The following is a 72,089-nucleotide window of genomic DNA, read 5'->3' as shown; positions in this document are numbered from 1 at the left end:
TTTTATTCTTCTCTGTTGTGCGATTTATATTCTATCATTGCTAATTGAATCCCTCTATTATGTTCTCTCGCAGATGGTGAGAACACGCACTGCATCTTCAGCCGAGCAGCAACCAGAGCCCTAGTGGAAGCTCCTACAAGGGGCATAGGCCGGGGTAGAGGCAGAGCTCATCCTAGAGCTCGAGCAGCATCACCAGCAATGGAGCCTCAGCATCACCAGCATCACCAGTTGGGGTAGTTAAGCCAGGTATTGCGCCACAGGCTAGTGATGGATCAGCTATGTCTTTCGAGGCTTTATGGAGATTGGATAGGTTTACTTAAGCTCTTTCCAGTTCACTTCAGTGGTGCATTGTTAGAGGACCCCCAAGACTATCTTGATAGCTGTCATGAGTTGCTACAGAACATGGGGATAGTGGAGACCAATGGGGTCGATTTTGCTCCATTTCGGTAATCAGGTTCCACCAAGAAATGGTGGAAGGATTATATGTTGACCAGACTAGCTGGGTCACCTTCTCTTACTTGGGACTAGTTCTCTCAGCTATTTCTTGAGAAGTTCCTTTTTGTCACTCAGAGAGAGAGAGCTACCGCAGGCAGTTCGAACGCCTTCAGCATGGTGGTATAATTGTCACCCAGTATGAGACATGCTTTATGGACTTAGCCTGTCATGCTATTCTTTTGCTTCCTACCGAGAGAGAGAGAGAGAGAGAGAGAGAGAGAGAGAGAGATAGGGTGACAAGGTTTATTGAGGGAATCGCTCATCCTATCAAGTTTCAGATGGCCAAGGAGACAGAAATGAGATTTCTTTTCACACGGCTGCTAATATTGCCAGGCGGATCGAGGAGGTTCTTTCACAGCAGAGAGGGCAGGGGTCAGATAAGAGGCCTCGTCATTCTGGTGGTTTTAGTGGTGCCTCAACTGGAGGCAGGGCTACTTTTGGTAGGTTCCATCCTCCTAGACCATATCAGTCAGCGCTTCAGGCATCCTATAGTACTTCAAGGAGTCGTGGTACTTATGTGCCTCATTCTGGGCAGCCAGCCTACAATGTACCGCTAGCTTCTATCACTGCACCTCCTATTCAGAGTTACTACTGTGGTAATCCATCTCGTTCAGGCAAATCTCAGTTTCAGTAGCCACAGTATCAGGATGGGTGTTATGAGTGCGGTGGTTTTGGGCATATCAGGAGGACTTGTCCGAGATTATTCAGTGGCACGTCATAGCAGATTTCTCGTGCTATAGTTTCAGCACCAGTTGCATCACTGCCCGCTCATCCAGCTAGAAGTAGGGGCTAGGGAGCTAGAGGTAGAGGTCAGACCACTAGAGGTAGAGGTCAGGTTGTTAGAGGTAGAAGTCAGGCCACTAGAGGTGGAGGTCATCCAGCAGGAGGTCGTCCTAGATATGTAGTTTAGAGTAGTGGGGCCCAGCCCCGATGCTATGCCTTTCCAGCCAGGCCAGAGGCTGAGTCATCTAACGTGGTTATTACAGGTACGATTTCAGTTTCCAGTAGAGATGCCTCAGTTCTATTTGATTCGGGTTTACTTATTCATACATGTCGTCCTATTTTGCTTCATATTTGGTTATGCCTCGTGATTCTTTGAGTGCCTCTATGCATGTGTCCACACCTTTGGGAGATTCTATTGTGGTAGATCGTGTCTATCGTTCATGTGTGGTTAATATTGGGGTTCTTGAGACTAGTGCAGATCTCCTACTTCTCGATATGGTTGATTTTGATGTCACTCTAGGGATGGATTGGTTATTATCTTATCATGCTATATTGGACTATCACGCCAAAACACTAACCTTAGCCTCGTCGGGGTTGCCTCGATTAGAATGGAGAGGGACTCCTAGTCATTCTACCTGCAGGGTTATTTTCTATGTGAAGGCTCGGCGTATGGTCGAGAAGGGTTATCTAGCTTATTTGGCTTATGTCCGCGATTCTAGTACGGAGGTTCCTTCCATGGATTCTGTACCAGTTGTTCGAGAATTTCCATAGGTATTTCTTGCAGACTTGCTGGGGATGCCACCCGACAGGGATATTGACTTCTGTATTGATTTAGCTCCAGGGCACTTAGCCCATTTCTATTCCTCCATATCATATGGCCCCAATAGAGTTGAAAGAATTGAAGGAGCTGTTGCAAGATTTGCTTGATAAGGGCTTCATTAGACCTAGTGTCTCGCCCCGCGGTGCGCTTGTGTTGTTTGTGAAGAAGAAGAAGAATGGAATGATGAGGATGTGCATAGATTATCGGTAGTTGAACAAAGTCACTATCATGAACAAGTATCCATTGCCGAGGATTGATGACTTATTTGATCAGCTTCAGGGTGCCAAGGTATTTTCAAAGATTGACTTGAGGTTTGGTTACCATCAGTTGAGGATTACGGCATCTGATGTCCTTAAGATAGCTTTTTAGACTCGGTATGGCCATTATGAGTTTCTAGTGATGTAATTTAGGCTGACAAATGCCCCAGCAGCATTTATGGATTTGATAAACCGGGTGTTCAAGCCCTATTTGTATTCCTTTGTGATTGTGTTTATTGATGATATCTTGATCTACTCCCAAAGTTGAGAGAAGCATGAGTAGCATCTTCGGATCATTCTTCAGACCCTGAGAGATAGCCAGTTATATGCTAAGTTTTCAAAATACGAGATTTGGTTAAGCTCAGCTGCTTTCTTGGGGCACGTTGTATCGGCGGAGAACATTCAGGTGGATCCTAAGAAGATTGAGGCAGTTCAGAACTGGCCTAGACCCATTTCAGTTATAGAGATTCGGAGCTTCTTGGGATTGGAAGGTTATTACCGTCGATTTGTGGAAGGGTTTTCATTTATGGAAGCCTCGTTGACCGCTTGACCCCGAAGGGTGCCCCGTTCAAATGGTCAGACAAATGTGAGGCGAGCTTTCAGAAGCTCAAGACTACTTTGACTACGGCGCCGTTGTTGGTGTTGCCCACAAGTTCATGGCCTTATACAGTATATTGTGATGCATCTCACATTGGACTTGGTGCAATACTGATGCAGGGTGGCAAGGTGATTGCATATGCGTCACGGAAGCTGAAGGTTCACGAGAAGAATTACCCTATTCATGACTTAGAGTTAGCAGCAATTTTTCATGTGCTGAAGATCTGGAGGCACTATATTTACGGTGTGTCGTATGAGGTATTCACGGATCATCCGAGTTTGCAGTATTTGTTCAAGCAAAAGGAGCTTAATTTGAGATAGAGAATGTGGTTGGATCTATTGAAAGACTATGATATCACCATCTTGTATCATCCCGGGAAGGCCAATGTGGTAGCCGATGCTCTGAGTAGAAAGTCGGTGAGTATGGGCAGCATTGCGTACATTCAAGTCGGTGAGAGGCCGCTTGCATGAGGTTGGATGATTTTGAGCCTAGTCGTGTTCTAGCTTGTACCGTCGCTCGGTCTTCATTGTTTGAGCGCACCAGGGAGAGAAAGTATGATGATACTCATTTGCTTGTCATTAGGGACACAGTGCGGCACGAAGATGCCAAGAAGATTACGGTTGGAGATGATGGAGTTTTGAGGATGCAGGGTAGTGTTTGTGTGCCTAATGTGGATGGACTTCGTGAGTTAATTCTAGAGGAAGCTCACAATTCCCGGTATTCAATTCAACCGGGAACCACCAAAATGTATCAGGACTTACGGCAGCATTATTGGTGAGGAGAATGAATAAGGACATAGTGGCATATGTAGCTCGGTGTCTAAATTGTCAACAAGTAAAGTACGAGCATTAGAGACCCGGTGGTTTGCTTCAGAAGATAGAGATTCCTGAGTGGAAGTGGGAGCTTATCACTATGGATTTCATTGTTAGACTCCCACGAACTCAGAGGAAGTTCGATGCAGTTTGGGTTATTGTGGATAGGCTGACCAAGTCAGTGCACTTCATTCATGTGGTAGTTATCTATTCTTTAGAGCAATTGGAAGAGATTTATATCTACTAGATCGTTCTTCTTCATAGTGTGCTCGTGTCTATCATTTCTAAACGAGGTACATAGTTCACCTCGCACTTTTGGAAGTCAGTACGACGTGAGTTTGGCACGCAGGTTGAGTTAAGCATAGCATTTCATCCTCAAACGGACGGAGAGTCCGACGACACTATTCAAATATTAGAGGATATGCTCCGCGATTGTGTTATTAATGTTGGAGGCTCTTGGGATCAGTTCTTGCCACTTGCAAAGTTTGCCTACAACAATAGTTATTAGTCGAGCATCAAGATGGCTCCCTATGAGGAATTATATGGTAGACGGTGTCGATCGCTGGTCGGATGGTTTGAGCTGGGGGAGGCTCGGTTATTGGGTACATATTTGGTATAAGATGCCTTGGATAAGGTTAAGATCATCTAGGATAGACTTCGCACAGCTCAGTCCAGGCAGAAGAGTTATGGCGACCATAAGGTTTGAGATGTTGCATTCATGGTCAGAGAGAGAGTGTTGCTCTGGGTATCACCCAAGAAGGGGTGTAATGCGGTTTGGAAAGAAGGGCAAGTTGAGCACTAGGTACATCGAACTTTTTGAGATTCTTCAGAGAGTGGGTGAGATGGCTTACAAGATCGCATTGCCGCATAATTTAACAGCAATTCATCCGGTATTCTATGTGTCCATACTCTAGAAGTACCACGGTGATCCGTCTCATGTGCTTGATTTCAGCTCCGTCTAGTTGGACAAGGACTTGACTTATGAGGAGGAGCCGGTGGCTATTCTAGCACGGCAGGTTCGATAGTGGTGATCAAAGAGTTATCCTTCAGTTTGAGTGCAGTGGAGAGGTCAGCCCGTCGAGGCAGCTACTTGGGAGTCCGATTCCGACATGCGCAGTAGATATCCCCACCTTTTCACCAACTTAGGTACTTTTCTATGTCCGTTCAAGGACAAATGGTTGTTTTAGAGGTGGAGAATGTGATGACCCGATAGGTCATCTCATGTTTTGGAATTAAATTCTATGTTACGAAGCCTTAAATGTCTTCACTTAGCCTTTTTTGATTTGTGTGCATGGTTCGGGTGTTTTTCCGGAAGGCTTATATGTTAAAAACTGATAAAAACAAGAGGTTTTTTCTTAAAAGTTAAATTAGGTTGACTTTGTTCAACATTTTGAGCAAACGGACCCAGTTCCGTACTTCGACGGTCTCGGTGGGTTGGTATAAACATTTGGGACCTAGGCGTATGCCCGGAATCAAATTCCGAGGTCCCAACTCGAGATATGAATTTTTGTTGAAAATTAAAAGTCTAAAAGTTTAATGGTTTTTAAGAATTGATTGATGTTTGGTCTCGTTGATACCGGGTCTGTATTTTGGTTTCAGAGCCTGGTACAGGTCTATTATAATATTTATGACTTATCTATGAAATTTGGTGAGAAAGGGGGTTAGTTTGACTTGATTCAGACGTTCAGTTGTGAAAATAGAATTTTTAAAGTTTTCTTGAAAACTCTATTTGATTTGGTGTTCAATTCATAGTTCTAGGTGTTGTTTTAGCGATTTGATCGCGCGAGCGAGTTCGTATTTGAGAAGGATGGTCCACATTTGCGATGGCCTCAGGGTTCGCATTTGCGACCATTTTATCGCAAATGCGATCACTGGGGTTCTGAGGGGAGTTCGCAACTGCGACCTCTTCCTCGCAATTGCGATGTATGCAAATGCGAACATGACATCGCATTTGCGACATCTGCAGCTGTGTAAAACTTAAGTTATACGAGATTTTTCTTTCATTCATCAAATTTTCAAATACTAGAACCCTAGAGGCGATTTTTCCAAGACCATTTCTTCCCCAAAACATTGGTAAGTGATTCTAACCCATTTTCTTGAAATCTTTCATTACATTTCACAAATCATTAATCTAAAATCTAGGATTTTCACGGTGGAAATTGGGGGGTTGGGTAGAATTAAGGATTTTGTGAAATTAGAACCTAGACCTCGAATTGAGGCTGGATTTTGAAACAAATTACATAATCGGGCTCGGGGGTGAATGGGTAAATGGATTTTGGTCCAAACCTCGGGTTTTGACTAAGCGGGCCCGGGGTCGATTTTTGACTTTTTGGTGGAAAGTTTGGAAAAATTTAAATTTATGCATTATAGTTGATTCCTTTAGAAATATTTGATGTTATTGACTTAATTGTGACTAGATACGAGTAGTTTGGAGGTGACTTCTAGGGAAAAAGCCCCGGTAGAGCTTTGAATTGACTGCAGAGTGAGGTATGTGTTGTGTCTAACCTTGACTTGAGGGAATTACGAACCCTCGGAGTATGTGCTATGTGATTCTCATGCGAGCAACGTATATGGAAGGTGACGAGTGCTTATATGCCACAAAATTATCTGTTTTCCCTGATTTACCATTTTTTCCTTAATTACTTCCTTTCTTGTCTTAACTGTTATATGCTCTATATGTTTTCCATGCTTAATTGCTACTTGATAGTCATTACCTTCTCCTATTCACGATCTTATTCCTTCCATAGTTTCAAAACTCCCTGCTATTTGTTTAAATTAATTTACTTGCACCTTCTAATTGTTAATTGCTGGATTGGTCTTGTTGTGTAGTATTACTTGTGTAGATTTCTTTATTGTACAAGTTCCCTTTGGTTCAGTTTGGTATTTATTGATTGTAAAGGCTTTGTGGTTGAACTATTGATTTGGTTGTGTTTTGAGTATTTGGTACTGATATGGTGGGATGGGGATGCATGCCGCAGCGAGTGTAATAAGGGTAGATTGATATGGTGAAATAAGGGTGAATATATTTTATACGGTAGGATCGGGTTGCACGCCACAACAGGTGGAATAAGGGTGGATTGATATGGAAAAATAAGGGTGAACTGTGATACTGATATTAATATATGGTGGGATCAGGTAGCGCGCTACAACATATTTATATACATTATCTCTATTGTTGATGCTATTACGGTGGAATAAGGGAGGATAATGTGTTGTTTGGTGGGATCGGTTACGCGTCGCAATAACCTATTTGTTTCCATTTCTTAAGTTGTGTTGGTTTTTCCGGTATTTGTATTTTGATTGTTAAAGATTGGTAATTCTGGACGACCTGGTTTATTCTTGAGGTTATGGTTATCATATTCAGTTGATTGTTTAATTCTATTCAGTATTTCGATTATTATGTCAATATTATATATACTGCATACAGGTTATAGTGTAGGTGAGTCACTTCTTCGTTGAGGTTAGGCTCTATACTTACCAACACATGGGGTCGATTTTACCGATGCTACATTATACTCATTGTGCAGATTTTGGAGTCGGTCCCAGCGACAGCTACTAAAGAGCTCAGATTGGATAGCCTGTGGAAACTTGAGGTACAACTGCTCAGCGCCCGTAGCTCTTGAAGTCCCTTTTTTGTTTTTTTATTTAGCTATGTATCTTCTTTTCAGACAGCTTTATGTTATTTCAGACCTCTATATGTACTATTCTAGTAGCCCGTGCACTCGTGACACCAGGTTCAGTAATTTGTAATAGATGTTTGGCTGGTTTAGCTTCCGCATTTACACTTTAGATTATTTCAGTTCTCTCTTAATTTTATCTTTAAACTATCAAAAGAAATAAATTGTTCTAACATTGGCTTGCCTAGCGAGTGAAATGTTAGGTTTTATCAGGGTCCTGACGGTACCAATTTCGGATCGTGATAAATATCAATGAAATCAGTAAAATGACAGCAAGAAACTACCACTATGGTTCCTAACAGTATCGGCATAAAGCCTAAATATGATATCTAGCATGATTGACAGCTCAATTCCTTTATCGCCTGGAGAAAACATGGGTATCAACAAAATAGGGCCACTATACTGTTCCATGGAAACAAGGTAATCATAATTCACATGGCGCACGCCCGTCACCTAGCATGTGCCTCACCTCAATACCAATCACATTACACGTATTTCAGGGTTTCATACCCTCGGCACTAAGTTTAGAAGTATTACTTACCTCGAAAAAGCCAATTCCTATACCGAGCAAGCCAAGCGATGCTCCAAAAATGCCATCATGCGTGTAGTGACCTCCGAATGGCTCAAAAACTAGCCAAAAACAACTAAAATACATCAAATAAAGCCTAAGGAAAGAATTCCAAATGATAAAGGCGAATCCTTAATCAAACCCAAAACCGACCAAAAATACACCCGGGATTGTGCCTTGAAACATGACAAAACTCAAAAAATCTGACAACCCATTCAATTACGAGTCTGACCATACTAGTTTCACTCAAATCTGTCACTGAATCGATGTTCAAAACTAAAAAAAATCACATTATGAAACTTTAGGCCAAAACCTCCAATTTGCTCTTTAAATGCATCAACCAAAAGCTAAAATCTAAGATAGATTCATGAAATATAACCAAAACCAAGTAGATAACACTTACCCCAATTCATATGGTGAACATTGCTTCAAGAATCGCCTCAATCCGAGCTCCATAGCTCCAAAAATGAAAAAATGACTGAAACCCTCGAAATAGAGTACTTTATAATCTGCCCAAGTATTTTTCTTATGCTAACACGGGAAAACCATCGCATTTGCGATGAACAAAAATGAATCTGCCACCAAATACTGTACGCATTCGCGGCATAGTCTTCGTGAACGCGATTCACCATAGCTCCTCCTTACGAGACCGTGTCAGCTACTTCGTGAATTCGAAGGTATACTCCCAGTCCCAGCTTCTTATCCCTTCCCTACGCGAACGCATACATAAGGGCGTGAACATGATGCCCGGACCTCACAAAGGCTCGCGAACGCGGTGCCACTGACATGCGAACATGATAAGGAAACAGGCCAACTCCTCTGATATACTACGCAATGGCGTGCCAATCTTCGCGATGTGAAGAAGGTTTGGAACAGAAGCAAACAACAGCTACCAGCAGTGAGAACATGAAGGAAAATGATCTGAAATATGCCCGAGCCCCTCGGGACCTCGTCCAAACATGCCTACAAGTCCCAAAATATAACACGGACCTACTCGAGGCCTCAAAACACAAATAACAACATCAAAACGACGAATCACACCTAAATTCGAATTCAATGAACTTTGAAACTTCAAACTTCCATAACCGATGCCGAAACCTATCAAATCACGTCCGATTAACTTCAAATTTTTTACACAAGTCACATTTGATGTTACAGACTTGCTCCAACTTTTGAAATCGAAATCCAACCCCGATATCAAAGGTCTAATCCCGATCAAACTTTTCAAAATTTTAACTTTCATTATTTGAAGCCAAATTCTACTACGGACCTCCAAATCACAATTTGGACGTGCTCCTAAGTCCAAAATCATCCAGCGAAGCTAACGGAACTATCAAAAATCTAATTTGAGGTTAACTACTAAAAAGTCAAACTTGGTCAACTCTTCCAATTTAAAGCTTCCTAATTGAGAATCATTCGTCAAAATTAGTTCAAAATAACCTGAAAACCAAACAGACGATTCACATAAGTCATAATACATCGTACGGAGCTACACATGCCCGTTAACTACTGAGCAAAGTGCAAATACTCATAACGACCATTCTAGTCATTACAAACAAGGTATACAATTGTACGCAAAGAGTTTAAAAAAGATTTTTTTTAATTCAATTATTAAACTAAAATTATATTGGTAGTCATTAAAAATTTTAAAAAATTATAAAAGGAACTAGTTCTAAGAGTATACCATTACATTATATAGTATACTATAATTGTATATCATTTGAATGAACAGTATACTAAAATGGTATATAATATATCATTTTGGCATACAGTACAAATTCTTCTTCGCTAGTTCAACGCAATAAATTATACACTATTGAATTAACCAAAATGGTATATAATATTTTATTTTGGTATATAGAGGATTGATTCATTCCTTCAAAAAAACAAAGGTCTGAAATAACGTAAAGTTATCTGAAAAGAAGATACACGACTAAATAAAAAAAATAGGAAGGGGACTTCAGGAGCTGTAGGCGCTGAGCAGATGTACCTCAAGTCTTCGCAGATTATCCAATCTAAGCTCTCTAGTAGCCATTGCTGGGACCGACAACAAAATCTGCATAGTGTGTACAGTGTAGCATTAGTACAACCGACCCCATGTACTGGTAAGTGACGAGCCTAACCTCGATGAAGTAGTGACGAGGCTAAGGCGGGTCACCTACACTATAACCTGTACACAATACATATAATATTGACAGAATAATAGAAATACTGAACAGAATTAAACAACTAACTGAAAATGATAATCATAGCTTTAAGAATAAACCAATATCGTATAGAATTACCAATCTCTAACAATCCAAATACAAATACCGAAAAAACCAACACAGCTCAAGAAATGGAAAAAAATAAGTTGTTGTAGCGCGCAACCCGATCCCACCATACAACACATAATCCTCCCTTATTCTACTGTAATAGCATCGACCACAGAGATAATGTTTATAAATATGTTGCGGCGCACAAGTCGATCCCACCATATATCAATTTCAATATCAAAGTTCACCCTTATTTCGCCATATCAATCCACCCTTATTTCACCTGTTGCGGCGTGCAACCCGATCCCACCGTATAAAATATATTCACCTTTATTCCACCATATCAATCCACCATTATTACACTTGTTACGGCATGCAGCCCGATCCCACCATATCAGTACCAAATACTTAAATTACAACCAAATCAATAGTTCAACCACAAAGTCTTTACAATCATTAAATACCAAACTGAACCAAAGGAAACTTGTACAATAAAGAAATCTACACGAGTAATACTACAAAGTGAGACCAATCCAGCAATTGACAATTAGAAGGTGCGAGTAAATCAATTTAAACAAATAACAGGGAGTCATGAAACTATGAAAGGACTAACATCGTGAACAACAGAAGATAATTACTAACAAGTAGCAATTAAGCATGGAAAGGAAATAATTAAGAAAAAAGCGGTAAATCAGGGAAACCAGATAATTCGGCAACGTATAAGCACTCGTCACCTTGCATATATGCCACTCACGTGAGAATCATATAGCACATAGTCCGAGGGTTCGTAATTCCCTCAAGTCAAGGTTAGACACAATACTTACTTCACTCTACAGTCAATTTAAAGCTCTATCGGGACCTTTCCCCAAGAATTCGCCTCCAAACCACTCGTATCTTGCCACAATTAACTCAATAACAACAAATATTGCTAAAGAAATCAACTATAATGCATAAATTTAAATTTCCCCAAACTTTCCCCCAAAAAGTCAAAAATCAACTCCGAACTCGCTTGGTCAAAACCCAAGGTTTGGACCAAAATTCATTTACCTATTCACCCTCGAGCCCAATTATGTAATTTGTTTCGAACGACCTCAATTCACAGTTTAAATTCCAATTTCACAAAAATCCCTAATTCTACCCAAACCCAAAATTTTCACCATGAAAATCCTAGATTTTAGGTTAAAGATTTGTGAAATATAATGAAAGACTGAAAGAAAATGGGTTAGAAACACTTACCAATGTTTTGGGGAAGAAATAGTCTTGGAAAATCGACTCTAGGTTTCTAGGATTTCAAAATTTGATGAATGAGAGAAAAATCCCGTCTAACTTAAGTTTTACATGGCTGCAGATGTCGCAAATACGATGTCATGTCGCAAATTCCTGAGTGCCCAGCAGCAAATCAATGCCAAAATCAATATCTCTATCGGGCGGCTTGCTTGGAAAATTAGTTGGAAACGCATCAGGGAAATCCCTCACTACTGAGACTGAATAAATTGTAGGGCTATCAATACTGACATCTCTCACATAAGCTAGATATGCGTCACACCCCTTCTCAACCATTCGCTGAGCTTTAAGAAATGAAATAACCCTGCTGGAAGTGTAATCTAAGGTACCCTTCCACTCTAATCGGGGTAAACCTGGCATAGCCAGCACCACAGTCTTAGAGTGGCAATCAAGAATAGCATAATGGGGCGACAACTAGTCCATGCCCAAGATAACATCAAAATCTACCATGATGAGCAATAACAAATTGGTTCTGGTCTCAAAACCACTAAGAGTAATCAAATATGACTAATATGCATGGTCTATAACAAGAGAATCTCCCACAGGAGTAGACACATAAATAGGGGAACTCAAAGAATCTCGAGATACACCCAAATGCAGGGCAAAATAAGATGACACATAAGAATAAGTGGAGCCTGGATCGAATAGAACTGAAGCGTCCTTAATCTTTTTAGGAAGCTTGTTTTGGACCCTCGAAGTGCACTCCTCAGTAAGTGCGATTGTCTCATATTCAGTCAATCTCCTCTTGTGAGCCATTATATCTTTGATGTACTTAGCATATTTATGAATTTCACAAAGTACATCCACCAATGGAATATCTAATTGAACCTGGGGGAAAGGTGGTAGTGGCATTACAGCACTCATTGGCTCTGAACTTGCATCATCTTTCTTTGACTCGTGCGTTTCCTTAGGTATCAACTCCCCCTCAGATATAGGCTTATCTCTTTTCTTCTTTGGTGTTTCTTCTAATTCCCTCCCATTTCTGAGTGTGAATGCATTAACTTGAGGGTTCATCTCTGTATCACTGGGAAGAGCTTCTGCAGGCCTAGTATTTTGTGATCCTAACTGCCCAACTTGTATCTGAAGATTTCTGAAATCGGTCTTGAATTGTTGATTGTCATGATACAACTTCATCAATAGGTCATTCAAACTCTCCTCAACTTGCTGGGGTGGCTACTGAGGTTGGCTATAATTTCCTTGGGGCATATACTGATTCTGAGTCATTTGATTTTCACCCAAGAAGATGTTAGGGTGATTTTTCCAATTTGGGTTGTAAGTGTTCCCCTATTGTGCATGCTGATTCATTGGAGCTCTGCTTTGTTGCCTCACATAATAGATGGATTCAGGATTCGTGGGACATATGCCACTTGTGTGACCTTCACCATATAACTCACAGCAAGTCGGCATCTATTACACATGTTGCATATGTTGCATTTGGTGCATTGTCATTCTATTCCTCTGATTTGCTAATTTCTCTATATCTGCTCTCATGGCTGAGAAATCATCAAGCTCAATTACACATGCTGCCTTTTGTTTAAGTGCTCTTCGTGATTCCCCATCTCCTTGCCAGTTATTATCATTAGAGTGAAATTGTTTAGGAGGAGCTGGATTTCACTATACAACCTTGTCATGCAACTACCCCCACAACCTGAGTCAAGATTCATCTTTGATGTCTCGTCCAACCCATCAACGGAAGTGTGACCCAATACCTCATCAGTCTGACAATGAGGTGGGTAGTCTCTGAGTAGCTTCTTATATCTTTCCCAAGCTTGACGAAGAGTCTCGCCATCCCGTTGTTGGAACCTAAGAATCTTTCTCCTCAGCGACTTTTTCCTTTTAGTGGGAAAAAACTTGATTAAGAATTTTCATGCTAGATCATCCCAAGTGTGGATCAAGTTCGCAGAATCCTTTTGCAACAAGTCTTTGGCTTCCCCTAGCAATGAAAAGGGGAACAATGTCAACCTGATGTAATCCTTGGAAACGTTCGGATAATTGTAAGTATCTGTAATTTCTAGGAAGTTCTAAATATGTAGTTGTGGATCTTCATGAGATAGACCCACATACTGCCATGTGGATTGAATCGGGTGGACCATGTAGTTTTTTAGTTCAAAATAACCTGTGATATCAGGCTTCACAATAGCATGAGTTATATTAGCAAGATTGGGCCTTACAGCTTCTATCACCGATCGCTCTTATCATTACCTGCCATCTCTATTGGTTCTGGTTGAACTATAATGTCCAATTCTCTTTCTATTCTAGTTCTAGCTTCGACTTCCCTCCTTACTCTGTGAAGTGTTCATTCTATTTCTGGATCAAGAGAAAGGAGGTTGTTCGCGCTTTTACTCCTCCGCATTCAAAAGAAGAGCATGCGTTAATACAAAAAAGGTAAACTGACAATTAAAACTTGAACAAATAACTAATAAAAGCTTAACTCGGACAATTAGCTAATTTCTATGTCTCCGGCAATGGTGCCAAAACTTGTTGCGACTTACACACACGCAAGTATACGTGGTCGTCAAGTAATAAAGTAGTGAGTAGAGTATCGTTCCCACAAAGACTTATGATTAGTTTTCGACTGATTCAAACTCAAATAAATTATCTGTTCAAGAGATTTCTCTCAAAATGTATAAGTAATTAATTAACAGCCAAAGAAACTATCAAGCAGTTAAATAAACTAGAGATCGACTAAACCACGTAGGCAATTTCGGATAAAAAGGGTCCAGGTTCATAGGCTAGCTAACAATTTTGTTGCGTTCCCGGCTTAAACTAACTACTCGATTTATCTAGTTTGTTGATTGGCATGGTTAATATTACTAATAAGAATTTGTCAAGTTCTTACTTGCCTATTCAAGTTAACTTAACACCTATATGTCTATGGAATTAAGACTAACAAGAACGCATTTACACTTTCTATATTTCAACCAAGTAAGACAATTAGGTGTATTTCTATCCTTCCTGATGCCCGGGTTCAAGAACTTTCTCTATTTAATCCTATATGCAATCTAGAATTCCCCACTTTCACTACTAGAAATTCAGAAAAAAGCGACCAAAATTTAGCGACCAAAGTTGGTCTGTAGGAAAAAGCGACCAAAGTTGGTCGCTAAACTAGCGAAAATAATAAAATAAATAAAAGAAACAAAATAGTGACCAAGGTTGGTCGCTACTTGGTCGCTATATTAGTCAAAATATTGACTGGACTGGTCAGACTTTCTTGGTCAAACATTTACTGAGATTAGTGACCAATGTTGGTCGCTAAAGTGGGACCCACCTACAAAATATTAATAATTATATTATTATTTTAAAAAAATTATAAAATATAAATATATATAATATAAAAATTGCGACCAACGTTGGTCGCAACCTAAAGGGTAGGAAGATACCGTCCAACTTTGGTCGCTTAAATGGGACCCAATTATACAATTTTAATAATTATATTATTAATTTAAATATTATATGAAATATAATTAAATCTGATTTAAATATAGCGACCAACTTTAGTCGCTAAACTAAATTCTTGAATAAATAGCGACCAAAGTTGGTCTCTATTCAGGTCAACAATGGTAAAAATTAAAAATCACTTTTGTATTTACTATCTAAATAATATAAATGTAAGCCGTTAATAGTTTTGTAATACAAGGGATGAATAGTACTACGAATCATGCGTCTCTCTCTCTCTCTCTCTCTCTCTATATATATATATATATATATATATATATATATATATATATATAGGTGTGTGTGTGTGTGTGTGTGTGTATTCAATCTGTAGCCTTTTCTTTTCAAAATTAATGTGTTGTCTTTTATTTAAAAGTAGTCTTCGGATTTGCAAAAACTTCCTGAAGAAGTCTTGAAAGTACATGTATGTAACGACCCGACTTGTCGTTTTAAGAATTAACGCCTCGTTCAACGACTTAAGATCTCGACCAGCTTCGTAATATGAATTATGACTCGCATGTGAGGTCGAGTTTGGTTTTTGGAAGATTCGGAGTTAAATATAAAGAATATTTTGAGGCTTAAGTTGGAAAAAGTCAACCGGATGTTGACTTATGTGTTAGAGGGTTCGGATGTGAGTTCTGATGGTTCGGTTAGCTTCGGGAGGTGATTTGTGACTTAGGAGAGTGATCGGAAGTGGTTTTGGAGGTACGGTATAGAATTAGGCTTGAATTGGCGAAGTTAGTATTTTGGCGAATTCCGGTTGATAGGTGAGATTTTGATCCGAGGGTCGGAATGGAATTCCGAGAGTTTCTGTAGCTTTGTTATGTCATTTTGGACTCGTCTGCAAAACTTGAGGTCATTCGGACTAGTTTCCATGTGTTTCGGCATCGGTTGTGAAATTTGAAAATTAAATAAGTTCTTAGGCTTGAATCCATGCATAATTGGTGATTTTGATGATATGTGATGTGATTTGAGGCCTCGACTAAGTCCGTGATGTGTTTTTAGACTTGTTGGTACTTTTGGTTGAGGTCCCGGGGGCCTCGGGTGAGTTTTGAGCGAGTACGGACACCCCGGAACTTACAAAAATGGAGAGGGCAGCAGTGGCAGCGCGGACCGCGCTCCTTCTCGCGCTGGCCGTGTGGCCGCGCAGGGGAAGAATCTGCAGGTCACTAGTCCTACTTCAGAAGCTCATATCTTTTTATCCATACGGAATTTTGTGGTTATTCAAAAATGAAAGTTGTAGCCCTTCGTGTCTAGTTTCCAGAAAGGTAAAGATATCGCAATTTGGATATCTGTATAGAAAGTTATGGCCAAAAAACTAAAGTCTGTCCCTGTAGAGCAAGGCCTGCGCGACCGCGGCTGATTTTGCGCGGACCGCGGTCATTTTTGTGCGGTCAGCGGTGTCGGAATCCGAGGGGTACTCTATAAATACGAGGTTTTGGGTTTTTATTTGATATTTTGACCTAGAGAGCTCGGATTTTGGCGATTTTTCGAAGGTTTTTCAAGAAATTGGTCGGGGTAAGTGATTCTAACTTAGATTTGGTTAGAGTACATGAATCTATCACTGAATTCATCATTTAATTCGTGATTTGAGATGTAATTTGGGAAGAAAATTGTGGAACCTTTCAAAAATGTAAAATGATGATATGAAGGACCAAATGGTATCGGAATTGGATAATTTTGGTATGGTTGGACTCGTGGTTGAATGGGTGTTCATATTTTGCTACTTTCGTCGGATTCTGAGACGTGGGCCCCACGGGCAATTTTGAGTTAAATTTCAGATTTTAATGGAAAATGTAGAAATTCATATGTAATTAATTCTTATAATTTTTATTGACTGGATTGAATTGTTTATGACTAGATTTGAGAATTTCAGACACGAATTCGCGCGGCAAAGGCTTGAGTTGGCCGTGGAAGTTCGAGGTAAGTGTTTGTTCTAACTTTGGTTTGAGGGAATAGGATTAGGATGATATTTGCTACTTGCTAATGTGGAGTACGGTGTATAGGCATGGTGACGGTTATCTATGCACCAGAGTCTAGCATGACCGTGAGTCTTGATTGCTTTTAATTCGAATAATGTAACACAAGCTCCTTGTTTATTTGATAAGTTTCATATAATGTGAATGGTTGAGGAAGAATGATTTAAAAGGAGAATGTGTTGTGAATACTCCCTTGCCGGGATGTGTAGACTGATATATATATATTCTCCCTTGTCGGGATATTTTGGGTTGTTAGTTGTACCCTTGCCGGGTTAAAGGTATTGAGTTGTTATTCTTCCCTGAAGGGGTCTACTATATGAAGTCAGATATTATATATGTTATTATGGGATCGTGTGGCATGCCGTCCACTTGGTTATTGGCCTTTGTTGCCGGTGACACATTGTGCACTGTGATAAAGATGAATTGGGATCGTGTGGCACGTCGTCCACTTATATATGATATTATGGGATCGTGTGGCACGCCGTCCACTTATATATGATATTATGGGATCGTGTGGCACGCCGTCCACTTATATATGAATGGGATCGTGTGGCACGCCGTCCACTTATATATGATATTATGGGATTGTGTGGCACGCCGTCCACTTATATATGATATTATGGGATCGTGTGGCACGCCGTCCACTTATATATGATATTATGGGATCGTGTGGCACGCCGTCCACTTATATATGATATTATGGGATTGTGTGGCACGCCGTCCACTTATATATGATATTATGGGATCGTGTGGCACGCCGTCCACTTATATATGATATTATGGGATCGTGTGGCACGTCGTCCACTTATATATGATATTATGGGATCGTGTGGCACGTCGTCCACTTATATATGATATTATGGGATCGTGTGGCATGCCGTCCACTTATATATGATATTATGGGATCATGTGGCACGCCGTCCACTTATATATGATATTATGGGATCGTGTGGCACGCCGTCCACTTATATATGATATTATGGGATCGTGCACGAAGGGTGATGACATGTACTTTCTGTTTGCTGTGTTTACTTGTTATTGACAATTCAAGTGTATTAACTGTTTAGATCACTTTACTGTTGTAATCCGTTGTGTTGGAATCCATAGTGTTTACAATACTTTGCCTTATTATTTTAATATGTTCAATACTTCAAATTTCAAGAATTGTTACATTCTTAGCTCAATTGATTTCTCGACTAAAGTTTCCTTAAACCGTTTGAGGTTGTACTTTACTTAAAAAGGAATTTCTACTATGTTTTGATTTATTAATTTTTCGTATTAAAGGTAATGATTCCTTTCGATATTGTACTTTAATTGAAAATGGTATTTTCTTTATCAAATGATTTCTAAAAATAACTTCATCTTTTCTTGTTGATTTCCTAATTGGGTTGGAAGTTGTACTCTACTTTATGTTAAGTGAATGAGGCTCCTTGAACATTCTTAATTGTATTGGGTTATGGAACCTATGAGCTGAGTAACATGAGAATATTGTTGTGCAATGTGAGACAGAAATATGTGGGCACAAGGTGCCGGGGAAAATATTATGGTTTTATTTAATGGCACGTGAGTTGTTCGTGCGGTTGTGACATAAATGTGGGCACGAGGTGCTGTGAAATTTCGAAAGTGGGCTGAGACCTATATTATTTATGATTATGATATGAGGTGTCACAAGGTGACCTTTACTCGAAAGAATTATATTCGAAAGATGCTTATATGAAAGATATCTATTTGAAGGAAATATATTCAAAATATATTTATTGAAAAACATATTATCTTAGAGATTATTACTTGAAGGATTTATAGGCGAAAGATTTATATTTGAAGGACTTGATTAATTGATTGCACTTGTATTTATTATTGGTTGAGAAACATTTATGGTGTTCTTGTTGCCTGCTATTTATCTCATTGGTTGATCATTGTTGCCATCGTTGTTACTTGCTTCCTATTATTTTTGTACGCTATATGGCACAGGTTTATTCGATAGTCTGGTCCTAGCCTCGTCACTACTTCGCTGAGGTTAGGCTAGGCACTTACCAGCACATGGGGTCGGTTGTGCTGATACTACACTTCTGTACATTTTTGTGTACAGATCCAGGTATTTGATCAATAGTAGCTGTTCGTTGCAGTGGAGACTCGAGATAAACCTGCTGCAGCCTTCGCGGTCCTCGGAGTCACCTTCAATTGTACTTATTTCCATATGTTCCTTTTGTTCGGAACAGTGATGTACTTATTGTGTATAACTCTTAGAAAAAGCTTATGACTTGTACTACCTGTTTTGGGAAAGGTATTTTGTTCAGAGTAATTTAATTTAAAGTTAGTAAATACCCATACTATTCGGTAAATGTTAGGCTTACCTAGTTTAGAAACTAGGTGCCATCACGACTTCTTTGGAGGGATTTTTGAGTCGTGGCACTGTATGTGCTAGTACTATGCTAATTAACTGCAGGTACGTCCTGGACAGGTTAGGTAAATATATATAGCTTATATATATATATATATATATATATATATATATATATATATATATATATATATATATATATATATATATATATATACTTACGCTATATTATGCACTGAGTATAAGTCTATTAGCTAATATTATATCGAATATAACTTTTGTAATATATAATATATATACTTACGCTATATTATGCACTGAGTATAAGTCTATTAGGTAATATTATATCGAATATAGCTTATATATATATATATATATATATATATACTTACGCTATACTATGCACTAAGTATAAGTGTATTAGGTAATACTGTATCGAATACAGCTTATATATATATATATATATAATATATACTTACGCTATATTATGCACTAAGTATAAGTGTATTAGATAATACTGTATCGAATATAGCTTATATATATATATATATATATATATATACTTACGTTATACTATGCACTAAGTATAAGTGTATTAGGTACTACTGTATCGAATATAGCTTATATAATATATATATATATATATATATATATATATATATATATAGCTTATATATATATATTATATATACTTACGCTATACTATGCACTAAGTATAAGTGTATTAGATAATACTGTATCGAATATAGCTTATATATATATATATATATATATATATATATATATATATATATATATTACGCTATACTATGCACTGAGTATAAGTGTATTAGGTAATACTGTATCGAATATAGCTTATATATAATATATATATACTTACGCTATACTATGCACTAAGTATAAGTGTATTAGGTAGTATTATATCGAATATAGCTTATATATATATATAATATATATATATATATATATACTTACGCTATACTATGCACTGAGTATAAGTGTATTAGGTCATACTGTATCGAATATAGCTTATATATATATATATCATATATACTTACGCTATACTATGCACTAAGTATAAGTGTATTAGATAGTATTATATCGAATATAGATTATATATATATATATATATATATATATACTTACGCTATACTATGCACTGAGAATAAGTGTATTAGGTCATACTGTATTGAATATAGCTTATATATATATAATATATATATACTTACGCTGTACAATGCACTGATTATAAGTGTATTAGGTCATATTGTATCGAATATAGCTTATATATATATATTATATATACTTACGCTATACTATGCACTAAATATAAGTGTATTAGGTAATACTGTATTGAATATAGCTATATATATATATATATATATATATATATATATATATATATATATATATATATATATATATATATATATATATATATATAATATACTTACGCTATACTATGCACTAAGTATAAGTGTATTAGGTAGTATTATATCGAATATAGCTTATATATATATATAATATATATATATATATATATATATACTTACGCTATACTATGCACTGAGTATAAGTGTATTAGGTCATACTGTATCGAATATAGCTTATATATATATAATATATATATACTTACGCTATACTATGCACTGCGTATAAGTGTATTAGGTCATACTGTATCGAATATAGCTTATATATATATATATATATATATATATATATATATATATATATATATATATATATATATATATATATATATATACTTACGCTATACTATGCACTGAGAATAAGTGTATTAGGTCATACTGTATTGAATATAGCTTATATATATATAATATATATATACTTACGCTATACAATGCACTGATTATAAGTGTATTAGGTCATATTGTATCGAATATAGCTTATATATATATTATATATACTTACGCTATACTATGCACTAAATATAAGTGTATTAGGTAATACTGTATTGAATATAGCTTATATATATATATATATATATATATATATATATATATATATATATATATATATATATATACTTACGCTATACTATGCACTAAGTATAAGTGTATTAGGCAGTATTATATCGAATATAGCTTATATATATAATATATATACTTACGCTATAATATGCACTGAGTATAATTGTATTAGGTAATACTGTATCGAATATAGCTTATATATATAATATATATATACTTACACTATACTATGCACTAAATATTAGTGTATTAGATAATACTGTATCGAATATAGCTTTTATATATATACTATATATACTTACGTTATACTATGCACTAAGTATAAGTGTATTAGGTAGTATTATATCGAATATAGCTTATATATATAATATATATACTTACGCTATACTATGCACTGAGTATAAGTGTATTAGGTCATACTGTATCGAATATAGCTTATATATATATATATATATATATTTATATATATATATTATATATACTTACGCTATACTATGCACTAAGTATAAGTGTATTAGATAATACTGTATCGAATATAGCTTATATATATATACTTACGCTATACTATGCACTAAGTATAAGTGTATTAGGTAATATTGTATCGAATATAGCTTATATATATAATATATATACTTACGCTATACTATGCACTAAGTATAAGTGTATTAGGTAATACTGTATCGAATATAGCTTATATATATATACTATATATACTTACGCTATACTATGCACTAAGTATAAGTGTATTAGGCAGTATTATATCGAATATAGCTTATATATATATAATATATATACTTACGCTATACTATGCACTGAGTATAAGTGTATTAGGTAATACTGTATCGAATATAGCTTATATATATAATATATATATAAACTTACTTACGCTATACAATGCACTAAGTATAAGTGTATTAGGTAATACTGTATCGAATATAGCTTTTATATATATACTATATATACTTACGCTATACTATGCACTAAGTATGAGTGTATTAGGTAGTATTATATCGAATGTAGCTTATATATATAATATATGTACTTACGCTATACTATGCACCGAGTATAAGTGTATTAGGTCATACTGTATCGAATATAGCTTATATATATATATTATATATACTTACGCTATACTATGCACTAAGTATAAGTGTATTAGATAATACTGTATCGAATATAGCTTATATATATATACTTACGCTATACTATGCACTAAGTATAAGTGTATTAGGTAATACTGTATCGAATATAGCTTATATATATATAATATATATACTTACGCTATACTATGCACTAAGTATAAGTGTATTAGGTAATACTGTATCGAATATAGCTTATATATATACTATATATACTTACGCTATACTATATATATATATATATAATATATATACTTACGCTATACTATGCACTAAGTATAAGTGTATTAGGTAGTATTATATCGAATATAGCTTATATATATAATATATATACTTACGCTATACTATGCACTGAGTATAAGTGTATTAGGTCATACTGTATCGAATATAGCTTATATATATATATATACTTACGCTATACTATGCACTAAGTATAAGTGTATTAGGTAGTATTATATCGAATATAGCTTATATATATAATATATATACTTACGCTATACTATGCACTGAGTATAAGTGTATTAGGTCATACTGTATCGAATATAGCTTATATATATATATATATATATATATATATATATATATATATACTTACGCTATACTATGCACTAAGTATAAGTGTATTAGGTAATACTGTATCGAATATAGCTTTTATATATATACTTACGCTATACTATGCACTAAGTATAAGTGTATTAGGTAGTATTATATCGAATATAGCTTATATATATAATATATATACTTACGCTATACTACGCACTGAGTATAAGTGTATTAGGTCATACTGTATCGAATATAGCTTATATATATATTATATATACTTACGTTATACTATGCACTAAGTATAAGTGTATTAGATAATACTGTATCGAATATAGCTTATATATATATACTTACACTATACTATGCACTAAGTATAAGTGTATTAGGTAATACTGTATCGAATATAGCTTATATATATATATAATATATATACTTACGCTATACTATGCACTAAGTATAAGTGTATTAGGTAATACTGTATCGAATATAGCTTATATATATATACTATATATACTTGCGCTATACTATGCACTAAGTATAAGTGTATTATGTAGTATTATATCGAATATAGTTTATATATATAATATGTATACTTACGCTACACTATGCACTGAGTATAAGTGTATTAGGTCATACTGTATCGAATATAGCTTATATATATATATATATATATATATATATATATATATATACTTACGCTATACTATGCATTAAGTATAAGTGTATTAGGTAATACTGTATCGAATATAGCGCATATATATATATATATATACTTACGCTATACTATGCACTAAGTATAAGTGTATTAGGTAATACTGTATCGAATATAGCTTTTATATATATACTATATATACTTACGCTATACTATGCACTAAGTATAAGTGTATTAGGTAGTATTATATCGAATATAGCTTATATATATAATATATATACATACGCTATACTATGCACTGAGTATAAGTGTATTAGGTCATACTGTATCGAATATAGCTTATATATATATTATATATACTTACGCTATACTATGCACTAAGTATAAGTGTATTAGATAATACTGTATCGAATATAGCTTATATATATATATATATATACTTACGCTATACTATGCACTAAGTATAAGTGTATTAGGTAATACTGTATCGAATATAGCTTATATATATATAATATATATACTTACGCTATACTATGCACTAAGTATAAGTGTATTAGGTAATACTGTATCGAATATAGCTTATATATATATACTATATATACTTACACTATACTATGCACTAAGTATAAGTGTATTATGAAGTATTATATCGAATATAGTTTATATATATAATATATATACTTACGCTATACTATGCACTGAGTATAAGTGTATTAGGTCATACTGTATCGAATATAGCTTATATATATATATATATATATATATATATATATATATATTATATATACTTACGCTATACTATGCACTAAGTATAAGTGTATTAGGTAATACTGTATCGAATATAGCTTATATATATATATATATATATATATATATATATATATATATATATATATAATATAAAAATTACGCTATACTATGCATTAAGTATAAGTGTTTTAGGTAGTATTATATCGAATATAGCTTATATATATAATATATATACTTACGCTATACTATGCACTGGGTATAACTGTATTAGGTCATACTGTATCGAATATAGCTTATATATATATATATATATACTTACGCTATACTATGCACTAAGTATAAGTGTATTAGGTAATACTGTATTGAATATAGCTTATATATATATATAATATATATACTTACGTTATACTATGCACTAAGTATAAGTGTATTAGGTAGTATTATATCGAATATAGCTTATATATATATATATATATATATATATATATATATATATATATATATATATATACTATGCACTAAGTATAAGTGTATTAGGTAGTATTATATCGAATATATATAGCTTAAATAGAATTAAAATCCTAAATTTATACTACATATGTACATAATTTTAAATTGTATTATATATATATATATATATATATATATATATATATATATATATATATATATATATATATATATAAATTGAATTAAAATCCAAAATTTATATATATATATATATATATATATATATGTAGTATAAATTTAGGATTTTAATTCAATTTATATATATATATATATATATATATATATATATATATATATATATAATTTTAAATTGAATTAAGAGTAATATAATTTTTTTAGAAATAGCGACCAACTTTGGTCGCTATTTCTAAAAATTCAAAACTGATTTACCTACCAAAATTGCGACCAATTGTGATCGCTATTTTTAATTCCAGACTGTCAAAACCGGGATCCCCTCCCATTCTTTCTAAAGATTTCCCAAAATCTCTCTTTTCTCTCTCACACTCAAACCCCCCCCCCCCCTTCCAACTCCCAGCACCAGAGGCCCCACCCACGCCACCAACGATCACCGCCCAGCTGCCGCCGCCCCGTCGTCGTCGCCTCTGCCGCTGCTGCGTCTCTCTCCTTCTCCACCTCCTAAAAATTCTAGGTTAGAATTACAATTTATATCTTTTGTGTAAGCTTATAATGTTTAGTTTATTAGCTATGAATTAGTTTCAAATGACTAGTGTTTCAATTGATTATTTAACATTGTATTTTATAGAAACCTAGGGTTTAGGTTGTATTTATCATTATTTAACATTTTATAAAAATCTAGGGTTTATAGAAATGTTAACATTTTATTTAACATTGTATTTAACTTTATTTAACATTTTATAGAAATCTAGGATTTATAGAAATCTAGGGTTTAGGGTATGGGTTGAATTTTTAGGATATAATCATAACTTTTAGTTTATGTTTAAACTCGTAGGATATGAATATAACTTTTAGTTTTTAGGTTTTGTTCTTGTGAATTGAACTTGTAGGATATAAATTGAAATTTTAGGATATGAGTTGAATTTTTAGGATATGAATTGAAACTTTTAGGATATGAGTTGAACTTTTAGGAAATAAATTGAACCTTTAGCATATGTATTGAACCTTTAGGATATGACTTGAACTTTTAGTTTATGTTTAAACTCGTAGGATATGAATATAACTTTTAGTTTTTAGGTTTTGTTCTTGTGAATTGAACTTGTAGGATATAAATTGAAATTTTAGGATATGAGTTGAATTTTTAGGATATGAATTGAAACTTTTAGGATATGAGTTGAACTTTTAGGAAATAAATTGAACCTTTAGCATATGTATTGAACCTTTAGGATATGACTTGAACTTTTAGTTTATGTTTAAACTCGTAGGATATGAATATAACTTTTAGTTTTTAGGTTTTGTTCTTGTGAATTGAACTTGTAGGATATAAATTGAAATTTTAGGATATGAGTTGAATTTTTAGGATATGAATTGAAACTTTTAGGATATGAGTTGAACTTTTAGGAAATAAATTGAACCTTTAGCATATGTATTGAACCTTTAGGATATGACTTGAACTTTTAGTTTATGTTTAAACTCGTAGGATATGAATATAACTTTTAGTTTTTAGGTTTTGTTCTTGTGAATTGAACTTGTAGGATATAAATTGAAATTTTAGGATATGAGTTGAATTTTTAGGATATGAATTGAAACTTTTAGGATATGAGTTGAACTTTTAGGAAATAAATTGAACCTTTAGCATATGTATTGAACCTTTAGGATATGACTTGAACTTTTAGGATATGTTTAAACTCGTAGGATATGAATATAACTTTTAGTTTTTAGGTTTTGTTCTTGTGAATTGAACTTGTAGGATATAAATTGAAATTTTAGGATATGAGTTGAATTTTTAGGATATGAATTGAAACTTTTAGGATATGAGTTGAACTTTTAGGAAATAAATTGAACCTTTAGCATATGTATTGAACCTTTAGGATATGACTTGAACTTTTAGGATATGTTTAAACTCGTAGGATATGAATATAACTTTTAGTTTTTAGATTTTGTTCTTGTGAATTGAACTTGTAGGATATAAATTGAAATTTTAGGATATGAGTTGAATTTTTAGGATATGAATTGAAACTTTTAGGATATGAGTTGAACTTTTAGGAAATAAATTGAACCTTTAGCATATGTATTGAACCTTTAGGGTATGACTTGAACTTTTAGGATATGTTTAAACTCGTAGGATATGAATATAACTTTTAGTTTTTAGGCTTTGTTCTTGTGAATTGAACTTGAAGGATATAAATTGAAATTTTAGGATATGAGTTGAATTTTTAGGATATGAATTGAAACTTTTAGGATATGTGTCACGACCCAAAAATCCCTCCGAATGAGTCGTGATGGCATCTAGTCTCTAAACTAGGTAAGCCTAAAATTTACTAAAATAACATTGATATTTATTAACTTCAAATGAAATTTCTCTAAACAATTTACAATTCCCAAAACTGGCAGTACAAGTCATAAGCCTTTCTAGGAGTAGTCATACAACATAATTACATCACTATTCCGAAACAAAGGGAACAAATGGAAATAAGTACAATTGAAGGTGACTATGAGGACTACGAACGCTGCAGCAGGTTTACCTTGAGTCTCCACCGCAACGAATAGCTACTTTCGATCAAATACCTGGATATGTACACAAAAATGTACAGAAGTGTAGTATCAGCACAACCGACCCCATGTGCTGGTAAGTGCCTAGCCTAACCTCGGTGAAGTAGTGACGAGGCTAGGACCAGACTTCCAAATAAGCCTGTGCAATGTAGCGTACAAAAATAATACGAAGCAGGTACCGATGATGGCAACAATGATCAACCAATGATATAAAAAGCAGGTAACAAGAATACCATAAATGTTTCTCAACAATTAATAAATACAAGTGCAATCATCTAATCAAGTCCTTCAAATATAAATCTTTCACCTATAAATCTTTCAAGTAATAGTCTTTAAGATAATATGCTTTTCAATAAATATCTTTTGAATATATTTCCTTCAAATAAATCTCTTTCAAATAAGCATCTTTCGAATATAATTCTTTCGAGTAAAGGTCATCTTGTCACACCTCATTTCATAATCATAATTAATATAGGTCTCAACCCACTTTCATATTTTTCACGATATTTCGTGCCCATATTTATATCACAATCGCACGGACAACTCACGTGCTATTAAATAAAACCATAATATTTTCTCTGGTACCTCGTGCCTATATCATAATCTGTCATTAATAAAAATCATCATATTTTTCTCGGCACCTTGTGCCCACATGTCTCCGTCTCACATTTCGCAACAATATTCTCATGGTACTCAATTCATAGGGTCCATAACCCAATACAATTAAAAATGTTCAAAGAGCCTCATTTACTTAATATAAAGTAGAGTACAACTTCCAACCCAACTAGAAAATAAACAAGAAAAGATGAAGTTATTTTTTGAAATCGTCTGAATAAAGAAAATACCCTTTTTAATTAAAGTATAATTGTTGAAAATTTAAGTATTGAAAGCTTTATATAAATGCGGCGAGATATTGAAAATAATATGGCTTACAACACAAGGTATCACAACACAGTAAAGAACTCTAAACAGTCAATACACTTGAAATGTTAATAACAAAAAAAACACAACAAATAGAAAGTGCACGGCATCACCCTTCGTGCTTTTACTCTCGTCCTCACCATACACGGCATCACCCTTCGTGCTTTACACTCTTCCTCACCATACACGGCATCACCCTTCGTGCTTTACACTCTTCCTCACCCAAGCAACATTCACAAAGCAATCCAGGCAAGGAAGTCAATAATATCAGGTATTAACAAGAAACCAATAAAGGAATATAAGGAAAGCCATAATTCAATTATCAACAAGAATCAGGAAAATAAAGGACAAGTGCACAGCATCACCATTCGTGCTTTTACTCTCGTCCTCACCATATAAATCAATATAATCTGCACGGCATCACCCTTCGTACTTTTACTCTCATCCTCACCATAAAATCAATATGATATGCACGGAATTGTACATCGTGCGGCACGGCATCACCCTTCGTGCTTTAACACTCTTTCCTCACCATATGAATAATATAAATGTGCACGGCATCACCCTTCGTGATTTATCGCTCTTCCTCACCCAAGCAACAATCACAAAGCAATTTGGGCAAGGCAAAATAAAAAATATCACAATTTGAGCCAATGCTCTATAATGTTCAACAATTCAATTCTTAACTTGAGCCAATGCTCTATAATGTTCAACAATTCAATCCCAGCAAGGGAACAATAGTACAACAATCAAATCCCGACAAAGGAAACAACATCAAAACAATAATATCCCGGCAAGGGAAACAACATCAAAACAATAATATCCCAGCAAGGGAAACATCATCAAAACAATAACATCCCGGCAAGGGAACAACATCAAAACAATAATATTTCGGCAAGGGAAACAACATCAAAACAATAATACCTCCACAAGTCATATTCCTTAATAGAAATTATCATATAGAGCATATACACTACGAAACAGAGTCAGGTTAATCAAAGTATAAGACTCACGGGCATGCTTGACACCAACGTATAGATACTCGTCACCATGCCTATACGTTGTACTCCACAATTAACATGTAACAAATAAGACACAATTCCTAATCCCTCAAGCTAAGGTTAGACCAAACACTTACCTCGCTTTGCAACCAATTCAAAATTCCAACAAGTCTTTGCCTCGCGAATTCGTGCCCGAAATTCTCAAATCTAGTCATAAACAATTCAATTCAATCAATAAAAATTATAGGAATTAATTCCATATGAAATTCTACATTTTCCATTAAAATCCGAAATTGCACTAAAAATTTGCCAGTGGGGCCCACGTCTCGGAACCCGACAAAAATTACGGAATATGAAACCTCATCCAACCACGAGTCTAACCATACCAAAATTACTAAATTTTGATAAAATTTTGACCCTCAAATCCTCAAATCTATCCGAGAGAGTTTTCAAACTCTTCAAACTAAATTCACAGATTTAGTATCAAAACTAGTAATAGATTCGGGTAATCTAATCAAAATTAAGTTAAGAACACTTACCCCGTTGTTTTCTCTGAAAATCTCCCGAAAATAGCCTCTTCCCGAGCTCCAATTAAACTTCCACCAAGAATAACTAAGACACAGTACCTGACAAAGTGTGCCTTTAATTGTTCTTCTCATTAGCGACAATGATGATGAGAAGGCAATGGCAAGTGTTTCAAATAGTGATGGTGTAGGTAGGAATTTAGTATTTCCTAAGTAGATAAAAGAAGAGCTTATAGAGTAATTTTGTACTTCATTTTCCATGAGGAAAAGAAGTTTAATTGAGAGTGACAAGGTTGATGAAGACGGAATGTGTTCCGTTGGTCATGGCAGTTCCCATAGAATGGGGATCATAAGACTCTATGATGACAGAGATTATAGGAAGTTTTGTTCTAAATTTTCTTTCAAGTCTGATCCGTACAAGCTTAATGTGATATTGGTGATATTTCTTCGGATTCAGACAATGATTTGACCGACAAAAGTATGGAAATGCTCTTAAAAAGAATTAAAGGTAAAATCTTTTCAGCATCCTTCTCTACCAAGAAAAACGTTTTACTTTTAATTCTTTTTAAGAGCATTTCCATACTTTTGTCGGTCAAATCATTATCTGAATCCAAAGAAATATCACCAATATCACATTAAGCTTGTACGGATCAGACTTGGAAGAAAGTTTAGAACAAAACTTCCTATAATTTTTGTCATCATAGAGTCTTATGATCCCCGCTTTATGGGAACTGCCACGACCAACGGAAAACATTCCGTCTTCATCAACGTTGTCACTATCAATCAAACTTCTTTTCCTCTTGGAAAGTGAAGTAGAGAATTCCTCTATAACCTCTTTTATCTACTTAGGAAATGTTAAAATCCTACCTACACCATCACTATTTTGAAACACATGTCGTTGCCTTCTCATTATCATTGTAGCTATAGAGATCAACAATTGATCAAAGACACACCCTGTCAGGTACTGTATCCAAGTTATTCTCTGTATCCAAGTTCATCCCGAGTAATAGTACCACGAGGATAATCACCAAAGCCACCAGACAGCTTTATGATGCCAATGAAGCAAGATGAGCTATTCAATGAAACTCGTATTGTAAAGAAGAAGAAAGAGACTGATTCAGAAAGGAGGGTCGAGCCTCGACTATATACATGTAAGTTTTTTACTTTTCATTAAGTATTTTGATTTACTTTTATATAAATTTTGAAATACTAATTCAATATATATAATTTTTCATATAGGTTCGCTTCACATGCAGCTGACGTGGGGGAATTCATACGCAGTCAACCACCTAATGAATCGGGCGAGGCAATCCAACTTTCGGACGAGGATGCTGAAAGAACACTCCTTGAGTACTTTATATACTTTGAACTAGACAAAAAAACTTAGTTCTATTGTGTTAGTTCTTTTTAGTTCGAATGGGCTTGTAATAAGCGTTAACTTAGTTTTGTTAGCTTAATGTGTTAGTTCTATTGATTGTTGCTTTTAATTGTTGTTGTTGTTGTTGCTGGCATAAAATGCCTGTTTAGGATGTTTGGTAAGCTGGCAGGTGGTGTAGCTGCCAAAACAGGCAGTTTCTGCCAAAAATATACCAAGAAAAGCGACCAACTTTGGTCTCTATTTGGTCGCATTTCACTATAAAAAAAATAATTTTCTGGGCAATAGCGACCAACCTTGGTCGCTACCTGCCCAGATTTCTATTAAAAAAATACAATTTCTGGAAATATAGCGACCAATGTTGGTCGCTTATCTTTACAAAAAAATTAAATTCTTGAATTTAACGACCAACTTTGGTCTCTATTGTCCAGATTTTAAAATATAATATTTGGATTAGAGACCAAAGTTGGTCGCTTTCTAATGATTAATGATAAATTAAAAACAACGTATTTCATATGTAGAGACCAACTTTGGTCGCCAAATTTATATTATTAAATTAATATAGCGACCAAAGTTGGTCACTAAAGTCAAAATCAGAATATTTGGCCCTTTTAGCTTAGAGACCAAAGTTGGTTGCTAAATAGCGACCAACTTTGGTCGCTAAATAAAAGGGACCATCAATATAGCTACCAGGCGTGTTTGGTCGCTTTTTGGGCCATAAGCGACCAACTTTAGTCGCTTTTTGTGGTCGCTTTTTTCCGAATTTCTAGTAGTGTTTCGAGTTCAGCTCTAGATTCGTAAATGGTATTTCACTGTTAGCTACGCAACAAAATAATTAAGAATAAGATTAAATAAATAATTTAATATGATAAAATCAAATTCGTCAATTTAAACTTCAAATGTCAACATTCATGTAGTACACATAACCCCCGAACAAATGAGTTTAGCCATGCCATGGTAGCAATCTCAAATAATTCCCAAGATTATATAAAAATCAATAAAAGAAAGAAAAAGTAAGAACTCAAGATGAACTTTGTGGTTTCCAAACTCTATGATGGCTTTCCACCGCTTCATCCGTGTGTTAGATGACCTAAAAGAGGTGTTTTTGACTTATATATTGCGTACAAAAGTCTTGGACCAATGTTTTCCTTTTCCTTTTTCGACTCAGCTTCAGGAATTGATTCTAGGGTGGATGCTTCGTATCCGCCTCAGCTTGATCTTCTCAGCATCGGTTGCTGGGGTAGATGCTTCGCGTCGACCCTCTGTTCCCACATCTTTGTTGCACCCAGGTGCGGATGCTAAGATGGATACCTTCTCCCCACTTCACTGCCAAGGATGAACCAAATACTCTTTTTTCCTAGGTTGGGGAACACCTTTTTTTTATTTTATATTTTTGCACTCCAAACATCCTAAATCATCACACACAACTCAATTAGTTATAAAACCAATAATTAACACATGTTGGACATTTTAAAGATCAAATATCGCCTTGATCATATTTCTTTTCTTCTGTAGGTATGTCTTTTGAACGCTTAACACTACGTCAAGTGATCATTAAATGGTGGATAGCTCCAGTTGTGGCCAGACTGAAAAATATCTACTATATATGCACTGCCCTCCATTGATTTTTGCGAGCTATGGAAGAAATTAAAGAAACACTATACTTTATGGAGGGAATTAATATGTCTGTTAATAGGGTGCAGATTTACCAGAGTTTGTAGTAGTACTCTTCAAGCTTTGTAAAATTTTGGAAACCTGGGATTCTACATAGGTGGTCAGAAATTGTGATTATGATAACTTCACTCCATCTTTGAAGTTTACGAAAGTGCTATGGGAATTGCATCTTGCAAGCCGGTTGAATGTTCATGTGATACACATCATTAGCTACATTGCCGCTAATGTGAAGGACTACTTGAAGGTGTGCTTTGCCGCTATATCATAGATCTGGTAGGTTTCATTTTGGGTTCCTTGAAGTTTTTGCAATGGTGTTTCCACATGTTGCATTGCCGATGGAGGTACAAGGACAAGCTTTAATCAGGTTTGAATAATTTAGCTTGACATTGGAGACAGGATGCAATACGTTCACTAACTTCTGCATATATATCAAAGATGTTTCATACAATGTGAAATGAGAATACAAATGCCTTTGTGGATTAACAAGTTTGAAGACCTATCTTGGACAAATTTCCCTATTAAGGTTACGTTTATTACTTGCATAGTAACTATGTTTCATACTTCATTTTGGAGGAAAAGCCCAAAATCATACATCATCTACAGCTTTAGACTTAAAATAATACATTTTAACATGGTGCACTAATAGTCATTTTTCTTTAACAAAGTTGTGCACTTTTAATCACAACCCTAAACACCGTTAGTTTTTTAACGGGACTCAACTCACGTGCATGTTACATGATTTATTTTCCCTCCAAACGAATAGGTACTTTGTCTCTCCGTCTTCCTTTCTTGCGAAGAGAGTTATAATACCAAGCCCTGTTGGAGCCAAAACTCCGATCGCAAATCATACCTATCCTTAATCGCATTTGTAGCAGAATCAATTATTAGGAAGTAACAATGCTCTTAATGCGCAACAGTGGAAGAGAATCACCTCATTTTTATGGTGAGAGTTTCCTCTCAATTTTCATATTGAAGAATTTTATTGTTACAGTATGAGCATTGCGTTTCTCATCTTGATTTTGTTAAACCTTTTTGTATTTCTCTACCCTTGCTAAAAGAACTGTTGTTAATTCTGTTTTTTCGTTTTCGACAAACAACTATTTTGTATTATTCTTGTCTGCAACAACACCTTATGAAATTTACTATTTGTAATTTCAGATTCGATAACCGAGGCTTCGTTTGTCACTATGAAAATATATCATGGGGGAATTATGAAGCGTATACCAGAGAAGCACTATGTTGGAGGAAATATAGATTACATTGATTATGTAAATGCCGCAGAATTGAATATTGCTGACTTTAAGAAGATGGCAGAGATATGTGGTTATTTGAGTGATTCAATAACTTTTTGGCGTAAGTGTGAAAGGCCTGGTAGTAGAGAAGTTAATCTCTACAGATTTTGAAGCCTCTGCAGTTGGTAAAAGCATCCAAAAGGACAATGTGCTTGAGATATACTTTGAACACTTGGACTCTTATTTTCAAATTGACAAAGTGGATTCAGTAATTCAATCAAATATTAAAGAAAATAACAAGCATCAACTTATGTGTGAAAATTCATCTTGTGGTGATTTTAGTGATTCAGAAGCTGATTTATCAGATGATGTGTTGGTTGATACACATGAGAAGAGGAACCAAAGCATTTTGGAAGAGAGGGAGCTCCTTAGCGACGAAATAAAAAGAAAGATGGTTGATATAGAAGGGGATCCTGATTGTGTTGATTCTGAAGACGTGCAGAGTTTGGATAGTGATTCTAAAACTGAAAGTTTCAACTTTCCTAAGTTTAATCCAAAGACCGATGGAGATAACCCAGTATTAGGTTTAGAATATACCTTTGGGACAAAGCAAGAATTTAAGAATGTTGTAGCAACTCATGAGATTAAGAATGGAAAGTATATCCAGTGGAGTAGGAAACGATAGTGTAAGAATGGAGGCATGTTGCATACATCATCCAGAGTGCAAATGGATAATCATGGCTTCTAGAATGCAAAGAGACAAGGCTTTTCAGATTAAAACTTACAATCCCATACATACTTGTAAGGAGTGGCATCATGAAAATAGAACGATCACATCATCTATCATTGCAAGAAGATACCTCAAAGAAATTGGATCAAATCGGGACTGGAAAGTGGCTGAATTTAGGGATAGAGTAAGCGTTGAACTAAGAGCTCAAGTAACGTTATCTCAAGCTAAAAGAGCTAAGATGAAGGCTATTGCATTAATTGATGGTGACATTAAAGATCAATATAAAATGATGTGGGATTATTTCAATGAAATTGATAGGACAAATCCAGGCAGCACAGTTTACACGAAGTTCATTGATAACGAGATTCCCAATGAGCCACAGAGATTTCAGAGACTATATATTTGTTTTGCTGCATGCAAGCTTGGCTTTGGAGCGGGTTGTAGAAAAATAGTAGGGGTGGACGGGTGTTGGTTGAAGGGTCCAATGTATGGGACTCAATTGTTATCTGCAGTTGGCATGGATGGTAACAACAACATATTCCCTGTTGCCTATGCAATTGTAGAAAAGGAAAACAAAGATACATGGGCTTGGTTTTTGAATCATTTGGCGGCTGATTTGAATATACATGAGACTGGTTGGACCTTTATGTCAGACAAACAAAAAGGACTTATTAAGGCTTTTAATATACATGAAAGCTGGTGTTGGAATTCTGTTGTTTTTTGAAGCTGCTGCTGGAATTGTACTGCTGTTTTTGAAGTTGGTGCTGGAATCTGACTGTTATTTTTGCTGGAAAATGATTGTGGTTTTTGCTAATTTTTTAGACTGGTGATGAAACTTGACATTATGTCGCGACCCAAATCCCGGTCGTGATGGCGCCCAGCACACTACTAGGCAAGCCCGACCATTATTCAACACTTAACCCAATTTATCAAAAATAGCGGAAAAAAATATCAATTAAGCAAGATTAAAGTACTGAAGATTTTAACAAAATGCACAATATAATCTCACTAGGACCCGGTGTCACGAATCTGAGCCTCTAGAATACAGAATATCATCCTAATACACGGTATATCCAAAGTCTGATAATGCAGAAATAAAGAGATAGGATAGGAGGGAGAAGATCAATGGCTGCGAATACCGTGCAGCTACATCGATACTCCCAGAGGCTGGATCTGCTGATCAACTGGATCTACTGAGCCTGAGACTGCCCTAGATCTGCACACAAGGTGCAGGGAGTAAAGTGAGTACTCCGACCCAGTGAGTAATAAAAGTAACTACAGTCCGAAGATAAGAAAATCCAGTAAATACACAAAGTAAGCTACAATCCGAATATACAGCAACATATGGAACTGAGCAGCTAAACACCAGTATAAATACAAATACATGAATGCAATGCAATGCATATGATGGTACATTCCAGTACCCACTGCGGCGTGCAGCCCGAGCCATCCATATTTATTTATCGTCGACGACGCTCACTGGGGGTGTGTACAGACTCCGGAGGGGCTCCTACAGCCCAAGCGCAATATCTTGGTCAGTCATTGTTACCTGACCGGTCAGCCATTGTTACCTGACCAATTTATATCATACAGTGTCATTGTTACCACTGTTCAAGTATATCATCCAGTGTCATTGTTACCACTATTTCAAGTATATCACACAGTGTCATTGTTACCACTGTTTCAAGTATATCACACAGTGTCATTGTTACCATTGTTTCAAGTATATCACATAGTGTCATTGTTACCACTGTTTCAAGTATATTACACAGTGTCATTGTTACCAATGTTTCAAGTCACTTTATAATTAGTCCAGAAAATAATATAATAAGCCCCTTGGGCATTTACAAAACAGAAGTTCCCAGCCCGGAATACATTTAAAAATATCATTTAAGTTTTCAACACTTAGAATTATGGCTGAGTTTGCAAAACAGCATTTAAAACCTTGGACTGAAATTAAATGATATGCAAATCATGCTAAGCAGTAATATCAATCCTCTAAGAATTTTACAAATCGGCACAAGGCCCCAAACATGGCATCAAGCCCAGAAATATCAATGAAGTATGTGTATCAATCACCAGTATAGTATAAACATCACACGGGATGGACCAAGTCACAATCCCCAATAGTATCCGACCCCGCACTTGCCATGGAGTGCGTGTCATGCCTCAATATAGCGTTACGATGTGAAAGTACGGGGTTTCAAACCCTCAGAACAGCATTTACATCTATTACTCACCTCAAAATGGCCAAAAGTCTACTCCGCGATGCCCTTTCCTTTCGAATCGACCTCCTCGCGCATTGAATCTTGCCAAAACCACAAGGAATATATTACAATAGGCTAAGGGAATATAACTCAATCGAAAAGACTCGAAAAATATCGAAAATCACGAAATTTGCAAAACCCGAGCCCTGGGCCCACTTCTCGAAAAATTACGAAAGTCAGATCACCGGATTCCTCGTCTCGCCACGAGTCCGTACATATAAAATTTACCAAAATCGGAGTTCATTTGACCCCTCAAATCACCAAATCTTATTTTCAAATCCCTAGGCCTAAATCCTCAATTTTTCTACAATTTTCATGCTCAAATCCATACATAATTGATGTACTTAACTCAAAATAGGTGGGGATAACTTACCTTCACATTGATGATGAAAATCCCCTCTTGAAGCTCCCCAAAAATCGTCCATACTTTGAAGAAATGAAGAAAAGTGAGCTAAATCCGTGTATAAAAGAATCTGTCTGTGCTTCGTCGAGTTGTACCTTGCACTTGTGCTATACAAGTTGTACATCCTATTAAAATTGTTCCTTGTCGGACACCTTCTGTTTAAACACCCATAACGTCTTGTATTAATATCAAAATGACAAACGGTTTGAAGATTTAGAAACTAGACTCAAAGATCTTTAATTTGATAGGTTGTACACCATATAACTCTTTATATATCCCGAGATATGAGCTTCTAAAGTGCATCGTAAATTCTGCCGAAATTGCTCCAGCAGCCCTTTTCGATCCATCGTAACTTTCTGAGATGATATCCAAATCGCGAATGGTTTAACTTTCCGAAAACTAGAATGTATGGGTTACAACTTTCGTGTTTTGCACTTTTTCGGATTTCTTATAGATTACAAGATATGAACTTCCAAACTGGACTACTCGCACCTAAAATTTTCTGGGCACAGCAGAATTTTCTGCAATTTTTCCTAAGTCCGAAATCACTTCGAGACACCTCCGAAACACTCCCGATCCCTCGGGGCTCCAAACCAAATATGAACACTGACTCTAAAACATCTCACGAACTTGCTCGAGCGATCAAATCGCCAAAATAACATCAAAATCAATGATTTGAGCCTTAAATCCAAAAATTCTTTCAAATTTCATAAACTTTCAAATTTTCCAATTTAAGGCCGAAACCCGTCAAACAGCGTCCGTTTGTAACCAAACTTTACAGGAAGCGCTTAACCAACATATATGACCTGTACCGGGCATCGGAACCAAAATACGAGCCCGATACCATTACTTTCTGATCAAATTTCATTTTCATTTTTCTTAAACATTTTCAGAAAACAATTTCACGAAAAAATTCATATCTCGGGCCTGGGACCTCGGAATTCGATTTCGGAAACACGTTCAACTCCCATATTTTTCTATGGACCTTTCGAGACCGAAAAATCACGGGTCCGGGTCCGTTTACCAAAAATGTTGACCAAAGTCAACTTTAACAATATTAAATATCAAAATTTTTCAAATTTTTCCCATAATTCATATATTTCAACACAAAGATATTCCGGACACACTCCTAAGTCCCAAATAACCTAACGAAGCTATCCAAACCATAAAATTCGCATTTCGAATCCGATATCAAAATTTCCACTTCCGGCCAAATTTTCTCAAAAACCTTCAATTTTCCATCTTTAGCCGAACGGCTCCAAAATGACCTACGGACCTCCGAATTCACTTCCGATCGCGCTCCCAAATCCAGAATCACCATACGGAGCTACTCCCAGTCTCGGAATCCCAAACGGACATCAATAACACTGAAATGCATTTTAAACCAAACTGATGCAATTTCTTCTAAAATGCTATCTTCCACAATAGGCGCCAAAACGCTCCCGGGTTATCCAAAACCCGATCCGGGCATACGCCCAAGTCCGAAATCATCATACGAACCTGCTGGAACCTTCGGATCCCAATTCCGAGGTCGTTTACTCAAAATTCCAATCCTAGTTCATTTCTTCAATTTTAAGCTTTCAAAATGAGAATTTCCATTTAGATTTGACTCCAAACTTCCTGAATTTTAATTCTGACCATACACACAAGTCAATATACCTGAGATGAAGCCGCTCATGACCTCAAACTGCTGAATGACGCGCCGGAGCTCAAAACGACCGGTCGGGTCGTTACATATTAGTTGTTGTTTTATTGGTTTTTAGTGATTTAAACTACTGCTAAATGCTATAAGATGCTGCTGGATTTTTTTTTTTTAATTATAGTTAGTACAATGCACCCACATTTTTTAAGCCACAATAATATTCATCTTTCGTTCAGTATATAACAAGGAAATGCTTCACAAGCTTTCCATAAAGTATAAGTTGATACTCAAAATTGAGTGAGAGAAATCTAATATTTAACAGTCCAATATCAGAACGGATATGGAAGACCAAATCTGTTGTCTAAGCCAAGCGAATCATTTTGTCAAAGTATTAGTTTTTATTGTCGATGTTTAACGAAGTATGACCAGTTGCAATGAAATAGAAATTTTATGCCAAAAGCTTCATCAAAATTCTCATTCATCTAAATCATTCATTACATAGAAAAGTAAAAGGTACATTTTTGAATAGCAAAAATGATTGAGGAGGCCGAGAATTTGTCCCGAGGGCTTGTCAGTAGGAACGTTATATCTTGGACTGCTTTTGTATCTGGACTTTACCATCAAAAGGCCTTCAATAAGGCATTGACACAATTCTGTTTGATGAGAAAGAACAATACTGAACCTAATGAATTCACCGTTTCTGGGGCCCTTTCATACTCAGCCTCTATAGAATGTCATGATTATGGTTGCGTATAACATCTTGTGCATCATGGAATGCACTGATAGCCGACCTTGTTCCCAATGATGAGGTTGTTGCTGGGTTAGAAATCTTCCATAAGATGCTAAAAAATGATATGGCTTGAGATGAATATACATTTTCAGTTACTCTGAAGGCCTGCTCGTTACTACCATTTCTTGCAATCTGCAGGCAGGTGCATTCTTGGGTAGTTAAGGGGAGGTTTGGGACAAACCTGCATGTGGAAAGCTCGTTAATAGAAGCATATGCATAATGTGGCAACTTAGAGGATGTTTAGAAGGTTTTCGTCTAACATCTACACCAGATGTTGTGACATTTAATACAATAATTGGAGCTTATTCACACTATGGTTATCCAATGAAAACTATATTCTTATTTGAAAAGATGGTGGAGAAAAGGATATTACCAACAGGAACTTGTTAACTATTAACAACAGAGTAGTTTAAATTGGCAATTGCAGTCGCTTAAGAAAAGCACTAAGACACTGTCTCTACTTTCTCATGACTATGTGTTTCCACAAGTAGCATGATCTTGATTCCAACAAGAGGTAAAACACATACTAAGTACCAAACATACCTTTTGAACAAGTAAAGAACTAGAGGTATTTATGCACTTCATATTCCTATAAAAACTCAAATTCATAAATCTTTTTTTTTTTTTATAAGATCTCAAATTCATAAAACTTCTACCACATTGCAGAAACATATCCAAGAGAGTAGTATAATCTGGATGAATTATTATTTACCTTAGTTTATTTCATAGTCAATCAATGAGTGTCTATTCCTTCCGCTAGTAATCAAGCAAATTAGCTGCTACTAAATGAATAATAATATACTGAAATTTCAAAATCTAAAAGGAGATCAAGCTAGCAATAGGAAATAGAATCAGAACAAAGTTAAAGATTCGATATGCTATAGGAGAGAAAATAGTTAATGATGTGCCTTTCTAGAGGATGTGGAAGTGGCAATAAAAGTTTCTAACTGAAAAGTTTCATTCTTGTGGTAGTGATAGTTAAATTTGTCGATATTGAACTACAAAAAATAGAAATGTGTACACCCTTGAATCTTCATTGCGTTTTCTTGTCTTTCTCCAACAAAACCAATCTGACTCACCTGATTACCCACCTGGTCTCGTGAATTTATAAACTAGGGTTATGAAAATTGGGGGAAGAAATGGGAAAGAGAAGGAAGAGAACGTTGATCTTTTGCAGAGAAATCTGTTTTCTTTGAAATGGAAATCATGTGACAGGCACGTGAGGAAAGTCCTGTTAAAAAACAAACGGTGTTTAAGGTTGTGATTAAAAGTGCACCACTTTATTAAAGAAAAGTGACTATTAGTGTACCATGTTAAAGAATATGTATTATTTTAAGTCTAAGGCTAAATATAGTGTATGATTTTGGGCTTTTCCTCCTTCATTTTGTAATGTCAAAATAGAAGGCACAATTTCTATTTTGGTTATGGGTCTTGTGTTATTTTGTATCGTCCATTATCATTGTCATTCTTGTAAAGACTATATTTTTAATTTTATATATATATATAAACTAGCCTTAAGCACACTACTTAGTGGATCTGCTATTAAAAAAATAAAAAATTAAATACTTTTTCATCTTGGTCAAACGCATCAAATTTTCAAAAAGTTATTTTTCACAAAAAAAAAATAAATACTTTTAGCCTCGTAGAAGTTTGGCCAAACAGGCTTTAAAATTAAAACCAATAATAAGATAATTTTAATAATGCAATTAGTTAGCTATTTGAACGCTCACCTTGTTGGGAGGATTCGATTTACATCTTGTAATCTCATTCCCTATTTCCTATTCTCCTCCCCTATATATAATTTGAAAAAAAAAATTCAAAACTCTTTAAAAAATCCAATAATATACCGAAGCTCTTGGTGCAGTTATGTTTATATGCTTCACTCGTTAAGATAAAATCAATATTATCTTATTATATATCATTAAAAAATATTCTATAGAATCAAATTTTCATCCTATTATGTTACAAAATATTTCATACAAATCAACTACTTCCAAGCATTATTCCACTCTATTCATATCAAAAATATAATCATATCATCATTCCACTCTATCATAATGGCAATCTTTTTCCACTCATAGATGTAACTTCTTTTAGGGAATGGACAAAGCCTGCATACAGATTCCGAAAATTCCACCTCAATTTTATTGCACAGAAAACACTTGGGGTCTGTTTGGAAAGTCCCCGGTAATTGAAATGATGTAATTAATAGGATAGTAATTACACAGCCTAATAATTACGATGACTTGTTTATTTGTCATAATGTAATTACAAGCGTATTGTTTGGTTGTGCAAGTATAATTACACATTTACATTAAATTTTAAATGAATTAATTATCGAAACTTTAAAAGTTAATATAATAAATATATGCCTATAAATAATTTTTTTACAAGTATAAATGATATTGGCTTTGGTATTCAAGATGCATATTTTTTCTTGAACATACATTAATTAGTAATCATATATTTATAGCTAATATTATAAAAATAATTTTTATATATTTTCACATTAATAATATTTAGCTTAATTAATTATAAAAGCTAAAAACATACGTTTTGTAAGAACATCATGAAATGCTGATAAAATAAATTATTAATAATGTCATATAATTATTCAAATGTTTGACAAAACTAAGCTATCAATTCTAACTAAAAATAAACAATATGCAATGTGAAATAACAAGTCAATATTATTAAAACAAGTAAATTTGAACCATAAATATAACACAATTTCAATATCCAAAAAAAAAAAATAGTTTAACATATGTTAAATTTCAACATAATAAAAATACATTCCAATACAACTTAAGATTAGGAAACATAATAGGTTTATAACCTCATTCAACAACGAAATTATACTTTAATGACATCACTCATTATATATCAAGTTTGTTAATCACTCATTATTTCTAATATCAGGAGATGTAGTTTTAAAAACTAGAATAATAACGCAGTTACGATAATAAAGAAAATAAAATAAATAAAAAATAAAATATGCGAGCAATTATATGCAATCACAAGAAATAAAGGCAAATAAATAAAAGTACTGGTACAAAGAAAAATATATTTTAAAATCAAAAAAGAAATTAAAAAGTAGAAATAAAATAAAAATAATTAAACTAATGAAAATAAAAAGTTATAAAAAATAGATTAAAAAAATATATAAAAAAATTAAAAAATAACCTTGTAATTATACGATACAATTATCACTAATTCTCACTTTTGTTTGTAAATTAGAAAATGTAATTATGCCTTTCCAATTATATTTAATTTTATGTTAATCAAATAATTACTTGACGAGATAAATAAATTAAATTGTATAATTACGTCAATTACACGCAAATTCAAGGTGACTTTCCAAATGGCCTCTTGGTATTCAATTTACTTTTCGTCACAACTTCTTACAAAAACAGACTACGCTGCATATTGCATTTTGACTTTATGGATCGTTTTCTTCTCTTTCTTAGTATCATGCTTATGTGTACACGCCTCTCTACTGCCACGTATTCATGATTTTCCTTCTGCTGCCACGTTACATGTTTTCTTGCTCATTCTATCCGTATAGCTGCAACAAGAAGATAAAGCTTAAAAAACACATATATCCTATAATAAATACATGTCCTAAAAATGATTTCTATACTCCCATCATTTTCATTGTGTTTAATTTCCCCCTTTTTGTAGTTTCAAACTTTTCTATGGATACACGACAGAGAAGCATTAGAATAGCAATGTTGCCATGGCTAGCACATGGTCACATATGTCCCTTCATAGAACTAGCCAAAGCACTGTCCAAGAGAAATTTCTACATATACATATGTTCCACACCAGTCAATATCAATTCTTTCAAACAAACAATTTCAGAAAAAGATTCAATTTCAATAAAGATAGTTGAACTTCACCTTCCAAATTTACCTGAACTTCCTCCTCACTACCACACCACAAATGGCCTACCACCCCATCTCATGTCCACTCTAAAAAATGCTTTAGATATGGCCAAACCAAGCTTTTTTCATATACTTAGTACTTTGAAGCCAGATTTGGTTATGTATGATTTTCTTCAGCCATGGGTTCCAACTATGGCTGCTTCACAGAATATACCATCTGTTCTATTTCTTACTCCTGGTGCAGCAGCAAGTTGTTATCTTTTTCATATTGGTAGAAAGAAGCCTGTTTCTGAATACCCTTTTTCAGCTATTTACCTTAGAGATCATGAGTACGACAGGAATAGAGATATGTTTGAACCAACTGAAGATGATGGATATACAGATACACAGCGAAGAGTCAATGGATGCATAGATGGATCATCTGAAATCATCTTGATCAAGACTATCAGAGAGCTAGAAGGAAAATACATGGATTTTCTCTCTACTTTATGCGAGAAAAGGTATGTCGCGTCTACTCAAACTTTGACAAATCAAATAAAAAAAAAAGCATCTAAAATGAATTTATTTTTCCTACATTCAGGTATGTTCCTGTTGGACCGCTTGTTAGAGAACCAGAAACAGAGCATGAACATTCAGAGGTAATGAAGTGGCTAAACAGTAAACAAAGATGTTCCACAGTTTTGGCTTCATTTGGGAGTGAGTATTTCCTGTCCAAGGAGGAAATGGAAGAACTGGCTTATGGGCTAGAGCTCAGCAATGTGAATTTCTTGTGGGTTGTGAGATTTCCAGTGGGAACAAATATCAGCCTAGAAGAAGCGCTTCCAAAAGGTTTTCTTGATAGAATTGGGAACAGAGGAAAAATAGTACAAGGATGGGCTCCACAGCTAAGAATTTTGCAACATTCAAGTATAGGCGGATTTGTGAGCCATTGTGGATGGAGTTCAGTAATGGAAGGGCTTCAACTTGGAATTCCAATTATAGCTATGCCAATGCATCTTGATCAGCCACTTAATGCTAAGTTGGTAGTAGATGCAGGGGTAGGTGAAGAGGCTGTTAGGGACAAATATGGAAATCTTGATAGACAAGAGGTGGCAAAGGTCATAAGGAAAGTGGTGGCAGAGAAAATAGGGCAGAGATTGAGAAAAAGAGCAAGAGAGTATAGTGAATTTTTGGAGAGTAATGGAGCCAAAGAAATAAATGAAGTTGTTGAAGAGTTGCTAAAACTTTGTAGGGTCACAAGAAGACAGGATTCTACTGAACTGCTTTACTAAATTAGTCTTTTTCCTTCAATTTTCTTTTTCCTTTTATTTTTTTTCCTTTTGGTAATGTACTTCGCAACAAAATAAATTACAGGTACTACATAGATCAGTGTACAATATTATCAATTTTCATAATATGAAATTGATGTAGCATTCAATTTTATTTTGTGTATATTTATTTGTTTTGGCTAATTACCTGTTTGGCCAAGCTTTTAAAAAAAATCAGATTATGTTTGAGAAATATTTTTTTCGGAAGTACTTTTTAGTATTTTTGGTGAGGAGCAGTTTGTGTTTGACTAATTAATTTAAAAAATACTTTTGAGTAATAATTAGTGTTTTGATCAAGCTTTTGAAAATTATTTTTAAATATATTTTTTTTCAAAAATATTTTTGGAGAGAAGCTATTTTTTTTTGCTTTTCAAAAATTACTTTTGTTTTTCCTCAAAAATATTTTTTTCATTCTAAAAGTTTAGCCACCCCAAAAATATTTTTGGCCCGAAAAAAGGTTGGCCAAACATGCTATAAATCTGAATTACTTTTATTTCGTACGCTTTGCAATCGGATTAGTGTCAACCACCGGTTCTAATACTTAACTTAGCAATAGACAGGACAAGGTTATTATTTTGCGAATCAAAGAGACGAAGTAAAAATCTGCTGGTCTTTTGCTTCAGCTCAAAATTAGGCCAACTCTAAAGATATGATTAGTATCACAATTACAATCATCACTTCGACAACACATAGTTTTTTCATTTTTATATCCCGAAAAAAATTTGGAGACGGTATCAAAGTATTAACTAGATCGAAACATGTTAAATATGTCATGCAAGTCTTTTAGCACTCGTAAGGTGGGGAAAAAGGGGGGAGCCTGGAATAAGAAAGAATTCTATGGAGGGTATGCTAAGGGGCCATGACATCACAATCAAGGGCGGAGCCAGAGGACAAAAGGGATTTATCCGAATTTCTTTTTATATATATAAGGTCAGCATTTTTTATATATAAAATAGATGTTGAACTCCTATGTGAACTCTATTTTCGTCTTTGATTACAATAGATGGAAAAAGTATTCCTACACTTTTCTTGTCTGTTAGGAATGAGTCACAGATGCATACCTGTTAGAATTATGCACCCCTTGTGCACTAGAGGTAGGTGAATAGTGTATTGACCTATTAAAAACATTTACCAGATTTTTACGTTTTTCTTAAAACTTGATTCTTAAAGTGGTTCTTACAATTCATGTAACTAATAAATACAAAAAATAAAGAAGACAATAGTTTACATGAAAAACCTCCTTGTTCAAGGGAGTAAAAATTACGACTCAACTTTGTAATTTTTTTCACAAAATTCACCTAGCAAATAAAGAAAGTAAAAAAAAAATTCCTTTGATCTTCAAAAAAAAAGTAAAGTTTACTTCAATAAGTATTTCCTTAAATCTTGGCCGAAACGCTACCAATAAATATCTGCAAAAATTTTCTGACATTATCACGTGGCTACTAGGTCAGCATAGTATAAATACAGCCTTGCTGGGTGTGTAAGTAAATTCCATTTTAAATAGGACTTTGGCTGTACAGGAATTCTGAGACTCACCAGGTAACATGTTTGTTGATCATCAAAACTATATTTCCAACAAATATTTCCTTTTTTATAATGACAAACAAATGAACACGAAACCGCTTTATCATATTATTCTGCCAATTTGAATATTCTGCCAAAATTAATTTTTATTCTGCCAATTATAGAGAATATCTCTCTTATGGCCACTAGGGTTACACAACAAATAATCAACAGAAATACATTTAGCATAATCAATCTAAGGATGCTAGCTATCAAAAAGCATAAACATCAATGTAGTATAGAAATCACTAAGCAAAAATAATAAATTAGTTAAGGAAGCATCATCGGTCCATAAAAATCAAGTCATAACTATTACTTACATTGCCACAAAAACAAGTTTAACTGAATGAAAACTGCGTGAGAAACTAGGTCTAAGGCAGTTTGGGACTCTAATCAAACTAGAAATGCTAGGTTGGTTGAGTGAGTGTAGGACCAGAGAACTGAAGATGTGGAACAAAGGCACCAAGATTTTTGGAATTTTGTTCCTTTTCTCTTTTCAAGTCCTCCTCCAGCTTTTGATTAACAGTATTCATTTTGGCAATCTCTGCAGCTTGTATCTCCACCTACCATTGAAGAGTCAGCACTTGTTGTTGAAGCTCTGAAATTTTAGTGGTGTTAGGAGAATCACTAGCAGGAAAGGTTCCTCTTCATCCTCCTCTTTATACCCACAACTATTCAGAATTTCTTCTCCAAGACATCCAACATATTTCCAGATTTCTACTTGCTAACATGAGCTCCAAAGTGAGCAATTACCTCATACAAGATGAACCTATAGGGAGTAGAGTGCTTACTATTGGACATGTTTGCCTCTCTAGCTATGATCATTACCATATGAAAATTTATCTTTTCTTCCCTCTCCAGTAGATCTATATAGGTCATGTCAATAGCATTGGCTTCATGTCTCCTTTCTGACCTTCTTAGCACAAGCTTGTCTACAAATTCAAACAATAGTTTGTGGAAATGAGTCATTTTCCTATTCCATAATTTTCTATGTTTCTTCTCCTCTTTTCTAGAGAATTTCTTGGTGACAAACAAATGAGTGATTCCTTCTTCTCTGATTGGCCAGATTCCCTTCACATATTCACAGTAACCAGTGGCAATAACCCTCAATATCTCACCCATCTTCTCCTCATCAAACACAATGTCGGTGTCTCCTACTCTACTTGTTATCACTCCTTCAACTACACTGCAAGGGATGAAAAATTCCACTACTTTTTTTTAACAGAATCTCCTGCCTTGTTTTAGAAATAGGTTCTTCCACCTTGTTTCTCCAGTTTCTCAACCAGCTCTATCGTTCCATTTCTATTGACAACTGAGATTATCTTTCCTCTCAATACCTTAGCCATAAAAGCCTTCAAGATTGTGGCATTTTTTCCTCCTTTCTCTAAAAAAACTAGTTTTCTTACCACCAGCTTTTTTACATTTTTCTCTTTCTTCTTCTTTATTACTCTAACCTCCCCACCTTCATCAAGTATCTCAATTGGATCTCCAACAATACTAGATTCCCTAACGTCTTTTTTCCTTTCCTTCTTCTTTCAAGATCTTCAAGAGATGAAACCTCAGTCTACTTCTTGCTTCCCCTGGTATATGACCTTCTTCTGAAGGTAGGCATAGAAGCTGGAGCTGCCTTCTTTTCAGCTCTAATAGGTTCTCTAGCTCCCCTCACTAATCTTCTCGTTTTTGAGGTCATTAGAGGGGAACCTGTCTCAAATCTCAAGTCCATCTTCTTTCCTTTCTTCCCCTATTTCTTTTCATACACAAATATCAGGGGCACATCATCATCATCATTCTCCTCATCTACCAGCTTAAAACGTGCTTGGTTATATTGACCCTTAGATTTCTCTTCCCCAGTCTCTTCACTGTTGCTTCATTGGCAGAAGAGGGAACAATTTCAGGGTCATAAGCCGGTGTCTGATCTATCTCCCATCTACACCACCAGTCGTCTCCCTCACACTGCTTCATTGTCGGTTAGGGAGCAACTATTGACTCAAAGCCATCAGCTAGTGCCTTGTCTTCTCTAGAGGTCTCATCTTTGTATTAGAACCTAATCTATCCTCCACTATCTCTCTCTACCTGCTCCAAAATCATGTCCTTGTTTCCCCTCTACTGAAGTTTCAACTTCCACACATGGTTCTCCCTAAATATCAATACCCAAAGATTCATTCACACCATCACCCTCATTCACAGTCGCCTCAACTGAAGCTTCATCTTCCACACACGGTTCCCCCTGAGTATCAGTACCCATGGGCTCACTCACACCATCACCCTCATTCACAGTCACCTCTCCTTCCTTTTCAGAAGCCTCTATAGTAGCAACAACCCTAGATTTTCCCCCTTTTGACTAGTACTTTCCCCAACCATATCCCTAGATTCATCAATGGTTTCTCCCTTTTTACTCACACCTTCCCTAGGCACAACCCTATATTATTCTCTACTTATTGTTTCCAGATGTACTTTCTAATTTATTAGCAGTAAGGTTTTCAGCTATTACCTTAGTTTTCGATATGGGAAAGTTTGATTTTGCTTGTGTTTCCTCCTTATTTGAACTGGCATCTAGATCATTTTACAGTTTTATCCTCCTTTCACATCTCTCCATCTTTCATTGGGCTTCTACCCATGCACACTGCTTATCCCCCTCTATCAGTGGCTTCTTTTTTACAGCCTTCTTCTTTGTCATCATGGTTGTCTAACTTGAAAGAGATTCATGTGAGACGGAAGGATTTTGGGTGTTTTTAGATCGAGCTTTTAGTGCTCGAAGTTTAGGTTTGGAATTTGAGGATCTAGGCATGCTAATTGCTGATTTAACTAGAGTAACGGGTATTGCACCCTATTTTGCACAGGTCCAAATAAAATTCTCAGTCCAAGCTCTTGATCATCATCCTGCACATTTTTCTCAATAGAAGGATTAGATTCATCAAATACGACATGCACATATTTTTCAACACACATAGTTCCGTTATTAAACACTTTATATACCTTACTATGTGGTGAATAATGCAAGAATACTCCTTCATCACTTCTAGCATTAAATTTTTCTAGAGCTTCCTTGCTATTATTGTGAATATAACATTTTCAACCAAAAGCTCTAAGATGTGATACGTTAGGTTTTCTTCCTTTAAGTAATTCATAGGAAGGTTTCTCTAGATGGGATCAAACCATGCATATGTTTAGGAGGTAACATGCAGTGTTAATAACTTTTGCTTAAAATTTCTTAGGCATAATCCACTAGCTGAAGACCCAGTTTCTTTTGGATTATTCTGAGAAATATGCAAAAAATATCAAATGTTTCATCTTTACCAGAAAGAAACAGAGTCCAAGTGTGTTAGGGTAGTCTTCAACTATCACCATAATATATATTTTGCCACCTTTACTCATAATCCTCATCGGACCTCAAAGGTCCATATGGAACAGCTCAAAGGGTCTAGAGGTACTGACAACCTTTTTATATATAAAGCATGACCTGACATGCTTGCCGCTAACACATGCATCACACACTTTATCATTTTTAATTGGATTTTTGGCAATCCTACAACTGGGCTTTTGAGACCAGTTTATTAAGTCGAGCCAAACTCACATGACCTAGCCATCTATGCCACAATAAGGGGTCGTCATCAAGCACACTGAAAGATGTAACTTCATTATCAGTAGAGACATAATGGATTCAATTTATACATTTTGATGCCTATTTTCCTTGAGTTTTGTCTCACCAGATTTCGCACTTGCTATAAGACATTCAGCGGCATCAAATAGGACCTGTGTTCCCTTTGTCACACATCTGGAAAACACTCAACAAATCGTAGTTCAACCCATTTATACAATACATATTTTCTATTACTTTAGAGAGTGACTTACCAAGCTTACCTATTCTTGTGATTTCACCTTTTTACCATTCCTAAAAGCCACACCCCAGCCTTGAAAGACGGTTAGTGAGAGGAAACTTTTCTTCCTCCCTATCACGTGTCTTGAGTAGCCACTATCAATATGCTAGTCTTGGCTACTTCCTCTTACTTTACCCTGCAAAACATATCAAAGGTTAGATTTAGGAATGCAGACTAGTTTGGGTCTCTACTAGTGATTAAAGGGATGAATCAATATTTTTTAGTCCAGCTTGGTAAGATAGAATTCATAGCAAAGGAAGTCTTTCTTTTCTTTTGATTTTGTAGTGCAACCTTTTTATTTTGAGCATTGAACAACGATAAACAAATTTCCCTAGAGTGCAATGTGTACATAGCTTACTAGATGCAGAAGCCAAATACTTAGAATTGGCCCTAGGGAAAGGTTTGTAGTATCCTAACCTTGTTTTATTTCTCTGGTGGGTTTGGTTCGGCTATTCTATAGCCTCTGAGGACCTGTTCCACTTGGAGGTTCTAGTTAGTTCATATTTTGCCTTGTTCGGGTCCTCTTGAATTACTTTATTTTGATCAACTCGATTGTATAGATTTTTCTTGTTCAATTTTAATTCTTTTTTCAAGGGACTTTTGAATATCACTATTCTCACATTTTCCTTTATATGGTGCTTCCTTTAATTTCTCATTTTCAAATTTGAGTGCCTCAATTTCAAATTCTAAAATAAGATCCTATCGTTCAAATCTTGTTTTACCCTTTTGAGTTTAGACGTGTTGAACTCAAGATTATCGCATTCAAATTTAATAGTTAAAAAGTCATTGAACAATTCTTCTTTATCAACACTCACTTTTTCAATCTGATTAATTAATGAGAGAACCATGGTAGTCAGTCTTTGCTTAGGAAGAATATGAAGATTATCTTTAAGGTCAGCGACATTTAACTCCTCATTTCCAGCTTCAGATTCAGAGTTACTCATGGATATCATAAACACGACATCACCAATGTTAACCTTTTCAGGATCCGCGTTTATCAAGACCATTAGGGCCATGTTTGAGTGAGTTTCTTCATGCGTTGCGAGCACCCTTTTTAGATTTCATTAGCAGTATTGCATGTAGAAATCCTTAAACTCCTTAAGACTAAGAACGTTATACAGAATTAACTTAGCATTGGAACTTTTCTCTGGCAGCATCTTGTCATCAGTATTGAATTCGTTTTGGCAACTTCCTTTCCTTTGTTATCAATCTTAGATGGCATAAAAGGTCCTAAGTCATAATCATCTATAGATCCAAGTCCTCAACTTGTAGAAAAATTTTCATTATATCCTTCCACCAACCAGAGTGTTGTCCAGTGGACGGGGGTGGACGATTTATTGGAGTTCCCTCTGGCCAGGTTTATTAATTATCTCCTTTGGTCATAGCGAACAAGGATAATGACCCATCTATCTCTTCATCTTCATCTGGCTTAGCATTATTGTTGTCTTCATATACAACCAGGAATACAGGAATACTTGCTTCATGGCCTCCTCCGCGGCCTTGTTTTTAGCTACCTGAGCATTATTTTAAATAGAGCCAAAACCACCGCCCTTCGTTAGGTCCTTCTTTTGTTTTTTGAAATGCTCCTTTTCCCATTAAATTTTTTACTGTGGGAAATCCTTGACTTTGTGGTCAATCTTCCCGCATTTATAGCAGCCATTGAAGTTTGTCATTTTTAGAGCATTTGATTTTCTAGGAGCCTCTCTTTTTCAGTTTCATTTGAATTTTTCAAAAACCTCTCTGGCCAGTAGACTTATATCATTTTCTTCTTCTTCATCAGAACCATCAACTTCGGATGCCTTGAGTATCAATTCTTTGTTTCTCTTGGAGTCATCTTTCTTCAACTCTATTTTTCTCATCCCATATGTTCTCAAATTTCCAACTAGTTCATCCAGGGTGATTGTACTCAATTCCATTGCTTCTTCAATTGTAGTGAATTTTCTTTCCTATGAAGCAAGAATTGTTCCAAGAACTTTTCTTACCAACTCCTCAGATTTAGAAGTCTTTCCAAGTGATCTCAACTCATTTATAATGACTGTAAACCTAGTGATCATATCTTGGATTGATTCAGCGTCTTTCATGGTAAACAGTTTATAGTTTCTCAAAAGCATCTCAATTCTAGATTACTTCATTTAAGATGTTCCTTCCTGTGCAGTTTGTAAGGTATCCCAAATCTCTTTTGCGTTAGTTCATGCTAAAACTTGGTTGTACTCATTAGGACCCAAGCCACAAAGAAGTATCTTTTAGCTTTGGTAATTTTCTCCATAAGTTTGAGATCAATATCATTAAACTCACTTCTTTCCTTGGGAACTTCTCTTTCTCCATCTTCAAGCTTGATGGGAATGTTTGGTCCATCCTGTTGAAGTTTGGCAAATTTTTGTCCCACATTGGTGGGCTCTTGAGTTTTGGGGGGATTTTCCCCCTATAAAAGAAGGCCTAATGTTTAGGATTTAAATACACCTCTTATTTGCCTTCTCATCTGTTTAAGGCATTTGTATCTTTTCTCTTTAGTATTATTTCACTTGTATTTTTGGAGTGAAATAAAATATTGGTTGTGTCCGAGGAGTAGGCAAAATTAGCCGAACCTCGTAAATTCTGGTGTTCCCTTTATTGTTGCTTTATTGTCTTATTTATTATTTGGTGGCTGTCATAATTTTTGGTATAGTAGTTGTGACTTATTCACACTATATACATTTGGCTTCCGCAACAATTGGTATCAGAGCCAAGGTACTGTCTAAGTATGCTCTGTGGTTGCAGCATAGTCTGATCTTCCACATCAGAAAAGATTTATCTTGGTAACTGAGTCAAGGTTCTGTCTGAGTATGCTCTGTGGTTGCAGCTTAGTCTGATCTTCTACATCAGAAAGGAAATAATCTTGATTTGTGTCGTCAGCTATTAAATAATATTTGTGTCAAATATGGGAGACAATAAACAAGAAGAATCTACATCAAGTGTCAACAATACGTCATCATTGGCATCTTCGCTTATGACAAGAATTGTGTCAAATGCGAAATTTGCGGTAGAAATTTTTGACGGGTCCGGGCATTTTGGGATGTGGCAAGGCGAGGTTCTAGATGTCCTTTTTCAACAAGGGCTAGATCTGGCCATTGAAGAAAAGAAACCAGATGTTATTGGAGAAGAAGATTGGAAGATTCTCAACCGTGTTGCTTGCGGTACCATTCGATCCTACCTTGCTAGAGAGCAGAAATATCCATACACAAAGGAAACTTCTGCAAGTAAATTATGGAAAGCACTGGAGGATAAATTTTTGAAGAAAAACAGTCAAAATAAATTGTACATGAAGAAGAGACTGTTTCACTTCACCTATGTTCCTGGTACCACGATGAATGAACATATCACCAGTTTCAATAAGTTGGTCACAGATTTGCAAAATATGGATACAACTTATGATGATGGTGACTTGGCCTTGATGTTGTTGGCGTCACTTCCTGATGAGTACGAGCACCTTGAAACTACTCTACTCCATGGAAATGACGAAGTTTCTCTCAGAGAAGTTTGTTCGGCTTTGTACAGCTATGAACAAAGAAAGCGAGAAAAACAGAAGGGCGGAGAAGGAGAAGCACTATTTGTGAGGGGTCGTCCTCAAAATCAAACGAGGACAAAGAAGGGAAGATCCAAGTCAAGATCCAGACCCAGCAAAGATGAATGTGCCTTTTGTCGAGAAAAAGGGCACTGGAAGAAAGACTGTCCGAAGTTGAAGAATAAGGCCAAACATAACAATGGAAAGGCCATTATGGATTCAAATGTAGCTGATTGTGATGATTCAGACTTCTCATTAGTTACAACAGAGTCATCAACATCATCAGACATATGGTTGATGGACTCGGCTTGTAGCTATCATATGTGTCCCAACAGGGACTGGTTCGTGGAATTTCAAGAAGGAGAATATGGAGTCATCCACACAGCGGATAACAGCCCTCTTACCTCATATGGCATTGGTTCAATACGATTAAGGAACCATGATGGAATGATCAAAACATTAACAGATGTTCGATATGTACCGGATTTGAAGAAGAATCTCATCTCTGTGGGAGCCCTAGAATCAAAAGGGTTCAAAATCATTGCAGAAAATGGAGTGATGAGAGTATGCTCTGGTGCACTAGTGGTAATGAAGGCTAATCGGAAGAATAATAATATGTACCGCTATCGTGACAGTACAGTTATTGGGACAGCGACAGTGACATCCAGTGACGACAAAGAGGCAGAAGCAACCAAGCTATGGCACATGCGCTTGGGACATGCTGGAGGAAAATCCTTGAAAACTCTATCAGATCAAGGATTGTTAAAAGGAGTAAAGGCTTGCAACTTGGAGTTTTGTGAGCATTGTGTTAAAGGGAAACAGACAAGGGTTAAATTTGGTACAGCGATCCATAATACTAAAGGCATTTTGGATTATGTACACTCTGATGTTTGGGGTCCTTCCAAAACACCTTCATTGGGTGGGAAGCACTATTTTGTAACCTTTGTTGATGATTTTTCCCGAAGAGTATGGGTGTATACAATGAAGAGCAAAGATGAAGTGTTGGGAATTTTTCTCAAATGGAAGACGATGGTGGAGAATCAAACAGGCAAGAGGATCAAGTGTATTCGCACAGACAATGGAGGTGAATACAAAAATGATCATTTCAATAAGGTCTGTGAAAATGATGGCATCGTCCGACACTTCACTGTTAGACATACACCACAACAGAATGGAGTGGCAGAACGTATGAACCGGACCTTGCTGGAGAAGGTACGGTGTATGTTGTCCAATGCTGGCTTGGGCAAAGAATTTTGGGCTGAGGCAATTACATATGCATGCCACCTCATTAATCGTCTACCATCTGCTGCTATTGATGGCAAGACACCATTTGAAAAATGGTATGGAAAGCCTGCTGTAGATTATGACTCTTTGCACGTGTTTGGCTCAACTGCATATTATCATGTGACAGAGTCAAAATTGGATCCAAGGGCAAAGAAGGCTATTTTTATGGGAATTACTTCTGGAGTCAAAGGATATCGCTTATGGTGTCCTATGACAAAGAAAGTAATATTCAGCAGGGATGTTACCTTTGATGAATCTGCTATGGTAAATAAGGTAACAGAAGATACCAAACAAAATGAAGGTGCTTCTAAGCAGGTGGAGTTTGAGGGAAAATTTATTTTTCCTACACAAGAAGCAGAGGAGGAAACAAATGAAGATTACCCTCTGGAAGGAGAGCCAGTAGAGGAGATTCCAACTCAGGAACCTCAACAACAACTTGAATCAATAGCAACCAGCAGGCCAAAAAGAACAATAACGAAACCTGTTCGTCTCATAGAGACGGTTGCTTGTGCAACCTCAATTGTAGCTGATGATGTTCCTACCACTTATAAAGACGCTGTCCAAAGTTCAGAAGAAGATAAGTGGAGGATTGCCATGAATGATGAAATACAGTCCCTTCATCAGAATCATACATGGAGATTGGCCAATCTCCCGAAGGGAAAGAAAGCAATTGGGTGCAAATGGGTATTTGCAAAGAAAGAAGGATTTCCTAACCAAGTAGATGTTCGCTACAAAGCAAGATTGGTGGCCAAAGGATATGCTCAAAAGGAGGGAATTGATTACAATGAAGTGTTTTCTCCAGTTGTAAAACATTCCTCCATTAGAATTATGTTGGCTTTGGTAGCACAATTGGATTTGGAACTAGTTCAGATGGATGTAAAAACTGCATTTTTACATGGAAACTTGGAGGAGGAAATCTACATGACTCAGCCAGAAGGATTCAAAGTTGCTGGAAAAGAAAATATGGTGTGCAAACTTGAAAAATCGTTGTACGGATTGAAACAATCTTCTAGACAATGGTACAAGCGATTTGACGAGTTTATGTTGCGGCAAGGGTACAAGAGAAGCAAATACGATCATTGTGTGTATTTGCACAAGCTTAAAGATGGTTCCTTTGTATATCTTCTCCTATATGTTGATGATATGTTGATAGCTTCCAAGAATTCGGAAGAAATTGATAAGTTGAAGATTCAACTGAAGAAGGAGTTCGAGATGAAGGATTTGGGTGAGGCAAAGAAAATTCTTGGCATGGAGATAATTAGAGATAGACGTTCAAAGAAACTCTGTTTATCTCAAAAGGAATATTTGAAGAGAGTACTTCAACGTTTTGGCATAGATGACAAGACTAAGCCAGTTAGTACTCCACTTGCTTCCCATTTTAAGCTAAGTACTACTATGTCGCCAATGGATGAAGCTGAACGAAAGTATATGTCAAAGGTACCATACGCAAATGCTGTTGGTAGCTTGATGTATGCAATGGTTTGCACAAGGCCTGACATTTCACAAGCTGTTGGAGTTATTAGCAGATATATGCACAATCCAGGGAAGGAGCATTGGCAAGCTGTGAAGTGGATTCTACGGTATATTCATAATACTGTAGATGTCGGGTTAGTTTTTGAGCAGGAAGACAATCAGTCTGTAGTTGGATATTGTGACTCAGATTTTGCGGGTGATCTGGACAAACGAAGATCAACTACTGGTTATGTGTTTACTTTTGCAAAGGCACCAGTTAGTTGGAAGTCTACTTTGCAGTCAACAGTTGCTTTGTCTACAACAGAGGCAGAGTACATGGCTATTACAGAGGCTGTGAAAGAGGCAATTTGGCTTCAAGGATTGCTAAAGGAGCTTGGTGTTGAACAAAAAGGTATCACAATTTTTTGTGATAGTCAAAGTGCTATTCAATTAGCGAAGAACCAAGTTTATCATGCAAGGACGAAGCACATTGATGTTCGGTATCATTTCGTACGAGAAATCATAGAAGAAGGTGGAGTCACGGTGAAGAAAATTCATACTACAGAGAATCCTGCTGATATGCTGACAAAGGTGGTGACTGCGGTCAAGTTTCAACATTGTTTGGATTTGATCAACATTGTTGAAAACTGAAGATTAAAGATGAAGACACAATCAAAATTTGTTATTGAGAGAAAATTGAAGATGTGGAATTTTGCCAAGGTGGAGATTTGTTGAAGTTTTTAAATACTCCTCTCATTTGCCTTCTCATCTGTTTAAGGCATTTGTATTTCTCTCTTTAGTATTATTTCACTTGTATTTTTGGAGTGAAATAAAATATTGGTTGTGTCCGAGGAGTAGGCAAAATTAGCCGAACCTCGTAAATTCTGGTGTTCCCTTTATTGTTGCTTTATTGTCTTATTTATTATTTGGTGGCTGTCATAATTTTTGGTATAGTAGTTGTGACTTATTCACACTATATACATTTGGCTTCCGCAACAATTGGTATCAGAGCCAAGGTACTGTCTAAGTATGCTCTGTGGTTGCAGCATAGTCTGATCTTCCACATCAGAAAAGATTTATCTTGGTAACTGAGTCAAGGTTCTGTCTGAGTATGCTCTGTAGTTGCAGCTTAGTCTGATCTTCTACATCAGAAAGGAAATAATCTTGATTTGTGTCGTCAGCTATTAAATAATATTTGTGTCAAATATGGGGGACAATAAACAAGAAGAATCTACATCAAGTGTCAACAATACGTCATCATTGGCATCTTCGCTTATGACAAGAATTGTGTCAAATGCGAAATACCTAAATTTTATGTGAAAAACTTCATTGCTTAAGGGAGTAAAAGCTAAGACCTAACTCTGGGATTTTTCTCATAAACTTCACTAAAAATAATGAGCAGTTTCAGATTACATAACTCTTTTATAACCTAAGAGATTAAATCTTGTCACTCAACAGCCTGCAGTCAAACTGATCGTAGCTACTCACTCCAATATAATTTTTTTAGTCTAAAAAAAAAGAATGTCACTCAATAGTTCTTAAAAATAGCTTCTAATACGAGCAAAATAATATTACAACTCAAAATACCTATTTTACACTACTAGAAATCCGGAAAAAAGCGACCAAAATTTAGCGACCAAAGTTGGTCTGTGGGAAAAAGCGACCAAAGTTGGTCGCTAAACTAGCGAAAATAATAAAATAAATAAAAGAAACAAAATAGCGACCAAGGTTGGTCGCTACTTGGTCGCTATATTAGTCAAAATGTTGACTGGACTGGTCAGACTTTCTTGGTCAAACATTTACTGAGATTAGTGACCAATGTTGGTCGCTAAAGTGGGACTCATCTACAAAATTTTAATAATTATATTATTATTTTAAAAAAATTATAAAATATAAATATATATAATATAAAAATTGCGACCAACGTTGGTCGCAACTTAAAGGGTAGGAAGATACCGTCCAACTTTGGTTGCTTAAATGGGGCCCAGTTATACAATTTTAATAATTATATTATTAATTTAAATATTATATGAAATATAATTAAATCTGATTTAAATATAGCGACCAACTTTGGTCGCTAAACTAAATTCTTGAATAAATGGCGACCAAAGTTGGTCTCTATTCAGGTCAACAATGGTCAAAATTAAAAATCACTTTTTAATTTACTATCTAAATAATATAAATGTAAGCCGTTAATACTTTTGTAGTATATATTCAATATGTAGCCTTTTCTTTTCAAAATTAATGTGTTATCTTTTATTTAAAAGTAGTTTTGGGATTTACAAAAACTTCCTGAAGAAGTCTTGAAAGTACCTGTATGTGCTAGTACTATGCTAATTGACTGCAGGTACGTCCTGGACATGTTAGGTAAATATATATATATATATATATATACTTACGCTATATTATGCACTGAGTATAAGTCTACAACAACAACAACAACAACAACAACCCAGTATAATCCCACTTAGTGGGGTCTGGGGAGGGTAGTGTGTACGCAGACCTTACCCCTACCCTAGGGTAGAGAGACTGTTTCCAAATAGACCCCCGGCATCCTTCCCTCCAAGAACTTACCACCTTGCTCTTGGGGAGACTCGAACTCACAACCTCTCGGTTGGAAGTGAGAGTTGCTTACCATCAGAGCAACCCCTCTTGTCTGAGTATAAGTCTATTAGGTAATATTATATCGAATATAGCTTATATATATAATATATATATATATATATATACTTACGCTATACTATGCACTAAGTATAAGTGTATTAGGAAGTATTATATTGAATATAGCTTATATATATATATATATATATATATACTATGCACTAAGTATAAGTGTATTATGTAGTATTATATCGAATATATATATAGCTTAAATAGAATTAAAATCCTAAATTTATACTACATATGTACATAATTTTAAATTGTATTATATATATATAAATTGAATTAAAATCCTAAATTTATACTACATATATATATAATTTTAAATTGAATTAAGAGTAATATAATTTTTTTTAGAAATAGCGACCAACTTTGGTCGCTATTTCTAAAAATTCAAAACTGATTTACCTACCAAAATTGCGACCAACTGTGGTCGCTATTTTTAATTCCAGACTGTCAAAATCGGGATCCCCTCCCATTCTTTCTAAAAATTTCCCAAAATCTCTCTTTTCTCTCTCACACTGAACCCCCCCCCCTTCCAACTCCCAGCACCAGAGGCCTCACCCACGCCACCAACGACCACCGCCCAGCTGCCGCCGCCCCGTCGTCGTCGCCTCTGCCGCTGATGCGTCTCTCTCCTTCTCCACCTCCTAAAAATTCTAGGTTAGAATTACAATTTATATCTTTTGTGTAAGCTTATAATGTTTTGTTTATTAGCTATGAATTAGTTTCAAATGACTAGTGTTTCAATTGATTATTTAACATTGTATTTTATAGAAACCTAGGGTTTAGGTTGTATTTATCATTATTTAACATTTTATAAAAATCTAGGGTTTATAGAAATCTAGGGTTTATAGAAATGTTAACATTTTATTTAACATTGTATTTAACTTTATTTAACATTTTATAGAAATCTAGGGTTTATAGAAATCTAGGGTTTAGGGTATGGGTTGAATTTTTAGGATATAATCATAACTTTTAGTTTATGTTTAAACTCGTAGGATATGAATATAACTTTTAGTTTTTAGGTTTTGTTCTTGTGAATTGAACTTGTAGGATATAAATTGAAATTTTAGGATATGAGTTGAATTTTTAGGATATGAATTGAAACTTTTAGGATATGAGTTGAACTTTTAGGAAATAAATTGAACCTTTAGCATATGTATTGAACCTTTAGGATATGACTTGAACTTTTAGTTTATGTTTAAACTCGTAGGATATGAATATAACTTTTAGTTTTTAGGTTTTGTTCTTGTGAATTGAACTTGTAGGATATAAATTGAAATTTTAGGATATGAGTTGAATTTTTAGGATATGAATTGAAACTTTTAGGATATGAGTTGAACTTTTAGGAAATAAATTGAACCTTTAGCATATGTATTGAACCTTTAGGATATGACTTGAACTTTTAGTTTATGTTTAAACTCGTAGGATATGAATATAACTTTTAGTTTTTAGGTTTTGTTCTTGTGAATTGAACTTGTAGGATATAAATTGAAATTTTAGGATATGAGTTGAATTTTTAGGATATGAATTGAAACTTTTAGGATATGAGTTGAACTTTTAGGAAATAAATTGAACCTTTAGCATATGTATTGAACCTTTAGGATATGACTTGAACTTTTAGGATATGTTTAAACTCGTAGGATATGAATATAACTTTTAGTTTTTAGGTTTTGTTCTTGTGAATTGAACTTGTAGGATATAAATTGAAATTTTAGGATATGAGTTGAATTTTTAGGATATGAATTGAAACTTTTAGGATATGAGTTGAACTTTTAGGAAATAAATTGAACCTTTAGCATATGTATTGAACCTTTAGGATATGACTTGAACTTTTAGGATATGTTTAAACTCGTAGGATATGAATATAACTTTTAGTTTTTAGGTTTTGTTCTTGTGAATTGCACTTGTAGGATATAAATTGAAATTTTAGGATATGAGTTGAACTTTTAGGAAATAAATTGAACCTTTAGCATATGTATTGAACCTTTAGGATATGACTTGAACTTTTAGTTTATGTTTAAACTCGTAGGATATGAATATAACTTTTAGTTTTTAGGTTTTGTTCTTGTGAATTGAACTTGTAGGATATAAATTGAAATTTTAGGATATGAGTTGAATTTTTAGGATATGAATTGAAACTTTTAGGATATGAGTTGAACTTTTAGGAAATAAATTGAACCTTTAGCATATGTATTGAACCTTTAGGATATGACTTGAACTTTTAGTTTATGTTTAAACTCGTAGGATATGAATATAACTTTTAGTTTTTAGGTTTTGTTCTTGTGAATTGAACTTGTAGGATATAAATTGAAATTTTAGGATATGAGTTGAATTTTTAGGATATGAATTGAAACTTTTAGGATATGAGTTGAACTTTTAGGAAATAAATTGAACCTTTAGCATATGTATTGAACCTTTAGGATATGACTTGAACTTTTAGTTTATGTTTAAACTCGTAGGATATGAATATAACTTTTAGTTTTTAGGTTTTGTTCTTGTGAATTGAACTTGTAGGATATAAATTGAAATTTTAGGATATGAGTTGAATTTTTAGGATATGAATTGAAACTTTTAGGATATGAGTTGAACTTTTAGGAAATAAATTGAACCTTTAGCATATGTATTGAACCTTTAGGATATGACTTGAACTTTTAGTTTATGTTTAAACTCGTAGGATATGAATATAACTTTTAGTTTTTAGGTTTTGTTCTTGTGAATTGAACTTGTAGGATATAAATTGAAATTTTAGGATATGAGTTGAATTTTTAGGATATGAATTGAAACTTTTAGGATATGAGTTGAACTTTTAGGAAATAAATTGAACCTTTAGCATATGTATTGAACCTTTAGGATATGACTTGAACTTTTAGTTTATGTTTAAACTCGTAGGATATGAATATAACTTTTAGTTTTTAGGTTTTGTTCTTGTGAATTGAACTTGTAGGATATAAATTGAAATTTTAGGATATGAGTTGAATTTTTAGGATATGAATTGAAACTTTTAGGATATGAGTTGAACTTTTAGGAAATAAATTGAACCTTTAGCATATGTATTGAACCTTTAGGATATGACTTGAACTTTTAGGATATGTTTAAACTCGTAGGATATGAATATAACTTTTAGTTTTTAGGTTTTGTTCTTGTGAATTGAACTTGTAGGATATAAATTGAAATTTTAGGATATGAGTTGAATTTTTAGGATATGAATTGAAACTTTTAGGATATGAGTTGAACTTTTAGGAAATAAATTGAACCTTTAGCATATGTATTGAACCTTTAGGATATGACTTGAACTTTTAGTTTATGTTTAAACTCGTAGGATATGAATATAACTTTTAGTTTTTAGGTTTTGTTCTTGTGAATTGAACTTGTAGGATATAAATTGAAATTTTAGGATATGAGTTGAATTTTTAGGATATGAATTGAAACTTTTAGGATATGAGTTGAACTTTTAGGAAATAAATTGAACCTTTAGCATATGTATTGAACCTTTAGGATATGACTTGAACTTTTAGTTTATGTTTAAACTCGTAGGATATGAATATAACTTTTAGTTTTTAGGTTTTGTTCTTGTGAATTGAACTTGTAGGATATAAATTGAAATTTTAGGATATGAGTTGAATTTTTAGGATATGAATTGAAACTTTTAGGATATGAGTTGAACTTTTAGGAAATAAATTGAACCTTTAGCATATGTATTGAACCTTTAGGATATGACTTGAACTTTTAGTTTATGTTTAAACTCGTAGGATATGAATATAACTTTTAGTTTTTAGGTTTTGTTCTTGTGAATTGAACTTGTAGGATATAAATTGAAACTTTTAGGATATGAGTTGAATTTTTAGGATATAAATAGAAATTTTAGGATATGACTTGAACTTTTGTGGATATGAATTGAACCTTTAGGATATAAATTGAACTTTTAGTTTATGTTTAAACTCGTAGGATAAGAATTGATGAACTTTTAGTTTTTAGGTTTTGTTCTTGTGAATTGAACTTGTACGATATAAATTGAAATTTTACGATATGACTTGAACTTTTTAGGATATGAGTTGAACCTTTAGGATATGACTTGAACTTTTGTGGATATGAATTGAAGGTTTAGAATATGAATTGAACTTTTAGTTTATGTTTTGGAATTTTAGATTGCCGGAGGATTATTAGAAGAGGTTGATGACGTTATTAGACATGCAATAGAACTTCCACCAAGAATAACTAAGACACAGTACCTGGCAAAGTGTGCCTTTAATTGTTCTTCTCATTAGCGACAATGATGATGAGAAGGCAATGGCAAGTGTTTCAAATAGTGATGGTGTAAGTAGGAATTTAGTATTTCCTAAGTAGATAAAAGAAGAGTTTATAGAGTAATTTTGTACTTCATTTTCCATGAGGAAAAGAAGTTTAATTGAGAGTGACAAGGTTGATGAAGACGGAATGTGTTCCGTTGGTCATGGCAGTTCCCATAAAATGGGGATCATAAGACTCTATGATGACAGAGATTATAGGAAGTTTTGTTCTAAATTTTCTTTCAAGTCTGATCCGTACAACTTAATGTGATATTGGTGATATTTCTTCGGATTCAGACAATGATTTGACCGACAAAAGTATGGAAATGCTCTTAAAAAGAAATAAAGGTAAAATCTTTTCAGCATCCTTCTCTACCAAGAAAAACGTTTTACTTTTAATTCTTTTTAAGAGCATTTCCATACTATTGTCGGTCAAATCATTGTCTGAATCCGAAGAAATATCACCAATATCACATTAAACTTGTACGGATCAGACTTGGAAGAATGTTTAGAACAAAACTTCCTATAATCTTTGTCATCATAGAGTCTTATGATCCCCGCTTTATGGGAACTGCCACGACCAACGGAAAACATTCCGTCTTCATCAACGTTGTCATTATCAATCAAACTTCTTTTCCTCTTGGAAAGTGAAGTAGAGAATTCCTCTATAACCTCTTTTATCTACTTAGGAAATGTTAAAATCCTACCTACACCATCACTATTTTGAAACACATGTCGTTGCCTTCTCATTATCATTGTAGCTATAGAGATCAACAATTGATCAAAGACACACCCTGTCAGGTACTGTATCCAAGTTATTCTCTGTATCCAAGTTCATCCCGAGTAATAGTACCACGAGGATAATCACCAAAGCCACCAGACAGCTTTATGATGCCAATGAAGCAAGATGAGCTATTCAATGAAACTCGTATTGTAAAGAAGAAGAAAGAGACTGATTCAGAAAGGAGGGTCGAGCCTCGACTATATACATGTAAGTTTTTTACTTTTCATTAAGTATTTTGATTTACTTTTATATAAATTTTGAAATACTAATTCAATATATATAATTTTTCATATAGGTTCGCTTCACATGCAGCTGACGTGGGGGAATTCATACGCAGTCAACCACCTAATGAATCGGGCGAGGCAATCCAACTTTCGGACGAGGATGCTGAAAGAACACTCCTTGAGTACTTTATATACTTTGAACTAGACAAAAAAACTTAGTTCTATTGTGTTAGTTCTTTTTAGTTCGAATGGGCTTGTAATAAGCGTTAACTTAGTTTTGTTAGCTTAATGTGTTAGTTCTATTGATTGTTGCTTTTAATTGTTGTTGTTGTTGTTGCTGGCATAAAATGCCTGTTTAGGATGTTTGGTAAGCTGGCAGGTGGTGTAGCTGCCAAAACAGGCAGTTTCTGCCAAAAATATACCAAAAAAAGCGACCAACTTTGGTCTCTATTTGGTCGATTTTCACTATAAAAAAAATAATTTTCTGGGCAATAGCGACCAACCTTGGTCTCTACCTGCCCAGATTTCTATTAAAAAAATACAATTTCTGGAAATATAGCGACCAATGTTGGTCGCTTATCTTTAAAAAAAATTAAATTCTTGAATTTAGCGACCAACTTTGGTCTCTATTGTCCAGATTTTAAAATATAATATTTGGATTAGAGACCAAAGTTGGTCGCTTTCTAATGATTAATGATAAATTAAAAACAACGTATTTCATATGTAGAGACCAACTTTGGTCGCCAAATTTATATTATTAAATTAATATAGCGACCAAAGTTGGTCACTAAAGTCAAAATCAGAATATTTGGCCCTTTTAGCTTAAAGACCAAAGTTGGTCGCTAAATAAAAGGGACCATCAATATAGCTACCAGGCGTGTTGGGTCGCTTTTTGGGCCATAAGCGATCAACTTTGGTCGCTTTTTGTGGTCGCTTTTTTCCGGATTTCTATTAGTCAAGATCAAGACAAAATGAACTAAACTTGAATCAATCTCTGGAATTGGGTTCTTCAATTTGCCTTACTCTTGGTTCTTGCAAAGTTACTGCTCACAAAAAGGATCTCTTAGATTTGTGTATGGGTGCGCAACCTGTGCAGAAATAAACTCGTACTATATATATAAATACATAGTCGATGGCTAGGAATAGAAGAGTGTTAACCAAGTTACACCAAATCTCTTAACCCTAGCAAATAAAGGAAGTAAAAAATATATACCCTCGATCTTCCAAAGAAGTAAAATTTACTTCCAAATGTACTTCCTTAAATCTTGACCTAACTCAACCCATAAAGATCTTGACATTATCATGTGGCTGCCAGGCCAGCATAATATAAATACTTCCTTGTCATGTCTCGTTCTCACTAGGACCTTGAGTTGTACAGGAACTACCAGTTGACCCAAGGTCAGAGACTCATCACATAACATGCTTGTTGATCATCAAACTCAATTTCCAACAATACCTACGTGCATCAGAACAGATCCGATCGTGTGACAAGTATGGACAATCCATATATGCAGGGGCGAAGCTATGTTAGCCCAATGGTGGTCAACTGATCATTCTTTGCCGAAAAATTATACTACGTATAAGGTGAAATATTACTTGTTATTAATTAAAAATAGACTTTGAACACCCTTGCATAGTTCACTGGCATTTTGAACACTCTTATTGAATTTCTTGGCTTCGCTATTGCACATAAGGTCGCTTATATGTTGCACCATTGGCTTTGCTCCTGGTGTTAAGTAGGTATGTAGACAATAAATTTGCGTCGAAAAAATAAAATCAAGACCGAAAAATATCGCAACAATCGTAGTATTTTATTTCAAATATTTGAGAGTACAATCTCAATGAATCCTCTTATTCTTCTTTCTAATAGTAAATAAATTCAAGGGCCTTTGAGCTTGATCTTGAATATATAGTTGTTGCCACGAACGATGATCTTGTTCTTGAGCCTGAGCTTGATTGCTTGAACTTGACCTTGATTTGTTCTTCGTTCTTGAGCTTGAACTTGATTGCTTGAAGCTTGAAACTTGTGGAGGAATTTGCAGTGTTTGATCCACGAACTCTTTCTTGCTTCTTGTTATAACTTCTGGTGTCTTTTCTGGGTTATGAAGACCCCTATATATAGTTGTGGGAAGGAAAATTTATGATAAGAACAAACTCTTTCCGACCAATCAAATTGAAGAGTGACAAGGTCGCATTTGATTGGCCAGAACATGTCACTTGCACACATGGCGCGGTTTTATTGACCTTTTAATGTGACTTAACATGCCTTGTCACTTGACACGTGGCATGATCTCATTGGCTCTTCTGTTTGACTTGGCGTGCCACGTCACTTGACACGTGACACCAAACTGGGCCTCTAGGAAGATGGCCATTGGACCTAATGAAGTGGATTCATCATTTGTAGCCCAACTAAATGGACCAACCCATTGGATTAAGACTTATTTATTTAATTCATATATATTGGACATATGTAATTAATTCAATTATATTAGTCTAAAATATTTTTTTGGACTAATATATATTAAATTTAAACTATAATCCAAATTACTTTGCTGTGATTTAAATTTAATAAAATTTAAATGCTTACAAATGTCCTTACTTCAAGACTTGACGGGTTATTAAATCATTGCGACTAGGCTTGAAGTAAAATTTTTACGTACTTATGTCCCTGAGAAAAACGATCCATGCAACTTCAAGTACGTCCATTTTTCACGTGCACCAAAACAATCATATTTGATAATTATCCAAATTAATATATGTACCCAAGAAAGTTTTAATCTAATTTTGACTAACTTTGATGGATTGGATGTCACGACCCGGATTTCCCGCCATCGGGTGTCGTGATGGCGCCTACTATCGGAGCTAGGCAAGCCAAATATTTAAAACACCTTTCCTGCTTTCTTTCAAACAAAATAATAAACGAGACAAAATTTAAGTGGAAGACTTTAAATCTAAAGCAACTGAAAACCAAAAGTGCGGAAGTTTAATACACATCACTACCCAAGGTCTGGTGTCACTAGCTCACGGACTACTACAGAATACTACAAACAATGTCTGAAAGGAAATACATCATGTTTGTCTGATACAAGATGAACAAACGAAAAACATGGAAAGGGACTTCGGCCTGCGAACGCCAGCTAGGCTACCTCGAGAGTCCCTGGACTGAAGACAGCTCCCAGAAATCCTACTGCTGTGGTCCGTAAGCTGCTCCCTGATCTGTGCACAAAACTTTGCATAGAGTGTAGCATCAACACAACCGACCCCATGTGCTAGTAAGTGCCTGGCCTAACCCCGGCGAAGTAGTGACGAGGCTAGACAGTACCTACCACAATTAACCTGTACAGATATATATACAACAAGTGCAAAAAAACAATAACAAGATAATACAAAGTAAAACTGGGAGGGGACATGCTATCGGGGAGTAACAGATAAAAATAAAATATCGGAAATAAGAAGAAGAGACTCCGGTTCCCATGATATATATATATATATATATATATATATATATATATATATAAGTGGACGGCGTGCCACACGATCCCATAATATCATATATAAGTGGACGGCGTGCCACACGATCCCATAATATCATATATAAGTGGACGGCGTGCCACACGATCCCATAATATCATATATAAGTGGACGGCGTGCCACACGATCCCATAATATCATATATAAGTGGACGGCGTGCCACACGATCCCATAATATCATATATAAGTGGACGGCGTGCCACACGATCCCATAATATCATATATAAGTGGACGGCGTGCCACACGATCCCATAATATCATATATAAGTGGACGGCGTGCCACACGATCCCAAAATATGTAACAGCCCGGCAAGGGTACAGCTAACAGCCCAAAATATCCCGACGAGGGAGAATATATATATCAGTCTACACATCCCGGCAAGGGAGTATTCACAACACATTCTCCTTTTTAAATCCATTCTTCCTCAACTAACACATTCATGTTCGAGCTAACGCTCCAAAAGTACACCAATCACAATTTTACCTCAACCGTTCACATTATATGAAACTCATCAAATAAACAAGGAGCTTGTGTCACATTATTCGAATTAAAAGCAATCAAGACTCACGGTCATGCTAGACTCCGGTGCATAGATAACCGTCACCATGCCTATACACCGTACTCCACATTAGCAAGTAGCAAATATCATCCTAATCCTATTCCCTCAAGCCAAAGTTAGAACAAACACTTACCTCGAATGCTCCAAACTCAACTCACGCTTCTAGTATAGCTTTACCTCTTGATTCCACCACCAATCCGCTCGAATCTAGTCATAAGTTACTTAATCACATTAATAATTACTAAATGAATCATCCCCAATGCATGAAAATAGATTTTTCAAGGTTTTTTCCCAAAAAGGTCAAAAATACCCCCGGACCCACGTGGTCGAAACTCGAGGTTCGGACCAAAACCCGGTTACTCATTCCCCCATGAATCCAAATATATGATTTGTTTTTAAATCGGACCCCAAATTGAGGTCCAACTTCTCAATTTGTAGAAAACCTAGGTTCTACCCAAAACACCCAATTTTCCCCATGAAAATCTTTGATTTGAAGTTGAAATTATGTTAAAAGATATTAAGGAATAAAGAAATTAAGTTAGAAATCACTTACCAATCGTTTTGAAGAAGAAAAGTTGTTTGGAAAATCACCTCTTAGGTTTTGGGTTTTTGAAAAGTGGAAAAAGGACTAAAAATCCCGAATTTATACATTTTTCTGGGGGCTGGCGCGGACCGCACAGAAATGCACCGCGACCGCGCCGAGGGAGGGGAGAAGTGGGCTCTCTCTGAACCCACCCAGCGCGGACCGCACTGATTTGGTGCGCGGCCGCGCTGGTCGACCCTCTGAACCCCACCACGCGGACCGCACAGAAAAGCACCGCGGCCACGTGGCTGCCAGCGCGGACCGCGCGGAAATGGCCGCGGCCGCGCTGGGCCTGCAACATCTGAACCTGTATATTTTTTCTAAGTCTAAGACCTCCCGGGCCCCATTCAAAACTCACCCGAGCCCTCGGGGCTCCAAACCAAACATGCACACAACCTTAAAAACATCTTACGGACTTACTCGTGCGATCAAATCGCCAAAATAACATCATATACATAGGATCAAGCCTCAAACACATGATTTTCTTTCTTCAACTTTCATAACTCAAATTCTCCATTTTTAGTCCGAAACACGTCATATGACGTCCGTTTTTAGCCAAACTTTACAGATAGTGCTTAACACATATTTAAGACTTGTACCGGGCGTCGGAACCAAAATACGAGCCCGATACCTATATTTTCTAACCCCTTTTTCATTTCAAATTTTCATATCAAATTTCAGAAAAACAATTTCTTTCAAAAATTCATTTCTCGGGCTTGGGACCTCAGAATTTGATTCCGGGCACACGCCCAAGTCCCATATTTTTCTACGGACCCTCCGGGACCGTCGAATCACAGGTCCGGGTCCGTTTACCCAAAATATTGACCGAAGTCAACATTATGCATATTAATACCAAAATTCATCAAATGTTTCACATAATTCACATATTCTAACATAAAAACTTTCCGGCTACGCGCCCGAACTGCGCATGCCAATCGAGGCAACTAAAAGCGAAGTTTTCAAGGCCTCGAAAGCGCAGAACAAGGAAGAACTACGGTGATGACCCTTCGGGTCGTCACATTCTCCACCTCTAAAACAACCGTTCGTCTTCGAACGGACAAAAGAAAGAAGTACTCGAGTCGGGAAATAAATTAGGATAACGGCTCCGCATATCGGACTCGGACTCCCAGGTCGATGCCTCAGGAGGCTGACATCTCCACAGAACACGCACCGAAGCAAAACTCTTCGACCTCAACTGTCGAACCTGCCGGTCTAGAATAGCCACCAGCTCCTCCTCATATGACAGATCCTTGTCCAATTGGACAGTGCTGAAATCCAACACGTGCGATGGATCTCCGCGATACTTTCGGAGCATAGATACATGAAACACGGGATGCACAGCTGACAAGCTAGGTGGCAAGGCAAGTATATAAGCCACCTCTCCCACACGATCAAGAATCTCAAATGGACCGATGAACCTAGGGCTGAGCTTGCCCTTCTTCCCAAATCTCATCACGCCCTTCATAGGCGATACACGGAGCAATACCCGCTCACCAACCATGAAAGCAACATCTCTGACCTTGCGGTTTGCATAACTCTTCTGTCTGGACTGAGCTGTACGAAGTCTATCCTGAATAATCCTGACCTTGTCCAAGGCTTCCTGAACCGGATCCGTACCCAATAATCGAGCCTCTCCCGGCTCAAACCATCCAACTGGAGACCGACATCGCCTACCATACAACGCCTCATACGGAGCCATCTGAATGCTGGACTGGTAGCTGTTGTTGTAGGCGAACTCTGCTAAAGGCAAAAACTGGTCCCACGAGCCTCCAAAATCAATGACACAGGCTCGGAGCATGTCCTCAAGAATCTGAATAGTCCTCTCGGACTGACCGTCCGTCTGGGGATGAAATGTTGTACTCAACTCAACCTCGGTGCCCAACTCTCGCTGAACCACTCTCCAGAAATGCGAGGTAAACTGCGTACCCCGATCCGAAATGATAGATAGTGGCACCCCATGAAGGCGAACAATCTCCCTGATATAAATCTCGGCTAACCTTTCGGATGAATAGGTGGCTGCAACAGGAACAAAATGCGTTGACTTGGTCAGCCTATCAACAATGACCCAAACTGCATCAAACTTTTTCCGAGTCATCAGAAGTCCAGTAATGAAATCCATCGTAATCCTCTCCCACTTCCACTCGGGAAGTGCAATTCTTTGAAATAGACCACCGGGTCTTTGATGCTCGTACTTAACCTGCTAACAATTCAAACACCGAGCCACGTGCACAACGATGTCTTTCTTCATCTTACGCCACCAATAGTGCTGCCTCAGATCCTGATACATCTTCGCGGCGCCCAGGTGAATAGAATATCGAGAACTGTGGGCCTCCGCTAAGATCAACTCTCGAATCCCATCAACATTGGGCACACAAACTCGCCCCTGCAATCTCAATACACCATCATCATCTAAGGTTACTTTCTTGGAACCTCCACGCTGCACCGTGTCTCTCAAGACACATAAATGGG

The 72,089-nt window shown here is 35.6% G+C and overlaps 2 protein-coding genes and 2 long non-coding RNA genes across 4 annotated transcripts; 2 read left to right on the top strand and 2 right to left on the bottom strand.

Moving 5' to 3' along the window:
- The first annotated feature begins 34,936 nt into the window (after positions 1-34,936).
- On the top strand, positions 34,937-35,698 carry LOC104219134 (uncharacterized). The gene has a single exon (XM_009769766.1). The coding sequence runs from the start codon at positions 34,937-34,939 to the stop codon at positions 35,696-35,698; it is 762 nt and encodes a 253-aa protein (XP_009768068.1).
- A 201-nt stretch (positions 35,699-35,899) lies between these two features.
- On the bottom strand, positions 35,900-37,698 carry LOC138891092 (uncharacterized). Its single transcript, XR_011407403.1, has 3 exons — positions 37,615-37,698; positions 37,215-37,282; positions 35,900-36,190 (listed from the first exon to the last, which is right to left on the bottom strand). It is a non-coding gene; the product is annotated as an uncharacterized lncRNA (long non-coding RNA).
- A 2,034-nt stretch (positions 37,699-39,732) lies between these two features.
- On the bottom strand, positions 39,733-41,240 carry LOC104219132 (uncharacterized). The gene is made up of 2 exons (XR_709169.2): positions 40,789-41,240; positions 39,733-40,257 (listed from the first exon to the last, which is right to left on the bottom strand). It is a non-coding gene; the product is annotated as an uncharacterized lncRNA (long non-coding RNA).
- Positions 41,241-43,708: 2,468 nt separating this feature from the next.
- On the top strand, positions 43,709-45,460 carry LOC104219133 (beta-D-glucosyl crocetin beta-1,6-glucosyltransferase-like). Its single transcript, XM_009769765.2, has 2 exons — positions 43,709-44,460; positions 44,541-45,460. Exons 1-2 carry the CDS (start codon positions 43,772-43,774, stop codon positions 45,229-45,231), a joined length of 1,380 nt encoding a protein of 459 aa, XP_009768067.1. The 5' UTR covers positions 43,709-43,771; the 3' UTR covers positions 45,232-45,460.
- The last annotated feature ends 26,629 nt before the right edge of the window (positions 45,461-72,089 follow it).

This window comes from Nicotiana sylvestris, chromosome 5 (genome assembly GCF_000393655.2).
Source record: "Nicotiana sylvestris chromosome 5, ASM39365v2, whole genome shotgun sequence".
NCBI lineage: Eukaryota > Viridiplantae > Streptophyta > Magnoliopsida > Solanales > Solanaceae > Nicotiana > Nicotiana sylvestris.
The sequence above is the reverse complement of the archived record's forward strand: the minus strand, read 5'-3'. Positions and strand labels throughout refer to the sequence as shown.

What these genes read in the sequence shown, in the direction of transcription:
- LOC104219133 (XM_009769765.2), top strand. Translation starts at nt 43,772, where the DNA reads ATGGATACACGACAGAGAAGCATTAGAATAGCAATGTTGCCATGGCTA. An exon ending in TCTACTTTATGCGAGAAAAG is followed by an intron (nt 44,461 to 44,540) that starts GTATGTCGCGTC and finishes TCCTACATTCAG; the next exon opens with GTATGTTCCTGTTGGACCGC.
- LOC104219134 (XM_009769766.1), top strand. Translation starts at nt 34,937, where the DNA reads ATGGAGGCATGTTGCATACATCATCCAGAGTGCAAATGGATAATCATG.